A 60,948-nucleotide genomic window follows, 5' to 3' on the forward strand; every position below is an offset into this window, starting at 1 on the left:
TTCAAACAGGATGGTTAAAGATGGCTGAAGATGGCTGTGGGTCGAAACACTGGCACAGCATCTTCTAATAAAGTGAAATGACATGAATTTAACTTAAAAACATGAGGATTCACGAGCCCGATACTCACGACTAAATGCTGCTTTCATTGCCTCCAAGTTTAACTGTGACAGGTGCAGTCTGACTGGGTTGTGTGCAACAATTTAAAAATGACCCGCATTACAATGCTTCAGCATAGAAAATAAATATAAATATGACCCCGACTACTCTGACACGCGAGCGTCCACTGGCTGAAAACAGAAGGGAACCTGCAGTCTTGAATATGAGGTGGAACAAGATGGATGACAAAAGAGCAAACTGTGAGACAGCCAGGAGGGTGGATGCTTTATGATACCGCACTGCCACCTGGTGGACAACATGACAACCCTTGACATACAGCACTGAGATTCTTACTTTGGAAGAGGGGCAGTTAGCTGCTCGGTGATGATGTTTCTGTTGCTTCAGCAGCTAAACAGAAACATAATGATAGACTAGGAAACTAAAAAACACGTTGGGATGTAAAAACGTGAAACAGGTCGTCTGCCATGACCAGTCAGGCACTGGGAGAGTGATGGGGACGCGTATTACTTTATTCCATTTATATCGTGCTAAGGCGCTATATAAGTGCTACCTTACAGAACAAAGGACCAAGGTGCTTTATATTGCAAGGTAGAGAGCCAAAATAAAAAGGGTCCTGCAGGTTGGTCAGTACTGCTACCTGGTGGCTGGATGAAATCCTGGTACCAAACCTGGCTTCGGACCTTAGGCACTGTCCTGTGTCCCTACTGGTGCAGGACAAAGCCCTGCCACACGTGACCAGAGTGGGCAGGCAGCTCTTAGCTGAAGGCATCGATGCCACTGACTGGGATCTTATGCATCGGTGCATCCAAATCCACCAAAGACTGTCCAGGAGCTCACTGACGCCCTGATCCAGGTAATATGAACATCTGTCAGCTCATTGGGAGCTGCCCAGATGTCAGTGGGAGTGTATACAGGGACACGAGGACAATACACACCATTTAACCACATTATGACACAATTTGGATTGTGATTTCAAAGTTTAACTCAGATTTTTGGCGAGATTTTGAATCGATCGTCCACTAAAAGCTGAATTCCACAATGTAAAGAAGTTTTTTGAGCAGTGTAAATGGTTATCTACCTACTAATTAACTAAATTAGCTCTCATGTTGCAGTGATATTGGTTTTAACTGACATTCTACAAAGACGTGTGAGACTCCACAAACTCAGAGTACATCTACTACCACGCTTCTCTCAAGTGTATCCTGAAAAACTCATTTCAAAGCAGCCGTGCTATTCTGGCTAAACCTTTCTGCATTTCCTGTTTGGCAAATATTAAATAGTTTTGGTTTGGCCTGAGGCAGGAATCCTAAAAAGGAGCACATCAAGTTTACTCAAAGCAGTAAAGGAGGAAACAAAAGAGTCAGTGGATATGGTGACTAGAATGAATATGGAGTTAACAGAAATATGACTAAAATGTAAAAAAAATATTCTATACATGTATGGGCATGTGTCCCAGTCCACTGATTATCTAACTACTGTAATGACTCCAGCTTAAACATGTTTCATGTTCACGTGTGCAGCTTTCAGGCGTCATCGCAGGTCAGACAGATACAATTTACACATTACGACACAGAGGAGGTGTGTGCTGATTTGCTGTTGTCCTGTGCAGGTTTGTGAAGGCGCGCGGTCTCAAACACGTACCGTCTTTGTAGGACAGACTGCTGGTGGAGAATTTTTTGCGGTGCGCGCGTGCGTAGTCCTGCAGGTTGGGGGCGCTAGAGGACCCACCCAGGACAGTGGTGCTGAAGAGCCCAGCGCACTGAGAGCCTGTGAGGGGGGCGGGCCGGGTTAGTCACTACTACATCACATGCTGTTACTCAAACAACTGACCAGAAAGAGACAGATTCAGAGACACAAAGAGGAAAAAGAAAGAGACAAGCAGAAAGAAGGACTCGTGGGAGACCGTGCACTCACGAGGGGTCGCAGAACTAAGCCACATTAAAGGTCCCATTTAATGTATTAAGTGCAACTTTGTAGCTAAGGCTAGAATTCTTCGTCCCCTTCATTCATACAGAAAGCTTTAAACATCAATAAGAACATCAAAGAGTACAGAAAGAGGAGAGGCGTTTAAGCTGCGTCCACACTGGAAACAATTCGCTTTGAAGCTGACGCTTGGCTGGCTGCAGACACTAAGCCCCGATTGCCTAGGTAACCCTCTAATGCATGGGGTGTCAAACACAAGGCCCGGGGGCCAGAACTGGCTTGCGAAAGACTCCAATGTGGGCAATGTGAAGGAGGACAGAATGCTTAAACTTTTACCTGTATTTTCATGCGTTTACAGCTTGTCCTAATGATAAGCACCTCCCCCATGGCCATTCACACATTAAAATAACCGTCTAAGAAATATATGATTTTCACAGGAAAAAACCCCAAAATGTCCATTTTATAGCTTGAGGACAGGCTGCACAACGAGCTAACAGAACGTTTCTGTAAGTTTACACATTTATTTCTTATAATTTAAGCATGAAGCAGCATGTCTTTATCATGTAGAAAAACTGTGCTGATGAAACTGCACTTGTTTTTCTTACATTAAAATAACTCGGGGAATAAATGTTTAGTTTAAATGTAGTCAAGTTCTATACGAAATGACAGAAATGTAGGAGTCTGAAATCCCCGCTCGAATGTATTTACTACCAGATCTGTCAGTTGACAGTATCCTCACGCTAGCGGCCACTTCAATCGCTCTGCTGGAAGAGAGAAAATGTTCTGCGGTCCTGCTCGATTCATGTTGCCAGCAGTTATTCTGTTGAAGTCACTGAGTGTCTTTCACCTTCGGTGGCCTCTGGTCACCACAACGCTCCAAACTGCTTCCAGTGCAGACGCAGCGTAGAAGTTAACTGAGAAGGATTAACAGCATCATCCATGATGTTTTAGACTTTAGCTCAGACTGTGCCTGATGTCATTCACACATCATTGAAAGACAGAGTGACAGAGAGGAAACATTTCAGGTGGATTTTACAACAGCTCAATCACAGTCAACCCCTGGAGTTGCTCAGAGGCAGAGAAAGCCCCGGAGGCTTCATGGGCCTGCATAAAGGTTCACTCTTTAACTCGGAATACAAGATTCACACAGACACTGGTGACCAATCATTTTCATCATGTTTAGTTTGCATGAATGGAGCAGAAACAACCTCAAAATGACTTCCTTTCTGATTTCTTGAAATCATGTCAGCAGCAATTAGCAACAGTGTCAGACACGTTTATCTGTGCAGAATTGATTTTATGTCAGGAAACTAGGCTGCCCTGCTACAGAGGGATGTTTTACCTCTGAATGCTGACGAAGTCACAAACCTGCAAAATGCTCAGCTCGAAAAAAGCTTGTGTGCATGTCTCAGAGCAATGAGCACCGCCCTCATTCTGTGTCATTTCCATTAATAAAAATGTCTTCCCGAGATAAAAACTCTCGTAGCTGCACCCGAGCCTCCCACTCAGTCGTGTCATACGGTTGCCGCAGCAACAGAGCATTACAATACCTACCTAATCCACTTTGTTTCATCTCCGGGGACTGACGAGAGCAGAACGAGAAAAGGCGGTAACTGCCGACTTTGGAGGACGATGTTTCCGACAGGACCTGGTGGAAAGAACACGCCACACATACCACAAGCATGTTTTACATCACGTATCAGCCACCACTACTTTATTTAGTGAAATACAGCCGTAGATAAGACCAGAGGCTAAAACCACAGGAACCAAGTCTTCTGTGGATAAAACACAGGAAAACGTGAACGATTCTTCTCTGCAGAAGCTAACAGACAGAGTTCAGTTACACTGTTTATAGTGTCTACAGTGAAGAGCTGTTGAAACAATTTTAAAACTCCTATTCTGGGTCTGCTTCTTTCTGCATTCAGTGCCAGTCTCACCTCCATGGATCCGGTCTTATGGTTGCGAATAAGTGGGGACTTCCTCTGAATGGTGATTGGCTCAGACAGCGGCACAGCACGGTCGGTTTCATCCCGTGACAGGTCCTCCAGGCTGCTGGGGTCGGGTTGTTTTTGCCCGTTCTGGATTGAGCAGACATACGGTATAAACCTGACGGCAAACACTGCCACCTGCAGAAGAGCAACGAGGAAGACTCTTTGCAATCCCACCTGCCGTGCTACCTCTGCAGAGGCGGGCCTGAAGCCAAAGCCGGTGGGAGCGTTCTCCTCCTCTTCAACACCTTTCACCCCGGGGCTGAAGTGAAGCTCCACATGGAAGCGCTCCTCAGAGGAGATGTCCTGTAGCAAGATAAAATCGGTTATTAGAAATTTCTAATTGGTGAGCCTTTAATATAAAAAATTATCGATTTTTGGGGGGTGTTATGACTTTGGCTTACAATTGAAACCTGGGATCTCAAATTCAGTATAAACTGTATAAATACCATGGATCTCTATGTAGGTCAGTACACAGAGATCCATGGTATGTTTAACCACATTTATGGCAAAGGCTGCTGACCTGACGGTTTTACAGATGATCATCATCATGAAACACCCAAACCACAAACAGGTCGCTGTCAAAGCAGCCTGAGCTTCACCTCAAGCCGACTGCAGGGACACACCTTCAGCTGCTTGTTGTTTTTAGACCGATCATAAAAATATTCTAACATTTTGAGGTTTCTGATTTGCCCTGCACACCGCTCTGCTAGCTACCAGGTATCAGCTGAAGCATGGCTGGGGGGTCTGACTAATCGCTGGTGTTCAATTAGGAGAAGATAAAGATGGCTGCACTCCTGAAACAGCTGTGTATCGAATTTATTCAAATAAAAAGAAGAAACGCTATAAAGCTAGCATGTCACAAATGGAACCATGTGACTGCACGTCTACCACAAACAGAACATCAGAAGGAAAGAAAAACACCTTATTGTTGTCCTCGTACAGCATGATGACAATCTGAGTCATGTAGTTGAGCTCGGAGACAGCACTGAGGTAATCCATGGCACGCTTCCACTGCTGGTCCTTCTCCTCCTGTTGCACACACACACACAAACGTATACAGACTTTGTGCCTCCTCTGAAAACATTCAAAGCTCAGCCAGATCGACATTTGCTTACATCAAGCAAGCCCCCGTAGCGGAAAATGCTGAGCAGGGAGTGGACGTGACTCTCACTGGTGAAATACAGACGGGTCCTGACGTGGCGTCCAGGAGACATCACTCCTCGAGAGTACCTGCAAACGTACAACCGAGGTCAAGTTCAAAATATTCTCCGGTCGGTCGGAACGCTATTTAAGTCACGCAACTCCTAATCTTAGACCCACAGAGGGTGCAGCTTGTTGACAGACTCGTCCTCGTGAGTCCTCTGCAGGTCCAGCTGGATCTTTCTGACCAGTGGGAGGCAGTAGGCGTATGCTATGTCCAGTTTCTCCACTCTGTTTATGCCATATTCCTGCAAAAAAACAACAGACAAATGAGCTTAAAATACTACACGACTTTAATATATACTCAGAGTATATCAGAGTAATTAAACTGTGTGATTTTCAGGTGCCTAAGAAAGTTTTACACTTTGTTACAGTGAAAATATCAGCTGTGCACAGACAAAACTTTCCTTTAGCTTCACTGGTTTTAGCAGCTATACAGCACATCACAGCACTACCATCATCAATCATATTTGACATATGTGGGCCTGTATATAGGTGTACAATAGCACTCAATATACACTGAGTGTTTTTAAATAAAGTCAACATCCGGTGTGGAGTCCACAGCTGTAAAGTGCAGCACAAAGGATTCTGCTGTCACATAAAACCTTTAGCCTCAGCAGCATGTCATCTTTTCCTTGCACCTGGAGGAGCTGCTTGTTTCATGTGTTTATTGGCACATCAGTCATATAAAGACTCATGCATGGATCTGTCACTCTGAACCATCCTTATTGTACCCCCCCGCCCCCTCACCTGTGGGATGACGATGTCAGCCAGAGCTCGAGACAGTCTGAACAGTTCCAGGGTGTCCTCGAGGCCGAGGGTGGCGTTGTGGATGACGTCGTACTTGACGCAGTCGTAAATGTCGGGGATTTTACTGATGTCGTAGCGGCCGTTCTTCATGCGGAAGTCTCTCTCTAGCTTGGACCAGCGCTGCAACATCAGCTCCAGCGTCTCGCTGTGGTACAGCTGCAGGTCTGGTGAGCAACAGATGTTTTCAGCTTTTCGCTGCACCTTTCAGGGACTCTGAGCTCCAAAAGCAAAATGTTGGGTTTTTATTTGAGCTTCAGAAAACGCGCTGAGGCCTGAGCTCACCTGCAGACTTGGGGTCTTCCATCCTTTTGCGGATCTGGGAGGTGAGGCTCTGAATGAGGGCGTAAACCTGGTCACATGTGGCCACTGGGTTCTTAACAATCTTCATTGAATTCACCAAAGAGGCGCTACAGGTTGGTGCTAGCTGTAAGAGCCACATGGAGAAAAGCAAAAGCTTTTATTAAAAAGATGCTCACTCAACCGAACGACTACTTTCACTTTACAAAAGGCTTAAAAGAGCCAAACTTCCAACCACACAAAAAGAAGTGACATGAAAAATGAACGATTAATACTGAAATATTTAGTTCAAGGAACACGATGCATGTGGTGACACACAGGGAGGTACACCCTGTGTCACTGCCACAAACACTGAGGAAACATGTCAGAAATGTTGTTTACCCAGTAAAAATATGTTGTATTGACTGATTATCACTGTTAGTTTGATCAATACTGAGATCGTACGAATTCATTGGTATTAGTGACACAAATACTTGTATTGGACTCGCACACACATGCTGTGTGACATCCCTGCTAATGTATAAACGTCATTAATCACCTAAACTCAGAGAATTGCTTAAAAAACATTATCTTAAAAAACATCCTGAAACCTTTGTTCTCACACTGGTTACTGCACGTCTTTGGCCAAACGCAGTGTGGCTTTGTGACGTTTACAGATATGCTGACGTGCTGTACGGGCTCGCAGTTATGGAGATCTGACTCGGACGATTCACATTATCACCACTGCACCTCCCGGCCTGCATGCACGTTCATCACGCTGTAGTCTCCGCTGTGCTGTCAGGCTGCTGAATAAGGTCGATGTGCTGCTTTGTGGTGCAGGCACACCTCTGCAGAGCTCTTTGCATATGATTTGTTCCTACTTAACATCACCTGCCCTAAATCCAGACATTTCCAGACAGCAGCTGATGATCCGCTTGTAGAACCAAGCTCTTCACCTCCTGTTTGTCCCAGACGTCAGACTCTTGTTTCTCCCATCATCACTGCAGCGCAGAGACTCACCCACTCAGCCACACCATCAGGCTTACAGAATACTCGACTTGCTTTCACTTTGCCATTAAGATTCGGATTATTTGTGCAGCCCTACTACCACACATGCTCTCCAATATAACCACACAAACTGCTCTGGCACGTCAGCGCTAAACACAGCTGGTTAGTCACCCTGTCGTAGTCCTCGTCGGTGAAGTCTCGGTCCTTCTGCAGGATTTCATGGAGCCGACCTTTGACACGGTGTTGGCAGCTGCTCAGCGAGTCGCTGTCGTTGTCCAGCAACCCGTTCATGTTGGCGCTCTTCACCATCTGAACCAGGATGGGAGTCAGCTCGCCCTCCAGGGCCAGCAAACCCTGCCCACACAGACACATTTCACTAGTTACTGCACGTCCAGTATTTGGAGGGTGTGTGCCGTGGCTTGTACCAAAGCTCAAAGACCTCAGCCTTCCTGTTTCTGTTATTACACTTCTGTGCTGACTGAAGCTCTTAGAACAGCAGGATGCTGCGTACCTTTGCAAAAGCAGCAGCTGTCATCTGCACCCTGCCTTCATCAGACGCATAAATCTTCAGGTCGTGTCTGTAGGTGCTGTGTAGGCGCAGTAACCCGCAGCCTGGAAATCCAGCATAGTCTCCTACAAAACACAGTATGCATGCACGCACGCGCACACGGACACACACACACACACACACACACACACGTGCACACACACACACGGACACACACACACACGTGCACACACACACGCACACAGGCTTGTTTTAAATCATTTCTCTGTTTAAGACCTTTCATAACATGTAACTGGTGAGTGAACAACACGGACCTGAGGTCTCAGCATGTTCATTTTTCCATCACCAGCTTATTGCTCAGAGTTACAATGCCAGCAGCACTGCGTGTGGTAAACATGCTGTGTGCGTCTCACCTTGTCCTCCGGGGTACATACAGCGGAAGGCTCTCCCCAGTTCTTCAGCCTGCACTCTGCCAGCGGGGGTCAGCTCCCCCCCCCACTTCAGCACCAGCAGCAGCGATGGCCCTTCCTTACGAGTGTCTGGAAATGACCACAGAGGCGGGCAGTCAGCACTCAGCTTTAGCTTGTTCCTTTGGGAAGAAGCTATTAAACAGTCTTTGTCTTCCTACCTTCCTCTTCACTCGAGGTCTTGGGCTGCCCATGGGGCAGGTAAGTAAGCTGCACTTTTCTGTTGATCCCCGAGAAGTGACCGTACCTTTGTTACGGGAAAAAAGCCAAAGATACTTATAGTTAGCAATGCATGACAACTCACTTCTGATAAGGAAAGACGGGCTTGCTTTTATGACGACTACTAAAATACAGCCTTGGCTGTGACTGTAAATATTTTCAGCAGTGTTATAACAGAAAGACTGACTTTGAAAACTTATGAAAATGTAGAAAAGAAGTGAACTGGTAACTTCTGAGAAACCCATCTGTCATAAACACGGAGAAAGATCGACACCTTCAACAAAACAAGAAGCTTTATAAAAATCTTTGGGAACGATCCCCATCCTTTAGAAAGATTCGTTTTTAAGTTCACTCATTATTGTTCAGAGGGTGTCAGACTGGTTTTATATCGAGGTCCAGACTGAAACGCTCCTTCCTGTCAGCATAAAGAAGTTTATTTAATCCCAGAGACATCTGAATATAAGAAAAAGAAGTGTGCTTATACCTCAGTGTGTCTCAGTGTTTCCACGTGATAAAGAAATGCTGCTGGACTCTCTGACACAAATGTGTCGACACGACTGTTTTAGTTTAAACTGTAACAAACACATGTCAAAGTACAGGAAAGAAACCAGTTCACTGACCACACTGCCCAGTCATTATAAAACTGAACTTGTAGAAAATGTAAAAACTGAAATTTGTAATATCAAATCTTGGGTTCTGTTGTTACTTACTGTGAATGTTAGCAGAAAAAGTCGTAAAAAGTCAAAAATTTGAAGGCCTCCTTCACATTTTCTAAAGTCACCTGGTGGGGCAGCAGGCCCCGGGCCTTATGTTTGACACCCCTGCTTTAGTCAAACAGTTTGCCGAGCTGAGCCAGAAACAGATTAAATGAATATGAGATCAGGAGTCAATAAAATGCTTCTCACTTACATCTCCAGAACCGTCTTCAGCTGCTCCAGTTTGGACTTCTTCTCTTCTATCTCACAGTCGTTCTGCTGCCCGATCTCTGCTAACAGCTGCCGGGTGATGTCCAGCACCTCCTGTCGGGGTTCAAAGTCACACACACATGTTCACACACACTTTGTCCTCACAGAGGCCGCAATGACAAATGAAACCTTGGCTATTGTTTTCTTCTTTTACCTGCAGTTGTTTTGGTTTTTTGAGTTTTAATTTCCCAGTTTTGTATCCTCCATATTTCTCAAACAGATCAAAGAACCTGAAAGCATCCGAGACGTTAATCAAAGATCTTTAACCTGCAGGAAACAGGAGCATATTAACAGAGAGGCAGGCCTACATTGGGTTGCGAACTTCCATCTTCATTTTCTGCTTGGGCGTTCTGTCTCCGTGTCGGATAACGGCGATGACACAGCGAAGTTCCATCCTGCAGAGCGTGAGTAGAGATTTGAGTTGCATCAGTATAAATCTGTGTACATGACACGTTTCTTCAATGAAGCTGTGTAACTAATTAAGGCAGCACCTTTGCTATGCAGCTGAGCTTTGGGGAGTGTGATGGGCTCAATCAGGACGAACTGTGTGAAAATGTGCTGAATGCAGCGCACGCTTCAACCAACACTGATGATTTTAGAAATCTGTTTGGCTTTAGTTGGTGTGCTCAGCTCAGGGGCATGCTTACTGTCATCTACTGTAGCTAACACACAGTTATTATGTTAAACTGAAGAAGCAACTCTGCTTTTTAAAAAGTGACAGAATTTCTTATTTTTTTGCATTTATCAAACTACTTTTACTATATTAGGCAAAAATGGAATAAAATGTAGTTTATTTATTTATTTAATTTTTAAACGATTGAATTGATTAAGTGGGAGAAAAAAAGTGACCCACACCTTTGTGGCTGTATGTGAAAAAATAATTGGCCCTAAATCTAATGACTGGTTTTGGCAGCCTTGGCAGCGCGAGCTGCAATCAGGCGTCTGTGATAAGTCTAGTCCTCTGTGTCTGCTCCTGTTATGACTCACATGGTCCCTGAAGTGGTGGGAACAATGGGGATGTCTTCAGCCTCAGTAGGGATAGACCAAGGAATCTGAAACTGCGGAGCCAGTTCACGCATCACAATATTCCTGCAGAGAAACGCAGACTCCATCACCAGATCAGAACGAGACGGTGAACACCAGAAAAGAGAAAAGAACTAAAGGTGGTACCCGAGGATCTTGGCACAGTCATCGTAGTACTTCATCGAGTTCTTCACAAAACTGAAACCGTTGACATCGCACACGTAGGAGTGTCCATTGGCCCGCAGAAGGTCAAAGCCGCACACTGTTTGCTGCAGCGACAGCAGATGAGGACGAGGTTCATACTCCACGACAAGAAACCAGAAAACTGTAACATACCTAAGGTATCAACTGCACATACCTTGAATGCCAGGCAGACCTTACGAGCCACCAGTTTTTCCATGGCTGACAGCATGACGGGGTAACGAACCTCCTTGCCCTCGCTGTCTCTCTCCACCTTCCCGTCCAAAGCAGGAGACTTTCGGGCCTCGGCATGAGCGTAGTCCGGTCCCACCGTGTACACCTGACATGAAATGAAAACACCCACAAAAATCTGAGGGATGACCCAAGCGGGTACTCCCCTCCTCGTGTGACTTGATAAAGTTTTACACTGGAGGCCTTTATTGACACAACGCCTAAAGACGATCTGTGCCTCCAGCTGCCCGACAGCCACGATAGAGAGAAACCCTTGAGGTCCTCCAAATCATATCAGCGGTTTTACTGAACACACCAGCACAGTTCAGGTTAATGTGGATTAACGTGACAGTTGATGAAATCCTTTCTACAGGTGCTTTATTAGCATTAACAAAGTGTTCTTTGCACATATTTTATCTACCATGTACTCTGTGACAAATACTCTACCTTAACATCTGTGCCATCTGTTGGCATGAACTCTTCATAGATGTAAGAGCCCGTCTTCCTCACGCTGCTCTCTGGCGAGTAGACGCTGCTCCGGCTCCCAATCTACAAAATCCAGAGAGTCGCTGAGTGGCCGCTCTCTGTTAATGAGGTTCACCTCTGCATGGTTTCCATAAAACCCATCAAACTCTAAATTAAAGGCCACACTGTGTTTGACAATGCTGCCATGGATCAAAGACAATGCAATTACTGATGAGCAGCAGTAGTCCCATATCCAAGGTTCATACGCATTTTTCAGGGTCAAATTCAAGCACTTTTTAAGCACTTTCAATGTCCATTTTCAAGCTTTTCCAGCACATTACCCAAAAAAAAAGAATGCATGTTTCACTTAGCATCACCCCAGTAAGGCCATGTCAAAATTAAATCATTTTACGTCGACTTAAATGTCCTTTGTTCCAATTTTGTTAAAACTGAAAAATGCACCACAGACAAAAACTGAAAAAGGAAATGGTGCAATATGCACTCGCTAGTGTACAAACTCAAACACATTTCTCTTAAAAATTAAGATTTGAAAATGTGAACAAATCTGCACCAAGCACCACAATAATACACAGCAAGGCCAAATTAAGAAGTCTTCTCATCAGATATCGAGGCTTCTTTCCTGTGTGACACAAAAAAAACAAAAAAACAAACATCTGTCTCCTAACTAGTTAAGCACCCACGCCCCCAAAAATGGGGGCAAAAGGGAGGAGATCATGTTCAATCTGTTATAACACAGGGTCAGAAAGTGCTGACACGATAAGTGTCACAGAAACCTCTGAATCTCAGATAAAATCTCATATAAACCATGTCTACAAACACCAAACAAAGCAAAGACAGCAAACAGTTAAAGGAGCAGCTACATCACCATGAATCTGTGGACAGGCTGTGCGGGGAGGGGTGGGGTCACACATTGAAACAGACTGATCTGCAGAGGCGCTCGGCAGCCCAGGCGGAGAAATTTTGCTTTTAGACTTTGCGACTCATCTTATTTCTCTGTCTGATATGAAAACTATTCGGTCAGATAGTTATTTGTGGTGAAAGAAATACAGTTTCAAGCGCTTTTAAGCACCACATCTGAAATTCAAGCACTTTTCAAACCTTGAAAAGACAATATTACAATTCAAGGATTTCAAGCACCCGTATGAACCCTGTATAGCAGGGGTGTCCAACTCCAGGCCTCGAGGGCTGGTGTCCCGCAGGTTTTAGATCTCACCCTGGGTCAACACACCTGGATCACATCACTTCATTACCAGGCTTCTGGAGAACTTCAAGACATGTTGAGGAGGTCATTTAGCCATTTGAATCAGCTGTGTTGGATCAAGGACACATCTAAAACCTGCAGGATACCGGCCCTCGAGGCCTGGAGTTGGGGACCCCTGCTATATATCATTAAGAGAAGAACCTTAGCCTTTCAGCAAGAGGTACTTCACTCCCACCATGAGCTACAGCTCCCCTAAGACGTCGCTCACTGGCCAGTCCAGCTCCTTGAGGGTTGAAAATCTTAGGGAAACATCTCCATCCCTTCTGCTTCTTCTGGATGGGTGTCAAACATACTCAGGCGGGGCTGACCTCACCTCCTGCAAGCAGGAAATGGCAGAAGCCGTTTGCGAGTGTCGAAGCCGATCCCCGCCTTTCTCACGCCCCGCGGAGCCCGGCTGGGCTAAGGCCGTTTGCATATTTAAACAGTTTTCTAACATGCACCTCCAGCAGAGGGGAAGCAGAGAAAACAGCCTGTGTAGGCTGGGCTTCACTTATACCAAGAGTGTGTCATGAGTTGGGGTGCTGTTTAGGGGAAGGGCTGTGAATGGAACCAACCCAGGCTGCTACGTGCACATAAATAACTGTGCAGTGATGGTGGTGGTTCTGGCTCAGACTCAGGCAACGGTTGATCTGCCAACAAGACACCGACCCTGAACACATGGCCAAAATAACAAAGGAGTGGCTCCAGGACCACTTATGAATGCCCGACTGAACATCTATGAAGGTGCACCAGCGCTCCACATCCAACCTGATGGAGTCTGAGAAGTTCTGCAAAGAAGAATGGGAGAAACTGCCCGAAAACGCGCTGAGCTTGTAACAGCAGACTAAAAGAGATCTGAGGCTGTACTTGAACAGACTGTGAATATTTGTCATTACAGGTTATTGTTTCTAACATTTTGAGGTGAAAAACAAATTGAATACTTTGCTGCTGCACTGTAAATTGCACAATACATCAGCCAATAAAATGCACTCTCTGTTTCGTGTTCTCTGATTGGTCCATTTCTGACACTGGGTTTTTTTTAAAATTCTTCTGGCAACAACAAAACGTTTTTGTTCTTTCTTTCCATACTTTAACCACATTGCATGGAACGCTTATTTATAAGGAAAAAAAGCCACAAGGGCCAAATCAGAGACCTTTCTGAAGAGCCGCTGGCTTCCACCACCAGCCGATGTGGGGTAATAGATGTAGACGTTGTGGTCCTCGGCACACACGGGCTTCTCAACAAAAGGCTTCTGGAAGATTTCTCCGTTCACCTCCACATGATCCTCTCCTTCTACGAGGTTGCACTCTGAGACAGACACACACAGATCAAATGCATCTGTTTAGCACGCAGCCTCTTTTCATTACCACCCAATATTACACACATGACGTTCCACCTCGCCGTGTTTACTCTAGCGCCCTGTGAAGCAGCTCTACCCTTTCGACCACGTGATACTCATCACTCATTTAAAAAAAACAGTCATTAGTGTCAAGGATAAGGACACTTAAGACATCTGACCGTTCATCAGTCAGGAGAGTTTGTGTCACTGTGTTTAAACGGGAATTGGATGACAGAGCCAACATACCACAGCACTTAAGTATGGGACACTTGTGACTGCTTCAAATTTGATGCTATATTTATCCTTCAGCTAAGAAAAACACAAGTACAGCCTTACAAAGCAGACTCAAGGATGCTGCATGGACAACGGGAGCTTGGGCTGTTTTTCTGAGCTTTTTAAAGTTTTAGAATTAATGGTGGCAACATTTTTATCACGCATGAAACGCTGTTATTGGCAACCATGAAACAGACTGTAACTTTGTAACAACAAGTGAGACCTGCCCCGACTCCCTTGGTGAACTCCCACAGCCTGTGGAGTTACTTTTTAGGAGCAAATGATGCTTAAGCTTGCTTCTAAAAGCCTTTCCTTAATACTTGCCCAGAAAGAACAACAACAAAACAAATAGCCATATGACCTTAACTCATTCACTTCTTGACCTCTAAACAAGTAGAGGTCAAGAAACTATATACAGTAGATATGCAGCATCTAAAATTCTGTAACAAATGGGGGGAATAAGGTCCAGCAGAGACCTGACAGGACCTGAAAGAGGCCCTTTAACTGAAACATGTACTCTTTGCATCGTCACAAATGTTCTCAGTGCATATATGTAGTGACTTGTTATCAGCAGGAGACTGACCATCTGGTTTATCGGGGTCACGGTTCAGCACAGCATAGCGTGGTAGATCAATCCCTTCCTCCTGCAGGATGCGATACACCTCTCTCCTGTCAAAATCAAATGAAGAAACAAAAAGAGGAACAAGCACTGGCTGTTTATTTTCACATATCCTGATTCTCTTCACGTGTATTTAGCTCAAATGATGGAAGTAGATAGTTTCAGTAAAAGAGCGCACCTGTCCTGTATGTAATACTGCATATTCAGGTCATTGATGAGCAGAGGATTTCTTAGTTTGGCATAGCTCACGGCCTTATCCAGCGGAAATCCTGTTTTACACAAACATGCAGAGAAACCTGAAACAGACTCTTAAACCATAATCTTCACTATAAGACAGCCACTCAGCTCAGTGTGCGAATGCTTGGGAACTTTATAAGATGATAAACACAGCAGAATGTGTGCTACGTCACACAAACATCATCAATATGTGACGAAGCAGGGAAGCAAGAAGCACAATGAGTCTGTTGTGTTTTTGCATGTGTGTTTCAGTTGGGGAGGGCACTGTACCCTTGGAGTGGAAGGAGATGAGGCAGTCACAAAGAGGCCATTTGTCCACGGGCTCGTTGAGGATTACGTCCTCTGGGAAGATGACCACAGTGATGTACTCGAACCTGCAAAGCCTCTCCAAGATCTGGGTCATCGGCTTGGACTTTGACTTCTTCATCATGCAACAGATCCCCACGACAATCTGTCGCTCTGGGGGCTGAACGAGGAAGAGGAGAGCACGCCGGTTAAACTTTCGGCTCTACGTACATTAACTGAAATCAACAGCAAATAAATTCTCTAAAAGTGCATCTGTAAAAAGACTAAATTATATATTTTTTTAATATCACCAACTCTGTGACCTTCATTAAGTTCTAAAATTTACTTTACTTTCTATCCTCTGTCAGCATCTGGCCACCTCACTAATTCATGCATAGCTACATGTATTTAATCGAAGCTAAATACAAACTATGGTGGCTTTTAGAAACTTCTCATCTCTTTACATGTATGCATCTGCTAAAGAAATTAGCTAATTATACTAAACTGTAAAACCTAACATAAAGGAGAGCTCTATTTTATATTTGCATCAAGTATCACTACGTCCAAAGTCATGCTAAGTCCTAATGAATCAATGACTTGATTATTTTGAAGTAATCGACTGGTCAAAAGCCATGGATATACGGCTGCCATGGTGACAACATGATAGCTTAGAGCTTCCTGCTGCTGACTAATCAGTGACAATCAACTGTGACGGGAGAGTCACCCACCGAGTCTGTGTCTTCGCCGTCCTCATACAGCTCCATATCTGTCCTTATGCTATCTTCCAGGACCTCGCTCTCATCGTCCTCGCAGCCCACGAAGAATCTGGGAGCGCCACACCGGCTCTCGCCCGGGCTGTTGGGCTCTGACATCACAGTCCCCCACGGCAGCCCTCAGCATCCCGCCGCGCCATCGTACACCAACACGCCGCCGGAGCCAGGCCTGGGGAGAGGGATGGGACTTCTCTGCCGGGGCGACGCAGCAGAGACGGTGGACGAAGGCGGGCAAGGCTGAGCGGCAAGGCGAGACTGAACAAAGGGCACTCCAGCATAAAAGGTTCTGTAGGAAATTATGGTCCAGGCCGGTCCTCCGTGGTGACAACTTCACTCGAGCATTTCATTCTTCATTCAGCAAACTCACGTGTTAAACAGCTCGCTCGTATTTCACAAGAGTCTCCAGCAACGAGCTACGGCTCCACTTGTGTAATGACGGTCCCGTCGTCCATTTGTACGCAGACTTGACAGTCCTGCAACAAATGAGAGCACAACATGAAAGCTACACTTATGAGATTGTGCTTCACAGTGCAGACCAATGCTCATCTGCACTGCCTGTAGTCTGTTTGTTACAAGGTTACAAATATTAGCTGTTATAAATGTCACACTATGTTTAGCTCATGATTTCATTTCACTTTCGTGGTGGTCAGCATGTCCTGGAAGCGTTGTCCTAATAAGCCAATTTGCTGAGTGCGCAAAAACACATAGAAACTCTCTTTTTTTTTTTTTTAAACCAACATGAAACAAGATTATTAAATGAATCCAGACATGTTAAACTGGCTAAATCCTTTGTTCATTCCCCCACAGGCCCAATATTCAAACAGTGGTTTGATTTAAATGTTTTCATTTTAGTCTTTCAGCTCCATAACAACTTTGTGTTTATTAGAAAAATTAACATCAAGCCTAATGCTCCAAATCTCACCCGATATTAAGCAGAATTAGCCTCGTCATTACTGGATTACACATTAAAGTGACGCTGCAGCCTGGTGCTGGCTGTCAGCTCTGTTCTGCCCAACATAAGCCGGTCACGGGCACAGGAACGTCAGCAGACCACAACTCCTCATTACTCCCTGGCGCACTAGATGACACAGCTGAACAACAAACCACTTCAGCAGCAGGCACAGTCACTCAGGCAAAAGCTGCAAAGGCTCCCAATGAGAGTACGAACCAGTACTCGATTACACAAATGCCTGAGGATTTCAAAGTCAGGGAACACACACAAAAAGGCCAAGCTCTCTCTGCAGAGTGTGGTTGTTTATTTTAAGCCTCCAGTGACCTGAAAACTCACTGCTCTTACGTAACGGCTTTCATTAATTAACACGACAGCAGGCAGAACGCCACAGAGATTTTGTTGTTGTTCAATCGTTTTAGGGACAGCTCGTTTGCAGCTCGGACTCCCCTGGAGTTGTTCTGCATGCTAAAAAATAATCCATACTAATGGATTCCATGGAATACTATATTATAGTATACCATACTATGGAATCCATACTAATGGATACTGATCTTCACTGGAACATAATGTGATGGTAATAATGCCCTTCAGTTTGCCACCATCTTAAACACGCTGTTTAATCTGCCTGCACCATCCTTTTAAAACAGCTTTTTCTTTTTTAAATTGGAAACTTTAAAACAGCAGGGTGAACCCAGATGACCATATAAGGAATATCAGCTCTTACTGACATCACATAGAACCCATTTAAGAAAAAAGAAGCATTTGAACTGAGTATTCAGAGCATTTCTTATATTGAAAAATATACTGGGTACTGGTTTTAAATATATATTTGTGGACATGCGGTAAAAAACAAAATCACAATTTTCTGGGTGTCCTTGTAATGTTTTATAATAATAATAATAATAATAATAATAATAATAATAATAATAATAATAAACTGAGCTGTGTACTGTTACAAAAATTAAGCTAATTGAAAAATAGGGACAATCTTTGAACATTTTACACATGAAATATTAAGATAATAATCCACAAACAGATACCCACAGAGGTACTCACAGATACACATTTCAAAGACAGCTTTGCATGACTGCAGCACCTGTCGAGCCTGTTTTGATGAATACTGCATTTCTGCTGAAATTCACTCTCACGCTTTCATTATTTAAATTAAACTGTTTTCATACCAAAGTGGATGAGTGTGTGAGAGCCTGAGCATTAATCTGCTCCTTTCACCTGCTTACTCCAGCTACCAGCAGGGCTGCAGTTCCCACTGAGAACACCAAGGTCATCAAGTCCTTTGTTTTTTTCATAAGACTATTGAGGTGATTTAGTCTTAGTTTAAATTCCACAGTTTAACAACGAGCTGCTGTGAGCTGAACCCTGCTGCCCCTCATTTTACACAGGTTTTTAAATGTGACAGAGCTTTAGTTTTCATTACTGATTTATTTGACAATTTTCCTTAACTAGTCCATTTCTACGGCCTGAAACAGGACTGTCTATAACGGTCCTGTATAAAAAGAACGCTCCAAATCAACCAGTGATATGTAAAGACCCCGAATATTTAAAAAAAACATGTAGGAAAGCTTTAAGCCTGGGAATACGTTTCGTTTTTAAATCTACAAAGATAAAAAAAAAATACTGTTGTTGCTTTTTGTTTTGGGGGCAATGAACTGAAGTCATTAATAGATTATTCAGAGCAATTCTAATACTGCACCACCAACTCCGGATGGGAGGAGGAAGCTGGCTCAAATTCAACAAAGCAACCAACAAAAGAATTCAATTCAGCATTATTATGTTTCTTCATAGTTGCCATTTTCCTCATTTTTGGGATTTGCCAAAATTAGAGACTCCCCAATCTGTTTAGATAAAACTCTTTTCATATCAGTGAGTTTCCAGCTTCCTTTAAATGTTTAATGGGGAGCAAAGGCACTCGACAGTGGAGGTTCACACCACTTAAACGACATTGTAAGCCTAAGACTGTGTGTAGATACTTTTTACTGCCAAATGCTGATGTTGCTGATAGTGGCACAGCTGAAGAGAATATAAACCTTCGTTTCTTCTCTATAAAGGGAGCAAATGTTCTCCTCTTGACTTGGTTTTATTTATTTTTTGAACGGGCGTGATAAATTGAAAAATTTCCTGACAAATCTTCACCCCCTGCGGTCAGCAGATGGTTATGTATGGAAGCTTTGAGATAAACTGCTGCTTAGTAACACTGATTGTATTACCAATAAGTTAGCCTATAAAAAAAAGAATAAACCAATATGTCTTAAACAGGTGACACTTGAAGTACAGCAAACAATACTGATGTTCAATTTCTGAACAGAAGAAAAAAAGGGCAAAAATATTTCTTGGTCCCTTCTAGTGAAATATGAGAAGTTGATGCTTTTCTTTGTAATAACTGATAATAAACACGATGTCGTTCGTGCCAGTCTGTTGTCAGGGGAAACTAGACCTTTGTCAGGTCATGTTTTCAGTTTATAGACAAGCTATTAGATGATTTACCCACCGTCAGCTGCTGCTCTGACCTAAACAAATGAATTTCAGTATCACATTAGACATATTTAATGAGACAAGTACATTTAGTCGGGTATTGTACTAAAGTACACCTTAGATACACTTACAGTTCTACTCTACTGTATTTTGTGAGTATATGTTGTACTTTGTGCTCCACTTGAATAATTTTCAAGTTATTATTTTGCTGACCTGTGATCCAAGATTATACTGGCAAATAGCTCGCTCTGCATTTACTTTACACTGTACTTGTATTAATGCAGTTCTGCTTGACGCTGTAATTTTCCACTGCAGTGTTGCTACTTTGTTCCTCAATGATTTAAATACCAGTTTTGCACAATAGTGGAGAAAGTATGTATACAAAACTATTTCCAGCGCCCCTTTTCATGTAATATCATCGTTACAAGGGCACAGCACAGGATATCGAAAATCAATTTGAATGAAAGTAATATGTTTGAATATAGTTTTCTTATTTACAGTGGGCTCCACCAAACCGGTTCTTGGTTCTGTGTGTCAGTAAAAACAACCTGCTCGCCCCTGCTTTACCGACACAGCTAAACACAGTGATACTAACTACGTGAAGAGATTGCATTATTAGCATGGAGAAAGACGTTTTAGTGGCTCGGGTTCGAGTTGGAAGAAGGCCTGATGGGTTTAACTACATGAATATAACACCCAAGGCGGGAGAGAGCCAACTGACGGACAGCTCGCATGAACGACCCCTGACATGTAAGGGTCCGACTTTAAATACCATTGTATGCCAAAAGGACTTGTTGTCCCGAAATGTAGGCTACATAAACGTGACTCGTTATTAATATCCACATTTAAACCCCAAACCGCGAAAGCTGGTTGAATACAAAAGCCTCACTCGGCGAAGAAATTATCGTTAGGTGCCGTTACTTTTCTCATTTTTCATTTTGACATTTAGCTAATGTTAGCATTCAGCTAGCTGGCTCGCCAATGTAAACAAGTCTCCCCAAGGCCATTCTGTCTGCATCTGAAGCACAGTCCAACCAGCCCGGCAACTATCGGTGGTAACGCCTAACACCAGCTACATGCCAAGCACGTTCCCGTTCTCAGGGCTTCAGGACAAAAGTGTGAACTCACGGTGTTACTGGAAGATTTACCACTGCCATCGGCTCTCTTCCGTCCCTTGACAGTATGCATGTGAAACCAATCTTTTTATTTTTCTCAGGTTGACATAGGCCGATGAGCGTGTGAATCAGCCAATCAGAAAAGCGAACTTCCTGGGAGGCGTAACGTAAAAACAAATCACGTGTGCCAATGAGGGACACTCAGCCCAACGAAAAAAAAAGGATCGTTAGCGTCCTCTAGCGTTGATACCAATAAATCATATTACACCCCATGAATTAAGAAGGGGATGTCGCTCAGGTCGATATGTGTGTGAAGGCAGACCAGCAAATACTTTTGTCAATTATCTTAAAGTTTTTTTTACCTTAATGAACTCTTTTTATGTTTTTTTTCCAGAGCTTAAGAGGAGGAGACAAATGTTTTGTCTGTCTGATAAGATTGAAATATTATGTGATATTTACTATAGTATTTAAAAACATCTCTGATGGTCAGCGTCTCCCACCCCATGCATATAAATGCTGCTGAACTGCAGAGCTGCTTCAGTGCCAGACTGCTGCATCCTCGATGCATGAAGGAGCGTTTCCGCAGGTCCTTCCTCCCTGCAGCTGTCAGACTGTACAATCAGAACTGCTCCCAACAAACATAGATGTTTACATCAGCGCTGTAACTTGGCACTATTTTATCAACCGATTCACACTATAACCAGGAGTTGCCTCTTATCTGTATTTAACTTTAGTTAATTTAATAACAGTACAGTACTCTGTTTTTGGTAACCATTGTCCTTGATGTAAATATGTAAAAATTGTGCGTGTTTCTGTTCTGTGTCCTGTTTCTTCGTATATGTGTCTTTCTTGCTGCTGTCACACCCAAAGTTCCCCTTGTGGGACAATTAAAGGATTATTCTATTCTATAAAGGTCAGCCTCTTTCTCTTGTCACAGAAGAAGACTTCCAGCAGGAGAGTAGCCTTACGTGCTCCTGTCACTACTCTTGTTGGCAGTCTTTTCCCCACTCCACTGGTACCTTTTGTGGACAGAGATTAGAGGAGGCTGCTCCCTCAACCCCAGACCTCTGCTTTTCAAAAAGCAGGAATGGGAAAGAGGACTGCTGGGAATCCAAACCCTTTACTCCTCCATAATGAGAAGCATGAAAGAGAGCTGCACAGAGCTGGTAGAGGCAAAGAGGAAGAAGGTGAGTTTTGGCTAAAGGTCCCACCCTAAACTTCAGGTCAACAGGCAGGAACACAGAGGAGAACTACTGGGAGCAGTAAGCCTCGACCTCAGGCCTCAACTTCACAAACGGGAATGGGAAAAAGAATGATCTTCTTCAGTTCCTGTCCTAATGGAGGGTTCTAGGAGAGGCCCTTTGGGTGCCTGTTGTGGGCTGATAATACAAAGTGACAAACATGTTTGATCTACGAGTGGAAAACTGGAAAACCCTTTGTGATTGGCAAGGTTTACAAGGTTTTAGTATCTAGCAAATACCTGTTCCTCTGTAATCTTGGAAGCTGGTTTCTGAATCCAGCAGGACCACTGAAGCCACAGGCTGCTTTCTCATGAGTCTGGCTGGGTTGGCAAGCTACATGCACTGGGGCTTTTTTAACATTTGTCTCTTTTTTAATTGATTTTGTTGTAAATAAAAGTACTAATATTTAATATAATTTTCATATTCTGTGGTTCTTATAGCTTGTGGAGGTCAGTGTCTTGTTCTACAGCACTTACTGCTGATGGGATCTAGCGTCAGCTGAGCATTGGACTGCTCAGACTGTCCAGGCTCATGGAGAACATGGAAATTCCACATAAGGCTGCTGAATGAAGGCATCAAGCATGAAACCCAACAGGAGTCAGGACAGGAGGACATACAGAAGATGATCTAAAACCATATATGTTTTTTTTTAAAGTATGAACTTTTTGCAATTTTGCTTCTGTGCACCACCGCAGTGAATTTTAAATCAATCAAGGTGTGATTGAAGTGCAGACTTTCAGCTTGAATTCAAGGCTTTTAAAAACACCTTCCAGGAATTAGAGATGTTTAATCCCTTCATTTCAGAGGTTCAGCCTTTTTAAAAGGTGACCCTCACGTCTTGCAGGAGCTTTCCTCTCCTCAGGAGCTCCCTCTGCAGGAGGGGGAGATACAGGAGAGGTGGAGGAAGATCTCAGCCTGAGTGTTTATTGTCTTATGTAGTCTGGAAGATGAGTGGATGGTGGGGTGGGTGCAGTTTTCTCTGTGGTGGTGGTGTTGGGTGGACTGTCCCGGGCTCTGTGGGGCCGGGAGGCGCTGCTGCACTGGGCCCCGGTCTGGATGGGCCTGGGCCCCCTCTCCCTGGCGGGTCGCGGAGTATGGGGGTGCCTACTGGGGTCAGCGGGGGAGCTGGCCCCAGGGAGGGGTCACTTGCCCCTCCCTTCCTTCCCTCCCCATCTCCAGCTGCCTCCCTCTTCCCGCTCCACCACAACCACCCACACATGCAGGACCTTGGAGTAGGGGTATGTCACCAGGGTGCAGAGGAGGCTACCCCCCCCTCCCCCCTCTGTCCCCTTCTGGCTGCCTCTGCCTCAATTTTATCCCACAACTTAGACATTCACATTACTCACACTCTCATTACACATACATATAGGATCTTGGGGGTGGGCACGATACACGGAATCCAAAGTACCATCAGGGTGTACACCCCACCCCTGGCGTCGTTGCCCACCTCTCAATTTTAAATACACGTAGACATTGAGGGCTAGCAGGAGGGACCAGGCGCTTACTTGCTGCTCTCTGGCAGGTAGCTCCATGCCCTCCTGGGTTTTAAATGCACCTTAGAACACACATGCATCAACACTACAATGAGCGGGTGGAGGGAGGTTTGGACTCTTCTCTCACCCCCATTCTCTGCGACCTGCTGGAGCGGGGGGGCTAGGAGGAGGAGTTGGCCGTCCGACTGCGGTCTGGAGTGTGGGGCCTTCCTGCTGCTGCGGAGTCGGGGCGGTCTGCCTCCCCCCACCGCAGGGAAAAGGGTAACACCACCTGGGTCTGGGTGCAGTTCCCCCCTTCAGGGGCAAGGGTACCTAGACCCGGTTTGTAGAGTACGCTTGGGGAGTGTGATCGTGTGTACAGCGTCTCTTTATATCTGTCTCCACATTGGTTGAGTGTGGAGTAAGTGTATATGAGAGCACGAGGGTGGGAATGGATGTTTGTATATGTGTGTGCCTGTATGTCTGTGTCTATATGTCAGGTTGGGTGTCAGGCGCCACCTCTCTGGGGACATCTTAGGCCCTCCAAGGTATGGAGGCCTATCTCCCCCTACCACCACTTCCCCTGCCAGTGGCGGACTCCCTCAGACATCGGTGCGTTGGTGGTTCTTTGTGTCCGGGGATGGGCGTCCAGGTACACACTGGCTCACTCCTTGGCGGCCGCTTATCGGGGCCTGGAGCCTGGGGCTCGCTCGGGCCACTTTGGAGGTGGGGTGCCCCCGGCCTCTCGGCCTGGGGCTCGGTCACTCAGGCACAGCTGGCTGCCGGCGGAGCTCACGGGCGCGTCACTGCAACCCCCCCTGGCTTCTGCTCCGCGGCTGCTGAGTGAGCCCTCATCTGGGACTCTCCTCAGCTCTTTCTGGGACAGTGGCGCGGCTGCCCCTCTGTTGGTCTTCCTTGGTCTCTTGTGTTCTGGGGGCCTCTGGATGTCTGGAGTTTTGATCTCCTCCATACCTGCTTCATGCCCTGGAGGACGGGGCTGTGGCCCCCCCACACCCTCTAGCAGATCATTACATGAAGGAACCTTTTAAAAAAACAAGCGCGTCCATGCTCACAGGTGTACACACGGGTGATCACACACACAAACTACACCCTTTTTGGCTCCTACCTCAAAGCACACTGTGTGCTGTTGATCTTATGTGCTGCACAATAATGTTTAATATTTAGTATTTACTGTCATATTCCCATATATCATTGTGATGTTGTTTATTCTATTACTCTTGTTCTCTTCTGCTTGTTTTCTTTTTTCTTTCTCAGCAGGTGATCCAGGTGATCGATATATGCATTTTTTTTCTCTGCCCGTTCTGTTAGTTTATGTTTTTTGCTCTTCTCCCCCGTCCCTCTTCTCAGCTGTTTCTCTTTCCCTCTTTCTTTCTCCCCTTCTTTCCCCCAGTCAAGTCTGTCCCGTATTCAGTAAGTGAAAATAAAATAAACAATAAAAGGTGAATCAAATGGACCATTACGGCAAGGCTGGGATGGTCAGTTTGGTAAAGTAAATCCGTTGGGCATCTTTCTTTGCCTTTAGACAACAATTCTGATGGCAAAAGAGCCAAACGGGACAGGCCAAAAAAAAAAATAAATAAAAAAATAAAAATAAAAAAAATAAAAGGTGACCCTGCACTCTTGGAACAAAACCTCCGTCCTGCCGCTGCTGTTGATGTGAGGGCCAGCTTTGACGTCAGTGTTTCTCTGAGCCACTGTGTGCAGACAGGACCCTGTAACCACGGGATACTCGGTTACATACTTGTGTCCAGGCCAATGGGCGGTTGCAGAGGACTGCTATGAAAAGAGCATTTTATTAACAGCAGGCTCAACAGGGTGGTAACAAGGCTCTTCTGTAAGCGAACGTGCAGAGGAGTGGGGGCGCCCACATCCACAAATATTGCTGGTAAAAAATAAAACTACCTTTTAGTTGTCAGTGTATAGAGTAAAACGGGCTGTCAGGTGAAGAGACATCTTTTGTCACACATTCACTCAAATAAATCTAAATGATCGTATTCTCTTTCACTACTACGAGCGTCTGCCACAAAGACCCTCTGTGAGGAGGCCTCTGCTGCCCTCCACCCTCATATGGCTTCCATTTGCCGAAGTCAGGGGCGTTACACTCTCTGTGACTTACAGCAGTAGGTCAGCACACGTCAAGAGGTTTCATTATGAATGCAGATCCAGTCTTTGTGCCGCTGGACACCAGCCTGCTGCTGCTGTGCTTCCTGTCTCCAAGTCGCTGAACGAGATGATGGATTTCCTCTTTTTATTAGAAAAACACAATCAATGTATCCTACCGTGGATTTGGAGATCATAGCACAAGTTGATTGCAACGATAAGCTTCAGTTCATCACTGATAGAGATGATATCTTGAAATGAGCATTAAAAAATCCCCCAATAATGATTTAAATATCTGACACCTCAGAAGTTTAATTCCACTAACTGACTGTTGTTCAGAAACACCAATTAACCATCTGTTCTATTATAATTTCATTATAATATTCTCATAAGGATTCTGGCCATCGCAGTAAACCAATGGAAAGTGAACCAGTTCACATAGACTCTAGTATTAAAATGTCAAACACTCCTCAGTAGGTAGTTTTCCTCTTAAACTGTTCAACGGGTGAATTTTTTTTTTTACGAGATAACACAAGGTAAGATATTTGATTTGTCCCAAAAGTTCACAAGTCTACCATTTGGATACTGGTTAAGCTTATTGGTTTAGCTGTGGCCACTTTGATGGGTGTAGACTAGCTAACAGCTGTTTTCTAGGCCTTTTTCCATGAAATTGCGGCTCTGGGCCTGCTGTTGGTTGATTTTTTTAAATGAATTATAGAACAAATGTTTGACATATTGTGGAAGAAGATTTCTGCTTTTTGGTGAGTGAAAGTTAAGCATTATATTTGTATCTTACTTAGCTACTCTGTTTATGTGTGTCTGTGCATGCACCCTACATGGACGCACCACTTGCTAACCATTGTTAGCATCAGCTAATAGCTTAGCACTCCACCCTTTCTTCCAAACATGCAGCCATTTATGGCCGAAACAAAATACCAGGTCAGAAACGTATTTGTGAATAATCAGCCATTAGTGATATCGTTATAAAATTACCTGAAATCATTTATGTTTATTCATTACTGTGCCTGTGTCTAAACAGGTAGAGTGACTTCCTCATTTATATTTTTTGCATATACTAGAAAAAAAGAAATAAAATAAAAATAAATACAGGTGAAAATTGTGCTAGTTATCCAAAGGGTTCCCTTTATGAAGAAGCTAGAGTAGCTTTAAGCTATTTTGCCACTACCTGTAAACACATCCTGTTTGGCCCACTTCAATGAGTTTGGGGTCAGAAAGTCATACAAAACACTTATAAGACTTCTTGTAAAGGGTGGGGACACATGTCTCAACAGTAGTGCCTTGATAGAGTAATCAGTGACTCTGGGAGTGGACCCAGCAGTGGTCTGGCTGAGGGAACTTGTGTTTTATTAGCTGTGATTTTGGCCCAGCAGAAGAAGGTCTGCTCTGTCCTCCACAGGACACGCAGCTCTGTGACAAACACCATAAACAGATTAACTACCCAATCTCATTTAAACGGGAAGGTAGCTGGATGTTTAAAATGATATATTGGCTGACAAAACTGTGACTACACTGTCATGATGACACATTAAAAAGTATTTTTAGATTTAGGAAACAGTCTCCATCTATCCCTCAAGCTGGGGTCCTCTACCAGAGGCCTGGGAGCTTGAGGGTCCTGCAGTATCTTAGCTGTTCCCAGGACTGCGCTATTCTGGACAGAGATCTCTGATGTTGTTCCCGGGATCTGCTGGAGCCACTCGCCTAGCTTGGGAGTCACCGCACCGAGTGCTCCGATTACCACTGGGACCACCGTTACCTTCACCCTCCACATCCTCTCCAGCTCTTCTCTGAGCCCTTGGTACTCCTCCAGCTTCTCGTGTTCCTTCTTCCTGATGTTGCTGTCATTGGGATCGATCACTACGGCCGTCTTCTTCTGTTTGTCTACCACCACTATGTCCGGTTGGTTAGCCACCACCATTTTGTCCGTCTGTATCTGGAAGTCCCACAGGATCTTAGCTCGGTCATCCTCCACCACCCTTGGAGGCGTCTCCCATGTTGACCTCGTGACTTTGCGGCCATACCTGGCACAGATGTTTCTGTACACTATGCTGGCCACTTGGTTATGGCGTTCCATGTATGCCCTGCCTGCTGGCATCTTGCACCCTGTTGTTATGTGCTGGATTGTCTCAGGGGCATCTTTACACAGCCTGCACCTGGGGTCTTGTCTGGTGTGATAGACCCCAGCCTCTATGGATCTTGTACTCAGAGCTTGTTCTTGTGCTGCCATGATTAGTGCCTCTGTGCTGTCTTTCAGTCCAGCTTTGTCCAGCCACTGGTAGGATTTCTGGATATCAGCCACCTCCTCTATCTGCCGGTGGTACATACCGTGCAGGGGCCTGTCCTTCTATGATGGTTCCTCGTCTCCCTCCTCTTTCTTGGGTTTCTGCTGCCTGAGGTATTCACTGAGCACTCGGTCAGTTGGGGCCATCTTCCCTTGAAACCTGGATCCCCCGTAGCCGGTTACCAAGATTACGTGAAGTACCCTCAGAAGGTCTGCTAGATGATGTTAATGCAGCACTACGGGCAATATATATATATATGTGTGTGTGTATTTTTATTTTTTGCACTGCATTTAAAAAACCCCCACATGAGTTCAATCATCATCAAATGTGCCTGACCCAGATTTGGTAGCGTCCCTCTAAGAAGATGATCAAGAAGATGCCTAATGCTACTTTGGGCTGCCTGTTTTGGACTCCTCCCGGGATCAAACTGGGGATCCATTGATCACACAAATGTGAAATAAAACGTTTCCTTTTATTTTGATGTGGTGTGCACATAGTTTTCTTTTAGTAAATGTTCTCCCACTGACTAAACACTTTGTGTTCCTGTGGACTACAGAGTCCTTGGCCAAAGTCACTTCATGCCGGTGTTTGTTTTTCCTTTTAAGCTTGATGCTGTAAACTCTGCAACACCTCAGTTCCTAAAAAAATCCAAAAATAAACACAAAACATCAAATTTAACTTGTTCTGTTTGACCGGATTAAATTTTAGACTCCAACAAGAGATTTGTTGTAGTTCCACTCTTCCACATAGCAAGCAAAAATAAACAGGCTCTGCTTCCAGGAGAAGTTCTCCAGGGGGGGTTTCTAACAAAAGCACTGGAGGGCAGACTTCCTGACTACAGCTTCTCAGGTCTCAAAAGATCAAATGGAAGTAGCTCGAAACTCATCAAACATATATAACAGCTGTGTCTGTGTTAAAGTAAAACATTCATTTAGGACAGGTGAAGCTTTATCAGCTTTTTCTTTGCTCTTTGTTTGAAATGCAATATCAGCTCACATAGTGAATAAAACAAATACAACTAAAAAAATGAACAAACGCTAAACAAAGCTTCATAAAGGCTTCCCTGCTGAAACACTGATGGCTATTTCCTTTAACACAGGAAAACAAGGAGGAGTTGCAAACTAAAGCCGCTCTACTGAAACTGTGATTTAAAAAAAATTAATGTGAAATTTATTCTCCAGTTTGTCAAATTCAAAAGGTTTGAGGCTCCTGGTTCTGGACTGAACCAGTACCAAAGACATGGTCAGTTGTAGCTAGAACCAGCACAGACAAAGAGTGACTCACACTAGGTGATCTGTACCGTGGTCAATGCTGATCGCCACCAGAGCAGCGCCCTCTCCCAGATCAGCTGATCTGAGTGCACAAGAGCGTTTGACCTGCAGAGTCCAGTTCGTAGAGTACAGTGACCATTTGATAAGGTGGGCCCGGCACGTTCAGTTGGACTCAGGCATGGTCTCTGTGCACTGTGCCATCTGCACCTGCCGACTGATCTCCAGTGCGTCACCAACAGCAGCTGCTCCATACAAATGTGTTTTTAATCACCACATGAGAGACTATAGTGTCTCACCGTTTCTCTGTTAGGGCACACATGCATAAATTGAGGCCCAATCCACATGCACAGGTATTTTTGTAAGCATTGCTTTTTCTTTGCATGTTGGCCTTTCTTCTCTTTGGGAAATATTACGGTGTGATGTTCTGCCTGAGAAAGAGTCGGTATAACTCAGCTGGTAGAGTGTGAAGGTTTGGATTGTTTCCACAGGGGATCTGCTCACTCACAGATCACCACCTCCTACAAAGCTGTTACATGTTAGGTAGCCTGGTACTTATACAGTGCTTTCTGCTCAATTTGAGCACTCAAGGCTCTATTTGAGTGCTCAGTTTTATTTCAGTCTCAGCAAAGTGGCGTACATACACAGAGAGGTGAAGACAAAGCAAACTGGTTTATTCTGTGTCATGCAACTCTCAGACAACAGCACTGTCTAAGGTGGCCTTTGCAGTGAAAGGAGCTTATGAATAAAGTTAAATGTCTCCTGATCCCCAAGGATTGAACCGAAACTCTGTCATCGATCCATGATGTGTGTGTGTGTGTGTGTATGTGCGCTCAGAGACGACAGAATTACAATTATAATGTGCCTGTAACAGCCACAGGTGCATGAATAACTCACAGTTTACCGTTATTCTTATGTCACTGCATTACAAAGCTGCTTCTTCAGGTTCATGACAGTTTTCCAGCGTAGGGCTTGAGTCTTACAGTTTGGTCATCTTACCTCACTCTGGGTCCAGCATTAATAGCCCAACTTGTAGACACACCTCGTTCCAAAGACTGTGGATAAATAGCCTAAAAATGGAAAACTCTAAACATGGAAAACAGGGACAAGTGCTGAAACTCCGGGCATACAGGCGCAGCCGGGGCCTCCTCCCCCTCCTCTTTGAAGCAAAATCCAGGCAGTCTGGTTACAGTACACCATTCAGATTCAAATCCAGTCAGGCCAGTGCTCCCACTCTGCATCCATCAGCCTCCCATCACAGCATTCATACACCTGAGCAGCAAACTGTTAAAATCATAATTTGTGTTGCTGGAGGAAAAGAGTATTACCATCATTACTCAAACTCAAGCTAGATCCCAATCATGAGTGTCAATGGCACCAACACATTAGCCATGTGAACGCTCTGTAATTTCTGCCCTACGAGCAGTGAAAGAGCAGCTTTGTTCCTAGTGTAGAGGTCCTTTATACTTTTTCAGGAGTGAAATCAAACACAGAGAAGGTGGGGGTGAGGCCTGATGGCAGGGTCCATTAATGAGTCCAGGTTTGACGTCAGGACAGCAGAAAACCATAAGGAATCTGTAGGGTGCCATTATTCACTTTATCTGATTAAAGGTTTAGTTTTTTATCATAAATCCTGCTGTGTGAAATATTTGGCTCAGAAATACCCTCGCATTTACTGTCACTTCATCTCTGAGACACTGCGTCTGCCGAACACGTCTGATTGTGAACATCAGCTGAAGAATAGCACCAAGTCATTTTCACCATGTCTGTGGGATGCTGCACATCCTTCCAGCTCCACCCGTTTCCCCTCTACACTCCCATCAAACGAAAACCCTGCACCGTTCTTTCAAAATAAAAGCATGGCATGATTCTGTTTTACTTTCTTTATAACTATGACACTTTTTTGGACACAAGTTAAATTCCAGAACATACAATAACGTTAAGTAACTAAAATAAGCTCGCTGACCCCCTGATTGAAATGTTACAAATCATACTTGAATAGTAATGCCAATATTATTATTTTAAGACAACAACACAGCTTTTTTTTTGCCATTTTAAGGGCTCATAGTAATTACATCATCACTTGTCCAAAACCATGTGGGACAGCTTATAGGTTTCCATGTATCATCACATGAACTTCTTATGTTTCTATTATATTCATAATGAAAACAAATCCATGCAGTGAAATGTGTGATTATGACTAAACCTGGAGTGCAGAGATAAATCCCACTACGAGAGTTTTTATCAGTTCTTCTAAAATCATTTTACTGTGGCTGAAAAACTTCATCAGCAGCAATCCTGCCTCTGAGAAGCAATTGAAGTCACCATCTGCTCCATGTGCTCTTACTTTGAAAGCAGGTATCAGACCTGTCCAGACCTCATTCTGAGCAGCTTGATGGTGGCGTGCCCCTCCTGAGGTTTGACAGCCAGACCTGGTTTCAGGCTCCTTCCTCTGCACACAGCTGAGCATCCTGAGCTCTCTGCTCCTGCTGTTCGCCGGGACTTTTAAACTCTCAGCTTGGAGCTCAAGAAGCACACTGTGAAGAAGGATTTAACAGCCACAGGTGTGCCAGTCTTTCTACAACAGGTGAGTAATTTGCTTTTTTGCAAGGCTTTTTCGGGCATATTTTCTGAGGAAGGATGGATGCTCTTACTCATGCATATATGTTATTTGGGCGCTTTTCCTTAAATCTTATTTTCACAACAAATTCTGTGTTTTTACATCATAAACTATACCTGTGAAAACCCCAGATAAGTTCAAGTCTATTTAACCTTCTGGTGCTGATCTGCATACTTGTATTTAGTGTTGTCTTCATTATATATCTGTATGTAAGAATTACAGAAAATATCACTAAAGGAAGATACAGTATCTCACAGTAAACATTTAACTGCCCTGAGATAAATTACATATAAATAGCTCAGAATGTTACAAGTATTAGCCCAGAATTACAGAAATAAAGAAATTGTTTGATGTATTGTTTGCTTGAAATATCAGCAATATGGTAAAAATGGCCTGTATTTGTATTTGTATTTGTATTTGTGTAGCGCTTTACTTCGTCCCTAAAGACCCCAACGCGCTTTACACTACATTCAGTCATCCACACACACAAAAAGTCATGACCATAAATAAGAATAACAGTTTTTTTTGTCACCCCAGATGTTATGCCAAGTATAATCAAATCAAAAGTATAACAGATCGCTATCTCCACAGTGTAAGACAGGCAGGGGTTATTCCAGGACTTTTGCTTGTGGCATGGAGGAGGCTGTGAAAAAATCCCAGGTTTCAGGAAGTATAGTTCTCCTACCTGAAAATGGATCAATGTGAGGATTGTAATTGTGGAAAAACCTAAACATGAAGATGTTGCTGTCACAATGTAGCGACACTTCAACAAATCTGGTTACAAAGCAACAACCATCGTTCCCATCCCAAAACAGTCAAATGTCACATGTCTGAACGATTTCAGACCTGTGGCACTCACCCCCATTCCCGCCAAATGCCTGGAGAGACTGGTCATTAAACACATCAGAGCTGCTTTTCCACCATCCCTGGACTCGCACCAGTTTGCATACAGGGAGAACCGGTCAACCGAGGATGCGATCGCCACAGTGCTGCACACATTACTGAAGCACTTGGAACACAGGAACACCTATGCACGGCTCCTCTTTGTAGACTACAGCTCGGCTTTTAATACCATCCGGCCATACAAACTCCGTCCCAAACTCCACCAACTGGGACTTAACTCCTCTCTGTGCAACTGGATTGTGGACTTCCTCACTAACCGTAGACAGAGTGTCAGAGTGGGTAAGAACACCTCTTCCACCCTTGTGGTCAACACCGGTGCCCCTCAGGGGTGTGTTCTGAGCCCTCTGCTATACACTCTCTTCACCCATGACTGTATTTCCTCCTGCGCGTCCAATCTCATTGTTAAGTTTGCAGATGACACCACAGTGCTCGGACTTATATCCAACAACGATGAGACAAACTATAGGACAGAGGTGCAACAACTAGAGTCATGGTGCCACGACAATAACTTGGTCTTAAACACCAAAAAGACCAAGGAGATCATTGTAGATTTCCGGAAGAGGGGTCATAACAACCATCTGCCTCTCTTCATTGGCAGTGAGGCGGTGGAGAGGGTGAGCAGTTTTAAATTCTTGGGGGTAACTGTGACCGAGGACCTGTCCTGGGGCAACCATATCACCTCAGTTGTACGGAAGGCCCAACAGCGCCTCTACTACCTGAGGAGACTGCGGAGCGCACACATTCCCAGATCTCTGATGTTGAACTTCTACAACTGTGCCATCAGCAGCGTTCTGACGTATGGATTTCTAGTGTAGTTCCCCAGCTGCACCAAGGCCGATCAGCAAGCACTCCAGCGGGTGGTGAAAGAAGCTGGCAGAATTATTGGAACAAGTCTGCCAGAGATCAGTAATATCTTCCCCACTCGCTGTCTGAGGAGGGTGCACAGTATCCTGCGGGACCAACATCACCCTGCGCGCCACCTTTTCCATCTGCTGCCCTCAGGGAGAAGGTACAGGTCTATACAGGCCAGAACATCCAGACTGGCCAACAGCCTGTATCCACAGGCTGTGAGGCTCCTGAACTCTCTGCCCCCCTCTCACGGACAATAACCATATCCAACTTCTTAATAGCAATGAACTGGTCTGCATTGGTGCATCATATCTTTATTCTCTTCCCCCTCCTGCCCCCCCTCTTTCTTTCTTAAATAGATAACTATCATATCTGATATCATATCTGATATCATATCTCACAGTACAATAATATTGAATAGGTTGCATTGTTGTATTTTGTCATGTTTCTCAGGTCTTTGTCTGAATTTCTACGAACATTATTGCTAAGGATTGTCTTATTGCATTGGAGTCACACTGGGTTAAATATGTACACTTGGGTTTTAAGGGGTATTTATTATTTTCTTCTTTTTTTTGGGTTGTATGGAAGCCCCAAACGCAATTTCATTGTTCTTGACAATGACAATAAATAAATAAATACTAAATACTAAATACTAACTATAACCGTGCTTACAACAAGTGATGACATCACTAACACTGGGTTGGTTGAGGCTCTCGTCTTTTTTATGTGCTGCCGTTTGTTGGTGATGCGTTTCCTTCAGTATGATTCAGCTGTCATTCATGGCCTCTGCAGCCTTTTATTACTCCTGTTCATGGATGTACATCTTTAAGCGCTCTTTCTTAAAGCTCATTTTTTGATGCTTCGCCTCAGACCAGAAGAACTGTGGCATTAAGTAGCACCAGTTCACTGACTCTTCGGCTCTTACTGGTGTTTCTGTTTTTCACAGTGCAAACATGTTCATCCCTTTTTTCATGCGTGCCCAGTAATAAGTGTGAGAACAGCCTCTCTGGTCAGCTGGTCTGTTTTTAACTCTCAGAGTTTAGTGTGTTTGCTTTTAGGCAAATGAAAGAGCATTTAGACCAAAAATATTATCAAACTTATCAATTCTTCCTTTTTTATTGTTTACTGTAATTCAGCATCTGTCTGAAGCTGCAGCCTTTACAATTAGCATTTAGCATTAAGGTCAAAGAAAAGTAACCAGGAAAAGGATTTTAAACTGTCCTTGTTGACTTTGTAAAGCAGAGTGGTGGGTGGTGGGCCAAACCATCTTGTATGCATCTATACCTGGAAGCAGAACTCCGAGTCCATATTTGAACATTACTTAACGTCAGCTAGTTCACTGAAGAGCACAGTATTGGGGCTCAGCCATCCTATCTCACACCTTAATTTCCTCCCATGGTTGAACAACACAGTCATTACCTGTAACAAACATGACATTTTTACACCTGGTGCATCACATGAACGTTTTGCCTCATGTAAAGAAATATAAATTCAGTCGTTGTCCAGGATCAAAGGCCTGACTGGCCTCCCTCCATCACGTCGCACTCCGGTCTCCGGCCTGAATGTGAGCAGTGTTAGGACGCGATGGAAAGGGCGGACTCTGGAATCTACGCAGTGCTGTTTACACAGACCTGGTGTCGTCAGAGCTGCCATAACACAGGCTTCACGGGGAACAGATCTGGTCTTATGGGCCCAGTCTCTGTGGGAGTAGACTTTATCACAGCGGCTGAATGAATGCAGTGTGGAGCTGGCCACCAGCACCACTCACACAAACTCAGTGCTAATGAGCTGTCACTTAGCCCAGACATCGACCCTCCAGCTTTAGGGGTTCAAAGAATGCAGTTACTGCCCATTTGTTCACCAACTTCCTCCAAAAAGCCAAACGCAAAAGTTTACCAGTAGAAAACATGAAGCACGAAGTAAATAATTAAAGTAGAAAATATCAAATGTCTATTTGTATGTGAGCCAGTTTAAGCTTTAAGGACAGGCTGAGCCTTTCACCGATCGTTTATACAAGAGCCATTTATTTATTTATTTGGCTCATGAGCAAGTTTGCTAATAATGTTGGCTGAACTAAGAGAAGCAGAAAAAATGATAGTGCTGTTTTAACGGCAGCCTCTTCCCGCTGCAAATGCAGCGATTCATTTACTCAGAACAGCAGCAGCCTCTGTTCAGAAAACAACAATCATTTTATTTAAATAAAAACCCCACAATGGTGGGGAGGGAAACAGAGAGAAACTGGCTTCTTTTTTCCACTGTAACCACGTTTCCAGGACGTTCCAGTGTGTATCTCTTTCACACACTCGGCCAAACAAATACAAATTTAAAGAAAAAAGTATATTAAAAATCAAAATGTCTCTTCCAGCGAACATAAAAAAAAATCTTAGAAGTAAAGTTAAGTCTTGTGGGATTTGGCACATCTCAAATAAATAAATGAATAATCCAAAAAGTAGCTTTATTAATACTGAAATAAACAAGAAAAGAAGGTAAAATGTTCCCTCCAAACAAAACATGTAAATTCTAAACGCACAAATCAGTCCCTGCACGGTTCCACTGCTCCGCCCATCAAAAGGTCACCTGTGCGAATATATTGGTCACTGGACTGACGACTTACTACAGCTTTGTATTTATACTTGAAATTTGGGGGGTTTATAATTTCCATTATCAGTTCAGATTAGCTGCAGTAGTTTTTGTTTCAGTGTAATTTTAATATTTTCACTGTAATTTTTATTATTACTGAATTATTATGATAAGTATAGTCTTTACCAGAGACAAAGAACCTGAAATCTTTCTGTGATCATTTGAATAAATGATCAGAACCAGCCTCGTAGTGCTACAGCATCTCAGTACAGCACGTTTTACACACTCAGGCTATGGACTGCAGGAAGTAAGAAACTGAGGTTATAATACCTTTGTGGTCTCATTTTAATTGACCTGTTCTTCAACAGTTTAGATTAAGTTCTCTTTTTTCACTTCTAAAGGTAGGACATAAAAAAAAGGATTAGCATTTAACATCAGCGTCCAAGTGTGACGAAGAGTTCGAGTCACAGTCGTGTTCCTGCTAATTTTCCTGTTTGATTTTTAGGATGAACATGATCCGGGGGACGGTGCTGATGGCTTTGTATGTGACTGTCACCTCAGCCACATATGATGTTTATGAGCAGCAGTCCTATATGGGTAAGAAGTGCAGCTTACAGTTTCTCTCCAGTGTCCTCATCAGTCAGCACTGGCGTGTAGCAGTCTTGTCTTTCTACACTGTGTGCATGTCTGACCTTCACAGACCCAGAGGATGTACTGAGTGTCATCATTCTCCTGGAGGGTCCACAGCGCCCTCTGCTGGGGGGAACGCTGATGTTACCGTGCCACTTTGAGGTGTGTAAATGGCAAACTACACCTTTGTTTTGTGTGCCATATAAAAGAAGGCCTTAGCCACCATGACATCATTAGCTTCAGCGTTAGCGTTAGGAGCACACGTGTTAACCACTACACAGAATGCAATAGATCAGTAATCTCAGCAGACCTGACATCAAAACAACAGTACAGCTGCTTAGTCAGCAAATAAAGTAACAGAAGCTTAGATTGAACCTGTCATATTACTTTAACTACCTGACATGTATGTACGTATGTTTGTGTCTATAAACCCTCGAAAACGTTTGTAAATGATGTCGCCTCTCATAGGATCACACTGTTGACGACCCTGGCGCTCCCACCATTGCCCCCTTGTCTCATCGGATCAAATGGAGCTTTGTGACTAAAGAAAAGGCCACAACCATCATTGTTGCCCAGGGGGGGAAAGTGCATATCACTGAGAACTACCAGGACAGAGTCCAGCTGGTAGCTTATCCTGGGACCCCGACAAACGCTAGCATCAGGATATCTGAGCTGCGTTCCAGTGACACGGGAGTGTATCGCTGTGAGGTTCAGCACGACATCGAGGACAACCACAGCATCGTGCACGTCCAGGTTCAAGGTATGAGTGACACATGATGTCTGCGAGGCAGGAGTTGATACCTTTTCTTTTGATTTTTTACTTTTATGTGATAGTGTTGACAAAATGACCAAAATTATATGGATTTTTTGGTCACATCGCACCATCGCTCTTTCTTATTGTTATCCCACTTTTTGTCTCTCCAGGCACTGTGTTCCACTACAGGGCCATCATGGGACGCTACAGTTTGACTTTTGAAAAGGCGAAGGCAGCGTGCACCCAGAATAGTGCAGTAATGGCTTCACCCGAACAGCTCCAAGCGGCGTACGATGACGGTTTTCACCAGTGTGACGCTGGCTGGCTCTCTGATCACACAGTCAGGTCAGCACCCACCCAAGGAGCAACTACTCACTAGTTTTATTTCCAAAATTTATAACATGGCCCTTCATAAAAGCAAGAAAAGAAACCTATTTGAGAAATCTGCCAAAAACGAAAATGGCTAAATTCACTTTTTTAAACTTAAGTTTAAGCCAGCGCTGAGGTCAGAATTAACCAAGCAGAACAACATAGGACTAAAACTCATTTTTCTGTTCAGTAAAAAACTGTAATTTGGCATCTTAATCAAAAAAATGTTGATTAAGAGCTGGTAAAGTTTGGTGAGCGGGGATTATGGTGCGGGGCTGGAGTTGGCCCCGTAGTTCCAGTCAAAGGAACTCTTAATGCTTTAGCATAACAAGACATTTTGGAGTTTTGGGGGATGGCTCCTTCCTGTTCCAACATGACTGCGCAGCAGTGCACAAACCAAGGTCGATAAAGATGACTGAGGTTGGTGTGGAAATACTTGACTGGCCTGCACAGAGTCCTGAGCTTAACCTGATATGACAACTTTGGGATAAATTAGAACAGAGACTGCAAGACTGCAGATTATGATATCCCCAAATTACTTGTAATAGTTTATAGAGAAATATTATTTCTTTCCATTCCCACTTATGAAGCACCAAGCCTCTCCTTTCTTTCCTGGGCATGTTTAGCAGTTAATACAATTCGTCGTACTGGGAGTTTTCTTAAAATAGACATATTTTCCAGTCTGCTCTCAACTTCTTTGAAATGTGTTTTTAAAACACTTTACTGTGGATTTAAGGAAAAACGTGAAATCAACGAATTGTGGTCTGAAAGGACAAAGCTAATGTGAGCAGATCACAATGTGCTCATGTTAAACTTCTGTACAGCAGCAAACATGAGTTTAGTTTTCAGTGTTTTCTTCTTCACATTACTTTGTTTAACCACAGGTACCCAATCCAGAGTCCTCGTATGAACTGCTATGGTGACAAAGTAGAACTGCCTGGAGTCAGGACCTACGGCGTGAGGGATCTCAATGAGACTTATGATGTTTACTGCTTTGCTGAGAAGATGACAGGTACACTTTAATGCATTTTAAACTCATCCTTTCATGATTTGTATTCTTTATTTTTCTCACAAAGCTCTTTATCTGAGACAGGCAGAGTTTTCTACACTGCGACTGCAGAGAAGTTCACCTTCTCAGAGGCTGTGTTGGCGTGCTCTAATAAGGGTGCTCAGCTGGCCACTACAGGTCAGCTGTACCTGGCCTGGCAAGGAGGGATGGATGTCTGCAACGCTGGCTGGCTCGCAGACAGGAGTGTCCGCTATCCCATCAACATTCGTAGGCCACAGTGTGGAGGCGGGCTGATCGGGGTACGGACTGTTTATCTTCACGCAAACCAGACAGGATATCCTCTTCCCGAGTCTCGCTGTGACGCCTTCTGTTACACAGGTATCGCTCACACAATAAAAGCACACAAGTGTGCATCTGTACTTTCACTAGCTATGTATTGCCACATTTTACATGTGCAGGAAACAGTTGCATATTACTAGAACCTACATATACTAAACAGATTAAAGTACAAACCTCTGAATCTTTGAATCCTACAGCCCCAGAGATGCCACGGTTTCTCTAGGGCTGTAGGATTGTCATGTCCTGCACACACTGATCAAGAGAGTGTGATCAATCACCTGTCACCAGAGTTGGAGGGGCCTTCTGTTGACACTGGTCAGAAAGACAGTTCTGCAGCAGAAACCTCCTGGTGATTCCCTTGGTTGCTAGCAGCTTGCTGCACCAACACAAACCACAGACAGGGACTGTTTGTCTTCAATGTAAAAGATGCAACTGTGGAACAGAGCTTTTACTCTGAAGGCCAATAATTTCCCTTTACTGTTTGTGTGCCATTGTTTACAGTCTTATAACCGCTCGAAGGGTGAGCGGTTACACTTGCTAGCAGACAAGTTGAGATCTTATCTGCAAACTACGAACAATTGCAGCAATCTAAAAGTAAAGAGGGTTTCACCAACCAGTTTACCATTCAGAAGGTCACTGACTGGTCTCTAGCCACTGACATAATAATGCCACAGTCAAATGTGGGACTGTGGCATTATTCACTTGATCAATACTGGATCACGTGGCCGAATGGTGCAAAACTATCATGCAGTTTGCAAATATCTGTGAAAAAAGAGTCGTTCTAAAGAGCTCACTGAGTGTAGTACTGTAATAGGACGCCAATGCTACACATCAGCTGAACTTTCTATCCCCTTGCGAAGTAAAAGTGTATAGGAACCACAGCAACTCAGCCCGAAAGTGGCAGACCACTTAAGTTACAGAGAGAGGTCAGCCAGTGCTGTGGTGCATGGTGTCTAAAACACACCAGTACTCCACTGACGCAGTAACTGCAGCTTCCCAGAGCTTCCCAGAGCTCCTCTGGCATTAACATCAGCACAAAAACTGCACTGGGAGCTTCATGGCAAGGGTTTCCCTCACTGAGCAGCTCCTGTAGTTCTAACATGTAGGTGGTGTCGGTCAAGTTACTTGAAAAAGGTAATTCAAAAGTAATTAGTTACTTTATTACTTACGTAATAAAGCAACAGAACTTTCAGCCCAATTCTATTTTTTCTGCATAATCCATCATACAAAACTGAATCAAATGAAAAAAATGTTTTATTAATTTTAACTTTATGCATCAAGCAAACATTAAATGATATCAACAGTCTTTGACTTGAAGAAATGTGTTTAACATTTAAACCTATGTTCTGCGTATTCCAGCATATAAAATAAAATCATGTTTTGTGTTTATACTCTTTCAAATAGATGCAAGTAAAACAGTAAAAATGAATAGAATCGAAGACTCAGCAGCTCTTAAATCTATTGTCTGTGTTTAGCAGGAGTGGGGCGGGTGGAGGTTTGCCCACAGCGGTCATGTCAGTGGGAGGATCCGGGGGTTTCTCTGTGAATGTCACGTTCCCGTGGCGGCGTGCTCGCTGCTCGCTCAGATTTGAAGTTTAACTTTTCGCTGTAGAAAGAAGTTTTCTTCCCACACAGAGTGAACAGCAGACGCTAATGTTTGTGTCACTTTTTACTGAATCAAACTCAAAGTAATGTGATTACTTCCACGCTGTAAACGCTGCACGGTGGTACTCTCTCCTGCACTACATATTATCCGTTGTTGATCTGCACACGTCTGTTACCACGGACGTCGCACGCTCGTACGTCGTTGTCATGAGAGACGCTCACAAACAAAATCAAGTTTTAGTAACGCAGCGTGCTTACGGGAAAGTAACAGCAATCTAATTACTTTTTGTGACACTTTGACCACAACATGACATTTTGGGATTTTATATAAATAATACACCATATTGTAAGTTTTTCAATGACATGTGTATCATTGAATACTGTGAGTGGATAAGGCCTAATTAAAAGACTAGGGCTAGGGTTAGACTGGGTTAGACTGGGTAAACGGCTCCAGGGCAGATTCCCAGGCTAATGCGTTAACCTTATGGCCTATAGGTGGCTTGCTCAAACCAGCTCCTCCAGAAGATTCTTTAAAAACTCACCTTTAGACGTCATCTCCTCTGTCACCTCCAGAATCGACTGATGAAGACAGCTCAGGCATGACAGAAGAGGGCAGCGGTGTGCCGCGAGTCACCACAGTGACACAGAGCCCAGAGGTGTTCTTCAGGAGCACGACGACAGAGAGTGAGGCTGCCGGAGAGGTGGAGACTATGATGCCTACTAACGTGGACTTCACCTACACAGAAAGCCCCACCGACCCGCCTCTGGCTGAGCCGCCAAACATCACCGAGTCTGTCAATGATCTGATACAGTCAGCCACAGCACAGCCGGATGTTGGCAGGGAGCCACACAAAGGCTTTGTGATACCTCCAAGCGGTCAGTAAATGAGCCGCTGATGCATGCTATAATAACTGAAGAAGGACCAGAGAGATTCCCTAATAATGACGTTCCAGGATTTCAACCCACAGTAGTCTCTCCTGATTCCTCTACAGGCGTGGTCTTCCATTACCGTTCAGCTGCCGGCCGCTACGCTTTCACCTTTGTCGAGGCCCAACAAGCCTGCCAGAGTGTTGGAGGCTCAATCGCCACGCCTCAGCAGCTGCAGGCAGCGTATGAAGCTGGATACCAGCAGTGTGACGCAGGTTGGCTACTGGATCAGACTGTAAGGTAATTCTGGATTGCTATTCTGGAGCAAGTGAAGAGATTTCTGTTTTAAACCAGGTTTTATAGTTGGGTGCTCTTGTGTAGGTATCCTATCGCTTACCCTCGAGAAAGCTGTGTTGGAGATCTGGGAGATCGACCCGGGGTTCGATCCTACGGTCTGAGGCCAGCACACGAGAGATACGATGTGTACTGCTACACTGACGGGCTCAAAGGTGATAAAAGCCTAAAGTTTTAGTTATGACTTTGTAATATTGTATAGATTTTGGTTATTCACTGTCATCTGTTCCACAGGAGAGGTTTTCCACATTGAATCAGCTGAAGGTTTCACTTACAGTGAGGCTGTTCGTAGCTGTCAAGAGCAGAACGCCACAGCGGCCTCCACAGGACATCTCTATGCTGCCTGGAAAATGGGCTTTGACAAGTGCCGTGCAGGCTGGCTACTAGATCGCAGTGTGCGCTATCCCATCAACAATCCACGTGCGGAGTGCGGAGCGGGGAAAATAGGAGTGCACACTGTGTACAATCACCAGACTGGCTATCCTGAACTTGATGCCAGATTTGATGCTTACTGTTTCAGAGGTAATCCTGAATGTCTCTACTATTCATTAACCCTCTGAGGTCTAACTACACATTTGCTTTTTAAACTATTCTCCCAATTTTGGCAACCAGGGGACAGAAAATTCATTTGTCTTTCTCCCAAACAGGGATTCTTATATTGACGATTTATACCTTATACTTGACTCTTAACCACCATGATCATCATTCACTTACATTTTCACAGCTGACGTTCGGCTTATTGCAGATGAAACTGGACTGAACGTCACAGAAATTGAGGAGGCTCTACTAAATCTGACATCAGCTACCCATTTGTTACGACCTGGTGAGTTCCCTTCAGAGCATGACTGGATTACCCATTTGTTCCCGTTTGTTTCTAAGCTTAACTTTCAATTTCTGTTCTCAGCTGTTCCCTCCATATCTCCTCCCATCAATGTAGAGAATTCAGGCTCTGGTTCAGGCTCAGGAGACACTTCTGTAGTAGATTACACATCTGGAGGTCACTCTGGAGAATCGTCTGGATCTGGACAGCCATGTTTGTCTGCAGACGAGATTTTCTCCTCTGGTTCTGGAGATAAGGCTACTTCTGGAGATGGCTCTGCTTCTGAAGACCTCCCTTCCTCTGGCTCTGGAGACCTGGCTGGCAGTGCGCATGCTGACCTACCCAGCGGAGAATCAGGTCCCAGTAGTACAGATGTTTCTGGATCAGGTAGTGGAGAAGGGTCCACGATCAGTATTTGTTTTTCAGGCACTGACTCCACTCCTTCAGGCGAGGACTCAGGTTCTGGAGGACCTCAAGAAGCTGGAGAGGGAAGCACAGAGATCCTTACTTTCCTTTCATCTGATGTGGGATCTGGAGTGCTGAGTGGTAGTGGGGATGCGTCCTGGTCTGGATCTGGTTTCAGTTCTACAGAAAGTGGTTCTTCCACAGACATGTCCTCTGGTTTCGTCACTGGTCAGGAGTTTTCTGGCTCTAGCAGTTTTCCATCCAAATTTTCCTCTGGAAGTGGTAGTGGACAGTCAGGAGAGCTTTCAGGGAGTGGAGACGCTCAGATCTTATTGATAGATGATAAACTGATTGATGCAACCACCTCCAGTAAATACAGTGAGCTTAGTGGAGACTTCTTCAGTGGCTCTGGGGACATTTCAGGATCTGGCGTTCTCATTTGTGATCTTAATGGAGATTGCAGTGGTGACCTCAGTGGGGACCTCAGTGGGGACCTCAGTGGTGATCTCAGTGGGGACCTCAGTGGAGACCTCAGTGGGGACCTCAGTGGGAACCTCAGTGGTGATCTCAGTGGGGACCTCAGTGGGGACCTCAGTGGAGACGTCAGTGGGGACCTCAGTGGGAACCTCAGTGGTGATCTCAGTGGGGACCTCAGTGGGGACCTCAGTGGAGACGTCAGTGGTGATCTCAGTGGGGACCTCAGTGGGGACCTCACTGCCTCGGCCTCGGGAGGGGTCTTTGAATTTTTCCCTGGTGTGACTTTGGTGGGTTCAGGGTTCACTGAGCTGACAGGGTCATCGTCTGGAGTGGAGGAGGAGGCATCTGGGGTTTTACTCTACAGTTCTGCAGAGGGAAGTGGTGGATATCTGTCTGGATTTGGAAGCTCAAGTTTTCATTCTCTGTCTGGATCAGGACTTTCTGGCTACGAGTCCTCTACAAGTGGAGGAGGAGGCAGTGTTATCTTTCAGTCTGAGGATCTAATGACAAAGGTATCTGAAAACACATCACCAGAGGACTCAGGCACGCTGTTTTCGGAGCTTGGTAAGGGGCCGTTGGAGTACAGTGGAGAAGGAAGTAGTAGTGGCAGTGGTTCTTACCCTGGGAGTGGAGACTCTGACTCATCTGCTGCCAGCACGACTTTTTCAGAAGGCCCTTCTAGGCATCTGCCAGTGGCCTATCCCATCATTGAGTGCAATGTGACAGAGAGCACCACAGGACCACAGGAGGACCCTAATGGCGTGCCAGAGACCCCCGATGATGTCCCTGTAACTCTGGCCCCTGCGGTTGTCCCGGCAGGACTAGCAGCACCTCCCATTACAGTTGCACCACCCTCTGTTCAGACATCAGGCCCTGTTGAAGGTTAGTAAATATATTCTTGACACAATTTAGATTTTCTGCTCTGGATTTAAAATATCATGTCCTTTGGTAGTTAAATCAAATCAACATGAAGTACTCTGTAGCTGTTTGTGCCAATTAAAATGTTCAGTTCATTACTTTTAAGGGTGTCACTATAACCATAACCACTAGGTGTGTTTTGGTGGTGGTGGTGTGTTGATGTGCTAGCTGCTGCAAATATGCACCTTTGAGAGGAAACTGTTGCTTTATTGTAGTTCCTGAAACAGATGGTTAACTTTATACTTGCTTTTGCTTGGTGGGATTCAAAAAATCTAATCATTCATCAGCAATAAAAACTAAGCTGTGCATCAGATTTGAATGATTGTTACCTGAAAAAGTTAGCGTGTGCCAAGCTAGCTGCTACTTACTGTTAGCAGCACGTTACATGTCTACGTAGTCATTCTCACCTAAGCGACTTCTTTGATTTGATGCCAAACTACAGGAACGGCTGCCTTACCCTGTAAACTGTTTTCCATGCATGGTTTAACTTGTGCCGTCAACAAAGCAATAATAATAATAAACGTTATTTATAAAGCGCACTGAAAAACTAAGTAAGGCAGGGCTGCAGAAGCATCCACCCAGTGGGCCTGTGGCTGTAATGAGACCCTGTGAGTGGGAACCACCCAGCCTAAATGTTGTTGATACTTTACCTGTGCGAGCTATGATCTTCTTCTAACATTCAAACTGTGCAAAGAAAAATGAACACAGACATTAAATGTCAAGAATAGAAACAGTTAAATGTTGAAGTGTGTCACAAACAGATACAAAGTTTAAAGAGAGCAAAAACTAAATAAATGATCAAAAGGCGTTTATATTAAAGTCTTATTGATCAGGAGGTACAGTTGGTACCAATCAGAACATCAGTGGTATGATTCCCGCTCTACAGATACTCTACGTGGAGCTATGCATCCATGGTCTTCTGAGTCAGGGAACATCAGGTTAAAGGGCTCAGGCAGAGAAAAAAAAACCCTCGTATACATGAGAACAGAACATTTACCAAAGCTGTGATAAAGTCTTATTTCTTTTACTTTCCTACACTTGATTGTGAGCCGATTCGCAGCTTGACATATTGCACAGTCAGTGTTACAGGCAGTGCGGATATCAGTTTGATTTTTACACGTGCACTGAAACTGTTTAACCCCGACTAAGTGAAGAAAATCAGAAACAGAAGTGATTTTAGTGACCTGCAAGGTTTTATTCTTAGTTTAGTGACTGATGGAAAAGTAAGATATGAATCCCTTTATCCCTGTACATGCAACAGCTGGTCGTGTGTATTTAGTTTTACTTTTCAAAAGTAAAGGCCTAGAGACTGGCTGGTGATCACATAGCAAACCCAAATCCTTGCTGCCGCTAACAACTGCTAAATGAGTGAAACTCTGGTTATTGCTGGGTTTTCACCCATGACAGGTGTCACTGAGGCTCAGCTTATCAATGCACAATAGAAAATACTTGAATTTTAGCATTAAGCCCCTTAAAAATAATAAGTTCACAAGTACACTTTCTGTTAATTTGTTGACGTCTTTTGGAAACTTGCGCAGGATCTACATTACTTGTATCTTGCAAAATTTCAATGCCAGCACAGACTCAGTGTTTACATTTCAGCCTAACTGTGCTGACAAGATGATAAGTCGTAAGCCCAACCAATCACTGCACTCGTGGCGTCACAGTTTTTTGAGAAGCTTAACAATAAATATAGTTTAAAAAATACAGAAACACTTGAAACAACATGCTTCTTAATCTACGTCTTTCTTTCTTTTTCTTTAGTACACCGTATACAGTGTAGTATACACAGTGTAGCTGCATGTGCTGCATCCTTCTCAGCCTCACACTGTGATGCTTTTCCACTCCAGTACAACATCACAGTGAACATTTTGTCTGTTTTGCTGTTGGTGTTTTAAATAATTTATTATCTATATTTTCTTCATCGTGTCTCATTTGTTATTTTGCCTCCATGGATCTCTTTTCTATTTTGTTTTTGGCTGTTTTTTTTTTACTTTTGTGATCTGGTTTATTGAACGTTTATTCTTCTTGAGCTCTCAGTTTTTATTAGTGTCAGGTTGTGTTTTGTTCCCAGTTTGTCTTCTTTATTATTTTAACTGTAATTTTCTGGTGTGTTAATGGAGCTAATACTTACTTTTGTGTTTTTTCCTCTGCTCATATTAATTCCAGTGGAAGAATTTTTGTGTTGTGTTTTGTTTTAAACTCTTGGTAAATATGTTCCGGTTTGTGTTTCTGGTTTTCTGTTCCTATATTGAGAATTCGTCACACTTATACCTTTTAAGCAGTTCATCTGTATAATTAATAATGTCAGTGTATACATGTGAGTGTGCTCATCTCACAGTCTTTTCCGTCTTAGAGATATTTGAGATGGCTAAAGCCAAAGCCTCTTGTGTCTTTCTAAGTTGTGCTGGTGTGTGTCATTCATGGAGGACGTATTGTGTGAATCAGTGTGCATTGTTTTTAAGGACATGTTGGCCCATGTGAACCGAACCCCTGTGGCGATGCTTCATGCACTGCAGAGAACGGCGTTGCCTTCTGTGACGGTAAGTTTCTCATTTCCTTCTCTGACAGCAGCTTCGTTCAGTACCTGTTAACAGACTTTGCCTGAAACATTTCTGTTTGTTGTCTGCATGTGTTACATTTTTGTTGGTCTGCAGTCTGTGCATTAGTCAGCCTGTTATCTGAGGGTTTATTTCCAGATAAACATTTAACCTGTTGTAACTGTAGTCAGTGTTCATGAAGCAGACTCACAGTCTCTGTTTTCCTTCTCTGCTGTTGTGTCCTGACTGTATTTTTGCTTGGGTTTGTTGTCTCTCTGTGTCGAGCTCTGGGTCTTTGTGTTTGTGTGACAGATGTTCACGTTCGGCCGTTTGTCAAATGTGCATCGTCTCTGCTCTGAGGATTTACCGCGTCTGTGTCTCGTGTTCATCACAAGTGTCTTCTTCAGCCTGTGTGCTGTTTTTGGTCTGCCATGCCAGCACGCCTCCTCTGCTCATGCATGCATGCTAAATCTAACTGCTGCAACATATGTGCTTTCATCCTGCTGGGAGTTAAATGGTGATTTTCTGCTGCAACTAGCAAAGGATTCAAAGATATACTTACTGCAGGGACTAGAATCATTCTTCCTTGCAACAATCGGATATTTTGGTGTATATTTCAGTATATAAATGTCAATGTCATTCGCACATGCTAACCTGAGAGAGCTGTTAACAAAGGAACATGGATGATGATTCTAGGTGCAGTAAGTCTAATCTGAAGTTGCATTGCATGGTATTGTTCCCCACCCTGCTGATCCGCCTCCCGTCCCCACACCTCGCTGTAACAGTAGTGTTACCCGCCCCCCTTTTTTGCAGAGGTAGATGTGTGCCGTTCCGACCCTTGTGCCAATGGAGCCACCTGTGTGGAGACTGTAGACTCTTTCAAATGCTTATGCCTGCCCAGCTACGGAGGGGAGCGCTGTGAGATCGGTATGAGATCAGCTTCAGCTAAAAAATACTAACAACCTCAAAAACAACTGAAGCAAGAGAACGAGAGGCATCACCAGCAGATGGCAGTATTAGTTGTTGTGTGAGCAGCTGTGGTGGCTCATGGCATGTATCTGTGATGTTCCTGGTTTGCAATGGGAGCCTGTGTTCTGTCAGAGAGGCAGTAATGGTTTAGTGGTTTTACTGCTGCAAACATTTACTAAACTTCATTTTACTGCAGCAGTCATCCAGGTGAGCCAGAGTAACAGTGAACGTGTTACAGAGCATCCTAATGTACAGAAAAACATTCTTTAGACCTTCATAAACTTCAGTCCACACTCAGGCCTGCAGATCTTTGGTGTGAATTATTATTATAATTTCTTTCAGTTATTCACTTACATTGTTTACACAGTGCCAGCTCACAACATCAGTCATCTCAAGATACTTGTAAGGTGTAAGGGAAAGAACCGACCATAGACAATATTCAGAAACGAGCCCAACAACCAGGTGGTCTCTTACAAGCAAGTGCTTGGAGACAGAGGGAGGAAGAACTCCCTTTTAACAGGAAGAAACCTGTTCACCAGGTCCAGTCCTAACAGAGCTTTATTAATAATGAGAGTTTGTCTGTCTCTATTGGAGTCCCTAAGTTTATTAACATTTAAATTAAAAATGATTAAAAATAAACTACACAAAATAAACTAGACTAACCAAAACAAAGCTGAAGACAGCAGCACGTGTAGTTCAAACTCAGAGGAGTGAGACAGCAGGCACGTTGGGCTCAGAATAAAAACTAGACCAACAGTTGTGTCCAGAACTGTCTCCAATCCAAACTGGGAGCTGGTTCCTTAGAGCTGAAGGCTCTGCCTCCCAGTTTACTTTCAAACACCCCTGGAAGTCAGCCCACAGTGTGAGAGGGAAGTGCTCTGTTGGGCTAGTTTGACTGATCGTGTGATGGGGTCTGATCATTCATTCAAGTGCTTCTTTTAACTGGGACCTTACAATAGAAACTAATAATATAAGATCTCTTTTTAATCCCAGCAGCGTTTTGGTTCAACTGAAGGCTCTTCCACCTGAAAACGAGGACTTTCCACAGCCCTGCCTGTGCAGGGACCAGTGTCTGTGCATCTCTGTGAGACGCGGTGGTTCTAATTGTAGCAGTGTTGCACAGATGAGTAAAATCAGGTCCACAGATTTATTTCATGTGCAGATTAAAGGACACGTGCTGACCAAAAAGGGGTTTTCACGGTGTTACTGGAGGCCAGTAGACTAAAATCCAGTGTAAATAGAAACGTTCCTGAGATTTCTAGGCCCAAATCCAACATTGCGAGTTTTTTCTTAATTACAGAAATAATTTACATTATTAATGACGTGTTGTATGTGGACAGGCAAAGCATCTCAGAGGTGGATGTCTCAGATAAATCCAGAGTTGTCTGCTATAATAGAGCTAAACAGGACTAAATGGAAAAATGTGTGTGTTTTGTGTCATTTGTTTGAAGTGGCCCATAAATGAAAATGAACAGAACGGAGCTACAGAGTGAATGAAGCCTTTGAATGCTGCAGTAAAAGGTGGAAATTGGGCAGGCCCTACTGTCCAGCAGGATGCTACGCCTGATTTTCCTCTCAGTAAAGAGTTGTTTGTTTTGTAGGTCAGGATGGAAACGCTGCCCTTTGTCAAACTGTACACAACAGCAAACCCACTCAGGGCAAAGTGTGATTCTCACTGACTCACAACATCAACAGCCGAGAGCAAAAATCAATAAAGTGAAGAGAAGATGGCGCTTATGAAGCGCCTTGAGGCAACTTTTGTTGTGATTTGGCGCTATATAAATAAAATTGAATTGAACTTTACTTAGCACACTCGTTTGTAGTTGTGGACGAGTAACAAGCTTTAATGAACACTTCGTATCTAAACTCTGACCCCTGAAAAAGACGCGTTGCATTGAGAAATCTGTGCGCTGAAGTGAGCGAGCGGTCTCACAGTGCTCATTCTTTGCTGTTGCGGCCGCAGAGGAGCAGCCGTGTGAAGAAGGCTGGACTAAGTTTCAGGGGAACTGCTACCGACACTTCACCGAGAGAGAGACGTGGGTGACAGCGGAGCAGCGCTGCCGCGATCACAACGCCCACCTGGTCAGCATCATCTCCCCAGAGGAGCAGAACTCTGTCAACGGTGAGTATTTATCGGATGTGTGTGAGAGACGGGAGCAGAGAGAGAATCGAGGCGCTTTGTTTTGTCTCCACAGCAAATGCACAAGACTACCAGTGGATCGGGCTGAATGACAAGACCATAGAGAATGACTTCCAGTGGACTGACGGCACTCCTCTGGTGAGTGGGCGTGTTGGACTGAGGGAACAGGATATTATTCACACTGGGTCAGAACAAAAATCTATCAGTGCTTGAACTAAGGAAACGCACAATTTGAGTGTGATGGCAGCAACATTGTCATGGTGCTGGGTAGTTGACCCAGCGTTTTGGCGTTATTATTATTATTAGCTGATCTGATGTTTAATTTCTTCATGGTTATATTTATTAGTATGTAGGTTTCATTTTCAGGGTTTCCAGTTCTAGGCAGGGCTGGACAAAAAAATCGGCCCGGGCATTTTGACTAGAGACCGGCCCACCAGGTATTATAGGAAAAACCATAAAGCCTTTGAATGAAAACAAACGCTGTTGTCACAGTGATGCAGACTGTCTTGTTGGTATATATGTATCAGTCTAATAAACTTAAACCTACACCATCCTCCCTATTCTGGTATTCTAAACTGCTTGGTCGACTTAACCTCCTGAACTATCTACAACACATGGTGAAAACCTGAAATTAAGACAGAGAAGACTAGAGGGGAGACATGATCATTACTGATTACTGATGACAGATTTAGATATATTTTCATAAACCATTCATTTGCCACATCAATAAACAGCATGGCAGGGCAAAATATTTTTTCTAACATGGCAACCTTTAAAAAGTGAAAGGAGACAGAAAGACAGGTGAGAAAGAATAAAACTTAATTGACTTTTTGATGGCATTTTGCACACAATACTGGTACAGTATCTAGAAAATGTGGGAAAATACTGGCATCATATGCAGTACTTAGCTACTTCTGAAGAAATTATGATGGGATCCTAAAAAAAATTACTATGTGCAATAATGGATTTCTATACATTTTACATCAGATGAAAACGTTTGTTGTAAGATTCAGATAATTATTTTTTAAAAGCGAGGCATGAGAATAAAAAAGAAAAGTATTTCTTTGTGCCCCCCTCTCCCTGTTAATGCCCTACCTGCCCCCCTGGCAAAACTTTGCTAGACCCGCCCCTGCAGTTACCAGCTGTCAGCTACTTAGAAAAGGATCCTGATGTTATTTGTCTCTCAGAAACAGTTCATAACTTCCCTTCAACTCATTCATGTCACCTAAAAGGTGAACCTGTTTCTCCATCACCTGTTCAGCTCTGATGATTCAGTAAGGACATCTCCTGGTTTCATCTTCATGTTTCCTTCTCACCACAATCCAAACCGACATCATGACCAGCAGCTTTTACAGCTGTGGCTCCAGCAAACATCAGCTGATACTAGAAATTAATATTAAATAAATTCTAACAACAGCTGATCAAGCTTAAACGTGCTGCTGTTGTTTAGCACGACATCCGCTGGTTTCCTCTTTCTGGCGCAAAGTGGGCGATAAACAAACAAGAGAGAAAAGCCGATCAGCTGATCACTGATCAGTTTCATGATTGAAGTAGCAACAGGAGAGGGAGGGGAGAGAATGAGAGAAGAAGAGGAAGCTGTGCAGCGCAAAGACACAGACAAGATAAAACAAGTTCAACATCAGTAACATCATAGCACCCGCCCAGCAGTATATATACTCCATCATGCTAGCTAGTACGCAGTACGAGTTATTGTAACTGACTGTAAAAAGTCAGCATAACGAAAATAAACTCCACCTAAACTTGGTTTATATCTGACCAGATAGACTGCAGGTCATAACTTCTTACCTGAAGTTCAGTTCACTGCCTCGGGTCTCTGCTCCTCCTGCCTTTCCGTCATCCACCTGCCAGCGTGTTGCATCTGCTGGCCTCCACCACTTGCTAATGTTACTGAATCTGTGGAAGCTCCGCAATAGCCACCACCAAACAACTGAGTTAATTTTACACATCTCCCAGCATCTGGCCAATCCACCACCTTTCAGTGTTTATACCGTTATGGAAAAAAACGAAAAAAAAAACAAAAAACAACAGCCCATAAAAACGAAAAATCACCATCGGCCCACCGGGCAAATGCCAGTCCAGCTATGGTTCTAGGTTTATTTCCTGTGTCATTCCCCTGGTGCTTTGTTCGTGTCCCTGAGTTTGTCTTTGTGAATTTCCTGTTTTACTTTGAAGGTCTGTGTCTGTTATCACTGTGTCAGCTTGTGTCTTCCTGTCGTCTTGTGAATTAGGATCAGCTGTGCTCCCCTCCAGTGTGTCACTAGGGATGGGTATTGTTTAGATTTTATCCGATACCAGTACCAAACTGGTACTTCTGAAACGGTGCCGGTGCTTAAACGGTGCTCGAACCGGTGCTTAAAGAATGGAGAACACAAACTTTGTCCTAAAACCTCTCATGTTCAGCTGTTTTTTTGTAAAAAGATAACAATGTTAGCCTTTTCTGCAGCTATAGGGGATTTATGGCATCACTCTTGGCTGGAAGCAGTGCTTAAACAATGGAAAAAACAAACTTTGTCCAAAAACCTCTCATGTTTAGCTGTTTCCCACTTTTTCTTTGGTCATTTTAGCCTTTTTGGCCAGCGTGAAGGGAGTATCTGCCATCAAACAAGAAGACAGCTGCATGTACCTACGACGGTGTTTGCTAGTTCACCTTACATGCATTAATGTAATAACGTGGTTAGCGTACTCAACGTAAATTACACACGAACAACATTAAGCTACTCATGCAGAAAAGAACGGCTGCTGCTGCCATTATCATCCGTCATCATTTCTTCTACACTGGCAGGGCTATGGGCCAATGTGAGTGAAGTTGCCCCCCCACCTTCTTCAAATCCAACAAAAGTGGTATCAAACGTTTGTGCTACGTTTGTGCTGGTTTGTGCTGCAAAAATTTTCATTTGTGCCGTTATCATTTTAAAGATATTAATAAAAATCATCCAAGTGACTTCTTCAGTCTCAGCTGACTGCAGGTTTTCCCAACCTTATAAACACATGTGAGTGAAGTTGGCCCCCCTATCTTCTTCAAATCGAACAAAATTGATGTCAAACATTTGTCCTGCAAATTATTTTGTTTGTGCAGGTTATGTTTCCCTAATTTTATACACAGTATATGTACAGTGAGAGAGAGATGTTACATCTGTCTTCACTTGCATCCCAGTCATAGAAGCATTGGAGGTCGTTCATAAGAGATTACAGGATCACCCCAACCTCAGCAACAGGACCACCCTCAGCACTGATCAGTTGTGTTTGCTTTTGGAACTGTGTCTTAATTCCACCTATTTTGCATAAGGGTCAGTACAGGCAGAAATCTAGGTGTGCCATGGGTTCCCCCAGGCCCCTGGTCAAAGTCACCAAACCAGTCCGTAAGCAGGTACAGGTGTGGCCAGAAGGGTCCTCAGAGGCACTGCAAGACTGCTTTTCCACCACAGGCTGCCACACACGACAACACCACAGACTTTCAGGAATATACAGAAACTGTCATTGCCTACATCCCAAAATGCATCGATGATGTCACAGAGACCAGGACTGTCACTGTCCGGGCCAATCAGAAACCATGGCTCACAGGTCAGGTTTAAATGCTCCTAAGGTTGAAAAATGCAAGCCTTCAGCGCCGGGAATTAGGTGAGCCTAAGAACAGCAAGGGCAAACCTGTGGCATCAGCTGCAGCAAAGCTTCAGCGACAGCAGAGATACTTGGAGGCAGTGGCAAAGAATACAAACCATCACAGACTATAGGCCCACTCTACAGACCGTGGTGACACAATCCCCAGACAGTGTGTGGAGATCCCTTGCCAAAATCAGTACACGCAAAGCTCCAGGTCCTGATAACATCCTTGGACGAGCACTGACGGACTATGCTGTGGAACTCACAAATGTCTTCACAGACATCTTTAACACATCACTAGGGTCAGGCCGTCGTTCCCACATGCCTCAAAGCCTCCACCATCATTACTGTACCCAAGAAGTCATCTACCTCCTGCTTTAAGGACTACCGTCCTGTCAAACTCACCTCCATCATTATGAAGAGCTTTGAACGGTTAGTCATGCATCAAATCAAATTATCGACCTGGATCCATTTGAGTTCGCATACCGGTCAAAACGCTCAACCGATGATGGAATCAACTGCCCTTCACTCAGCCCTCACACATCTGAACACTAGAGACTCATACAGTGGGGCAAAAAAGTATTTAGTCAGCCACCGATTGTGCAAGTTCCCCCACCTAAAATGATGACAGAGGTCAGTAATTTGCACCAGAGGTACACTTCAACTGTGAGAGACAGAATGTGAAAAAAAAAATCCATGAATCCACATGGTAGGATTTGTAAAGAATTTATTCGTAAATCAGGGTGGAAAATAAGTATTTGGTCAATAACAAAAATACAACTCAATACTTTGTAACATAACCTTTGTTGGCAATAACAGAGGTCAAACGTTTACTATAGGTCTTTACCAGGTTTGCACACACAGTAGCTGGTATTTTGGCCCATTCCTCCATGCAGATCTTCTCGAGAGCAGTGATGTTTTGGGGCTGTCGCCGAGCAACACGGACTTTCAACTCCCGCCACAGATTTTCTATGGGGTTGAGGTCTGGAGACTGGCTAGGCCACTCCAGGACTTTCAAATGCTTCTTACAGAGCCACTCCTTTGTTGCCCGGGCGGTGTGTTTTGGATCATTGTCATGTTGGAAGACCCAGCCTCGTTTCATCTTCAAAGTTCTCACTGATGGAAGGAGGTTTTGGCTCAAAATCTCACGATACATGGCCCCATTCATTCTGTCCTTAACACGGATCAGTCGTCCTGTCCCCTTGGCAGAAAAACAGCCCCATAGCATGATGTTTCCACCCCCATGCTTCACAGTAGGTATGGTGTTCTTGGGATGCAACTCAGTATTCTTCTTCCTCCAAACACGACGAGTTGAGTTTATACCAAAAAGTTCTACTTTGGTTTCATCTGACCACATGACATTCTCCCAATCCTCTGCTGTATCATCCATGTGCTCTCTGGCAAACTTCAGACGGGCCTGGACATGCACTGGCTTCAGCAGCGGAACACGTCTGGCACTGCGGGATTTGATTCCCTGCCGTTGTAGTGTGTTACTGATGGTGACCTTTGTTACTTTGGTCCCAGCTCTCTGCAGGTCATTCACCAGGTCCCCCCGTGTGGTTCTGGGATCTTTGCTCACCGTTCTCATGATCATTCTGACCCCACGGGATGAGATCTTGTGTGGAGCCCCAGATCGAGGGGGATTATCAGTGGTCTTGTATGTCTTCCATTTTCTGATGATTGCTCCCACAGTTGATTTTTTCACACCAAGCTGCTTGCCTATTGTAGATTCACTCTTCCCAGTCTGGTGCAGGTCTACAATACTTTTCCTGGTGTCCTTCGAAAGCTCTTTGGTCTTGGCCATGGCGGAGTTTGGAGTCTGACTGTTTGAGGCTGTGGACAGGTGTCTTTTATACAGATGATGAGTTCAAACAGGTGCCATTCATACAGGTAACGAGTGGGGGACAGAAAAGCTTCTTACAGAAGACGTTACAGGTCTGTGAGAGCCAGAGATTTTCCTTGTTTGAGGTGACCAAATACTTATTTTCCACCCTGATTTATGAATAAATTCTTTACAAATCCTACCATGTGAATTCATGGATTTTTTTTCACATTCTGTCTCTCACAGTTGAAGTGTACCTCTGGTGCAAATTACTGACCTCTGTCATCATTTTAAGTGGGGGAACTTGCACAATCGGTGGCTGACTAAATACTTTTTTGCCCCACTGTATGTCAGAGTGCTGTTCATAGACTTCAGTTCAGCATTCAACACCATCATTCCCCAGCAACTCATTCATAAAAAAGGATCTGCTGGGGATCAGCACCTTGCTGTATAACGGGCTGCTAGATTTCTTGACAGGAAGACAGCAGACAGTATGGGTCGACAGCAACACCTCCAGCCCAAGAACACTGAATACGGGGGCTCCCCAAGGATGTGTGTTGAGCCCCCTTCTCTTCACTCTGCTGACCCACGACGGGATCTACTACAGGGGTGAAGTTAACCATCTGGCAGAGTGGTACAGCAACAACAACCTGTCCCTGAATGTGGAGAAGACCAACAGCAACTCTACTTCCTCTGCAAACTGAGAAGCACAAGAGATTCAATCCCCATTATGAGCACCTTCTACAGAGGCACAGTTGAGAGTATCCTCACCAGCTGCATCACTGTGTGGTATGACTCCTGCACTGGGTTCTGCAGGAAAAAATGACAACGGGTAGTGAGAGCAGCCGAGAGCATTGTGGGGACCTCTCTTGCCTCCCTCCCCAGGAGATCTACTGCACCTGCCTCATCTGGAAGGTCCTCTCTATTACAGGTGACTCCACTCATCCCTTCAACAGCGTCTTCAGTTTGCTGCCATCAGGAATGATACTGAAGAGCCTCCGGGCCAGAACACGCAGACTGAGAGACAGCTTCGTCCATTGGGCTGTCAGGATGCTGACCATAGCTGTGTCCCAAAACGTCGGCTGCATCCTTCGGAGGACCCGGCTTTCGCGGTCTACGTGGGCAGGTTCCTTCAAAGACCGAGAAGGCCGGAAGTGCGAGGCTGTGAAATGGGACGGTCTAGCCTTCAGATTTGCGTCACCGCTGTCTTGGTGGAGTTTAATAAACTGAGCCGTCTGCTCCTTGCTATCTAAAATATATCAGGACACTGGCGGAAATTCTCGATCGTCTCACACTTCTGTTTAATCGGTTTTCTGTTTGACGTTTATTCAGCTGTGTGAAAATCCTGGAGGAACCCACCCGATGGATTAATAAAGTTTTATTTAATCTAATAACTTTGATCTCAGCCAAACCGATTTAGTCCGGAACAAATAAAACACCGAAAAAAGGCAAACAATTACATTTTTAAGTTATCCGAGTGACTTATATATCATGTTTAACCTGAGTAGCGAAAGAGCGGGGGTCTGAAAACGAGTGTGTAACAGCTGTGAGCATGAAGCAATTCCATTCAAAGACAATTTGCCGTTTATGCTTTTTAGTCTAATTCAACTTTATGTGTGGAAACATTTTCATCGATTAATGCTTCTATTGTTTTTTGAACTTTTTGCTGTTGAGAAAAGACAAAACAATAAAATCTAATTTAGCAGTAAAAGATGACATACAGGACAACTGGTAAAGCTGTTGTGGTCCTGTTTACACTGAGGTTTACCTGTTTGCTCTCGTCTCTTCAGCAATACGAGAACTGGAGGCCTAACCAGCCGGACAACTACGTGAACTCTGAAGAAGATTGTGTGGTGATGATCTGGCATTCTGACGGCCAGTGGAATGATGTACCCTGTAGTTATCATCTGCCCTTCACCTGCAAGAAAGGCTCAGGTAGGCTGGCTCAGCAAAACCTCTGGAGCAAAACCTTCAAGTCTAGTCTAGTCTGTTTGGTCTGGTTATCAATACAAGGCAGATATCTGAATGGTAGAATATATGTCCAGTGGTTTGGAGTCCTTCATAGGTGGAGCAGGTTTATCTTTTTGCATTAGGCTGGCTAAAGCTTCCTACAGTGTGACTCATACTGGGCTCTGTGAAAGAGTCCTAACACTAACAAAACAAACGTGTTGGATTTTGGCTGTTGCAAAAACAAACTCGACTCGGAGCTAACTAACGCAGCAATGTTTTAGCTTTTTACCTAAAATACGTACTGCAGGAAACACATTGTTTGATATGATGTCCTCTGGTACTACCTTCAGTGTCCTGTGGTGCCCCGCCGGAGGTGGCCAATGCTTGCATGTTTGGCAAAAAGAGGGTGGTGTACCCCGTCGGCTCCATCATTCGTTATCAGTGCAATCCAGGATTTAGACAGCGCCATCTACCGCTGGTGCGCTGTCAACCAGACGGACAGTGGGAGGAGCCCCAAGTGAAATGCACTGATGGTGAGCATGCTCTGTATAGATTCGTACTGAGAAGTTATTTCTCATAATAAGTCTTTGTTTGGTTTTTCCCGCGCTGCAGTGAAAAGTCAAAGGAGAGCACAGAGGAGGAGCCGCAGGAGTCCAGAACGCAACAGCAGGCGTCGCTAAGGAGTCAAAATTGCAATTTATTATTTCAAAAGAACATTAATGGGACACAAAAATGAATTTTCTATACAAGTCAAGAAGATTTCTAGAGGCAATGTTCTGGAACACACACATGGGAGTGGCTACACCGTGGTAATGTGATTTTTTTTTTCTGTGGCTCCTGTCCTTACTTTATTGTTCTGGTTGTTAATGGTTATTGTGTGTCTTGTAATATATTTTTGTTTAGTATTGCTGGCACACTTTGATTCACAGATGGTACGTTCTGCTGTAGATGTTATCATAGAGACGGACGCTGGTGCAGGAATCATGTTAACATGATTCATGAAGTCAGGCACCAAAAAGTCATACGTGTGGGTGTATGTGGTACGCCGGAGATACTTCTGCAGGTTCAAGGTTATTCCTTCTTTTTCAAATTCAGCTGAGGTTCAGTTGAAGATTTACACAGTAGTGTAACTAGTGCAGTTACAATTAAAAGGCATGAGCATGTAAGACAGCTCTAAAGCTAACAGGCCGCATACATGAAGATATATGAGTTCAGTCATTTGGACTTTTGGGTTATGTTTGGGCAGAAATGATCCAAGTTTAACTAGAACTGAGAGGACTGTGCTATCACACCTGTTAGGTGGTTTAATTTAGACCCGGGGTTGTTTTTCCGAGTGTCACGTGAACAGACTTTGTAACAAACTGAGGACATAAAGTCACAATGGTTCTCACTAGTTCTCATTAAATAAATCAGTAATATTGTGAATTTATCTGTGATTTTATTGTTGGTATACAGCTGAGAGGTTCATTCAACTACTGTGGCGATCCATGTTATGCAAGAACTAGCCAAAAATCTATATTATTTAATATGAATATTATATTTGCTTACTGCATAGAAAGAAGATTCAGTAAAGAAAAACTCAGCACTTGTGTATTATTGACATTGTATGAAATCTCAAAATTCTGTGTGCCCAGAGAGGCCTTATGGACATGAAGCATGGCCGAGCTAAATCCAGTGGATGAGACAAATGAAAAAAAGACAAGAAGGAAGAATTTATAGTGGTAAATGGCCTGTATTTTATATAGCGCTTTACTAGTCCCCAAGGACCCCAAAGCGCTTTACATATCCAGTCATCCACCCATTCACGCACACATTCACACACTAGTGAACAAAAAGCAAACAGCCAACGGTCCAATATGCCTTTTTACTGAGCCAGTAACTATTGTCCAAGACAACAGCAGCATTAGCAGCACACACGAGCTTCTGCTCAGCTCAAGCTTTATTTCTTAATTATGTTATGCCTAAAGCAGTCAGTTTGTCACGCTGGCTGGTTTTAGCGTTCTCTTCTATGTTCAGGCATTAATCATCCGCCACGAGCTGTGCAGTGCGTAGCTTCTCAGCGGAGCTACAACAATGAGCCTGTTTCCTGTTTCATGTCTGTAACGTCAGAAGAAATGCACGGAGCCCGTCAGCTGCCATGTTTCTCTGCAAACACAGGATTTATTTGTGTGGACGAGTCATGTCTGCAGAGAAGGTCTTCATCTGTGCGAGAGACTTCATTATGTGTTTGGTGTTTCTCGATCATTCTGGCACAGTTCTCTCATCATACTAAATACGTTCAGCAGCCACTTTATTAGGTACGCCTATGCATTACAGTAATGCACCCATGTCAGCGAGTCAAAGCTTTTAGTCATGCAGACGTGGACAGTCTGCTGAAGTTCAAACACACAGATGAATAACTCGTCACAGATGTTTCTGTTGTCACAGATAAACTGGCACACACTGTAGAAAAATGTCACCTTATGGGACCACAGGGGCTCTTTGCTGCAGACGTTACAGTTTCTTTATTTCCCAACTTTGACTGCATTCATTCGTACACTTGTTTTATGTCACTGATGCTGTACATGGAGGCTGTGCCTCTTTAAAAAGCATAAACCAAAGAGCAAGAGTCCACCTTCAAAGCTGTGCATGTTTCTGACATAGAATCTTTTTTACTGAATAAAATGCATCTATTCTATAGTTTCTATTGTTGTCTATATGACAGTGTTGTTGGTTTGATTAAAAAAGACGAAAAAACTATAAAGAATGCTTCCTCACATGTACTGTGTTATTGTTGTATATTGACTCAGGAATACACACACACACACAAACACACACACACTTCTGTCTGCTGTAAATACAATAAATGGTAAATGGCCTGTATTTATATAGCGCTTTACTAGTCCCTAAGGACCCCAAAGCGCTTTACACATCCAGTCATCCACCCATTCACACACTGGTGATGGCAGCTACATTGTAGCCACAGCCACCCTGGGGAGCACTGACAGAGGCGAGGCTGCCGGACACTGACCACTGACCTCTGACCACCACCAGTAGGCAACGGATGAAGTGTCTTGCCCAAGGACACAACGACCGAGACTGTCGGAGTCGGGGCTCGAACCGGCAACCTTCCAATTACAAGATGAACTGCCAGCTCTTGAGCCACGATCAAGAGTATATTTGCAGTAAATCATATTTTCACATGCATGTATATATAAATTTCATCTTATGATCATTTAAGGGAACAGGGTAACTTTGAGTCTGTACAAATATTCAGCTACTGAGAGAGGAACTCAG

At 44.1% G+C, this 60,948-nt stretch overlaps 2 protein-coding genes across 13 annotated transcripts in view; one reads left to right on the plus strand and one right to left on the minus strand.

Moving 5' to 3' along the window:
• ppip5k1a (diphosphoinositol pentakisphosphate kinase 1a) overlaps positions 1-20,861 on the minus strand; it is a 30,150-nt gene extending 9,289 nt beyond the window's left edge. For 7 of the 10 annotated variants that reach the window (XM_012923317.3, XM_012923315.3, XM_012923311.3 and 4 more), the window contains exons 1-26: positions 20,743-20,861; positions 16,128-16,645; positions 15,385-15,580; positions 15,056-15,146; positions 14,842-14,927; positions 13,800-13,954; positions 11,367-11,468; positions 10,867-11,028; positions 10,656-10,777; positions 10,473-10,574; positions 9,794-9,880; positions 9,640-9,715; positions 9,430-9,539; positions 8,463-8,548; positions 8,248-8,373; positions 7,838-7,959; positions 7,498-7,680; positions 6,325-6,466; positions 5,983-6,206; positions 5,353-5,480; positions 5,148-5,262; positions 4,954-5,061; positions 4,207-4,335; positions 3,979-4,119; positions 3,596-3,689; positions 1,760-1,885 (exon numbers count right to left, since the gene is read on the minus strand). In XM_012923317.3, the coding sequence (XP_012778771.1) occupies positions 1,760-1,885; positions 3,596-3,689; positions 3,979-4,119; positions 4,207-4,335; positions 4,954-5,061; positions 5,148-5,262; positions 5,353-5,480; positions 5,983-6,206; positions 6,325-6,466; positions 7,498-7,680; positions 7,838-7,959; positions 8,248-8,373; positions 8,463-8,548; positions 9,430-9,539; positions 9,640-9,715; positions 9,794-9,880; positions 10,473-10,574; positions 10,656-10,777; positions 10,867-11,028; positions 11,367-11,468; positions 13,800-13,954; positions 14,842-14,927; positions 15,056-15,146; positions 15,385-15,580; positions 16,128-16,271 (3,157 nt within the window). In that variant the 5' untranslated portion in view covers positions 16,272-16,645; positions 20,743-20,861. The remainder of the gene's footprint in view (positions 1-1,759; positions 1,886-3,595; positions 3,690-3,978; positions 4,120-4,206; positions 4,336-4,953; positions 5,062-5,147; positions 5,263-5,352; positions 5,481-5,982; positions 6,207-6,324; positions 6,467-7,497; positions 7,681-7,837; positions 7,960-8,247; positions 8,374-8,462; positions 8,549-9,429; positions 9,540-9,639; positions 9,716-9,793; positions 9,881-10,472; positions 10,575-10,655; positions 10,778-10,866; positions 11,029-11,366; positions 11,469-13,799; positions 13,955-14,841; positions 14,928-15,055; positions 15,147-15,384; positions 15,581-16,127; positions 16,646-20,742) is intronic. The other 3 variants (XM_012923318.3, XM_012923316.3, XM_012923313.3) reach the window with 1 other exon arrangement.
• A 10,719-nt stretch (positions 20,862-31,580) lies between these two features.
• Positions 31,581-60,404, plus strand: LOC101477422 (aggrecan core protein-like). Of its 3 annotated transcripts, none has more exons than XM_076885714.1 (20): positions 31,581-31,718; positions 36,589-36,680; positions 36,784-36,875; positions 37,182-37,473; positions 37,638-37,812; positions 38,721-38,848; positions 38,930-39,223; positions 41,363-41,665; positions 41,782-41,956; positions 42,038-42,165; positions 42,245-42,532; positions 42,735-42,833; positions 42,915-44,594; positions 47,096-47,173; positions 47,984-48,097; positions 50,103-50,261; positions 50,335-50,417; positions 57,513-57,657; positions 58,023-58,205; positions 58,285-60,404. In XM_076885714.1, exons 2-20 carry the CDS (start codon positions 36,590-36,592, stop codon positions 58,350-58,352), a joined length of 4,575 nt encoding a protein of 1,524 aa, XP_076741829.1. In that variant the 5' UTR covers positions 31,581-31,718; position 36,589; the 3' UTR covers positions 58,353-60,404. The 3 variants fall into 3 exon arrangements, with proteins under 3 accessions (XP_076741829.1, XP_076741835.1, XP_004566448.3); XM_076885720.1 differs by having other exon boundaries at positions 42,756-42,833; XM_004566391.3 differs by lacking the exon at positions 47,984-48,097.
• The last annotated feature ends 544 nt before the right edge of the window (positions 60,405-60,948 follow it).

This window comes from Maylandia zebra, linkage group LG1 (assembly GCF_041146795.1).
Source record: "Maylandia zebra isolate NMK-2024a linkage group LG1, Mzebra_GT3a, whole genome shotgun sequence".
NCBI lineage: Eukaryota > Metazoa > Chordata > Actinopteri > Cichliformes > Cichlidae > Maylandia > Maylandia zebra.

Excerpts from the sequence above, each read along its gene's own strand:
- LOC101477422 (XM_076885714.1), top strand. The coding sequence starts at position 36,590 with ATGAACATGATCCGGGGGACGGTGCTGATGGCTTTGTATGTGACTGTC. Across the intron at positions 36,681-36,783 it reads TGAGCAGCAGTCCTATATGG|ACCCAGAGGATGTACTGAGT; the intron begins GTAAGAAGTGCA and ends TGACCTTCACAG. Across the intron at positions 44,595-47,095 it reads GACATCAGGCCCTGTTGAAG|GACATGTTGGCCCATGTGAA; the intron begins GTTAGTAAATAT and ends ATTGTTTTTAAG.